The sequence below is a fragment of the Scyliorhinus canicula genome, chromosome 26 (genome assembly GCF_902713615.1).
Source record: "Scyliorhinus canicula chromosome 26, sScyCan1.1, whole genome shotgun sequence".
NCBI lineage: Eukaryota > Metazoa > Chordata > Chondrichthyes > Carcharhiniformes > Scyliorhinidae > Scyliorhinus > Scyliorhinus canicula.
This window is the reverse complement of record NC_052171.1, coordinates 20,146,786-20,203,954: the sequence shown is the minus strand read 5'-3', so window position 1 is coordinate 20,203,954 and position 57,169 is coordinate 20,146,786. Positions and strand designations below refer to the sequence as shown.

Genomic DNA, 57,169 nt, shown 5'->3' with positions numbered 1-57,169 from the left:
CGCAGGAGGAGAGAGAGAGGAGACAGAGAGAGAGTGAGAGAGAGACGAGTCAGAGAGAGGAGAGAGGAGAGGAGAGAGAGAGACAGAGAGAGGAGGAGGAGAGGACAGGAGGGAAGAGAGAGAGAGAGAGAGTCAGAGAGAGAGAGAGAGAGAGACAGAGAGAGAGACAGAGCGAGGAGAGAGAGAGAGACAGGGAGGGAGAGAGAGAGAGAGAGAGAGAGACAGACAGAGAGGTAGAGAGGGAGAGAGAGAGAGACCGAGGCCATTGCTGGCCACACCTCCAGCCGCCTGGACACTAAACTCTGGACTTCTTTCCCAAGATGTTTTGTTCCTTGTTTGACAATCCTTCACTATTTGTCCCAATCCCCCCTTCCGGACAGACTGCAACCTGTTCAGCAGCAGCAGAGTCGGAATGTCGCTCACACTGGGGTTAGGATTAGCTTCTCCTCCGAAGAGGCAGCCCGGTGGCACAGTGGTTAGCACTGCAGCCTCATGGTGCCGAGGTCCCAGGTTCGATCCCGGCCCTGGGTCACTGTCCGTGTGGAGTTTGCACATTCTCCCCGTCACTGCGTGGGTCTCACCCCCACAACCCAAAGATGTGCCGGGCAAGTGGATAGGCCGCGCTAAATTGCCCCTCAATTGGGAAAATGAATTGGGTTCTCTAAATTGATGAAAAAAAAGATTCTCCTTCGAGACATTCCGCCCTCCGCTTGTCCCAGTTACTCTGTCTCCAAGTTCCGGCAGCGTTCTCCCACCGAAGCTGGGGATTGGCAAGCAGGGTGCCGGCCTGGACACCAGTCCTTACCAGAGCAATGCCGAGTCTCCAGCGTGTCCGAGTCCATTTTACTGAAGGGGGTCCACACGGGTTTGGCCTCCTCCTCCTTGCAATAGAACCAGTGAGACGGCACAGCCTGGTAGTAGTTCTGCACGGGTTTCACCCCAGCAGCCTCGCCATCGTGGCTCGGCAGCGAGGGATGGCACGGGCCTTCTCCGGAGCCCAGCGTTCCTGAGGGTTCCTGAAAGACAGATTGCACAGAGATTCAGTGACACAGGAACCAACTGCAGACAACACAGATCCAGGGCAGATTTCAAAACCTTTGTCGAGTGACGCGGAAAGCACAATCCCTCCAAGACCAGCCAGCTTTTGATGGGAACCGTCAGCAGATTTCTGCCCCTTCAGAGAGACATGAGAGCCATGGTCGGATTGAAAAAGCAGCTCTCCCAGGCCACAGGCTAAAGATCACCCCCTCAATCTGCAGCAGCCCCTGGGTGATCCACAAGCACAAAGCTCAACGCCAGCCAATGCTGTTGGGGAAGGAACAACATCAGATGGAGTCAGCGCCAGTTCACCGAGGCTGGTTGGGGGCTGAAATCGTGTCAGTGTTGGAGATGGAGCCGCTGAGGACAAACCCTTTTCACCCAGAGGGTGGTGGTGGTAGGACTCTGGGACTCGCTGTCTTGAGGGCAGAGACCCTTGTAACAGTCAGTAAGTATTTAGATCTGCCTTTGCCATCTGAGGGCAGACACGGCCAAGTGCTGGGAAACGGGATTAGAATAGTTAGGTGGCTATTTCGGACCGGCGCAGAGGCGAGGGGGCTGAAGGGTCTTCTTCCTGGTCTGTGGGCCTGTACGGCCTGAAGATTTCCTGCCCTTCCTCTGATCGCGTCACTTGCATCTTTCACAGCCAACTCCACCGCTTCAACACCGAAACCTGCTGCAGAACAGCATTCACCCAGAACAGCATCGACCCCACAACTCCCGACCCGGGGGGGGGGGGGGGGGGGGGGGGGGGGGGGGGGCGGGCCAAGTGCGTGACAGGGACGGGCAGCGCCGCCCTCCCATCTCCACAGTCTGGGTTTGAGTCAGCCCCCACCTGGCCAAACCGAAGCCCCCCCCCTGCCTGAACGAACCGCCGTTCCTCAGAGCGGCTGCGAACTCGCGCAGTGAAGCAGTTCCAGGCTGAACCCGATTAACTCACATTCCCATTCTGGGGGGGCCAAAGGGGGGTTGCCGCCGAGGACAGGAACCCCGGTGGGGGGGGGGGGGGGGGGGGGGGGGGGGGAGACACTAATACAGGACAGATTATGGAAAAGCAATGAGAACATTTAATCCGTATCTAACAACACTGCGAGCCGAACGGGAAAAGTTCCATTTCCCCTACGACCAGTATGGTGACGACGGGGTGGCACGCCAGCTTCCCGAGTAACACTCGTCTTCCGGGATTGTCGGGTGCCCTGCTCCCCGCGCTCCCCCCCCCCCCCCGCCATTTCCCAGGAGGCAGAATCCTCTCCTCGACGAAATTCACCAACCTCAAGTCGGGCATCGCTCACTCACTCACTCACTCACCTGCTGGGCCCCAGCGGCCGGGGGACTGGTTTGCCGCTGCAGGCGGTCAGACTGGAAGATGCCAACGTCGTCGCCCTCCTGCTGCACGTGGTGGGATATGCTGCCCTCTCTCCGGACCTCGCTGCTGGCCGCCGTGCCAGTCTCCTGCCCTACCGCTGCCTCCCAGCAGGCGGCACTGGCGGATGGGTGAACGTTTCCCATCCAGGCGACAGCGGGCATGGGGAGCGTTGGCTGCCAAGGTGGCACCTGGGCGTCCATCGTCGCCGGCAACAATTCCGGCGGCTTCATAGCGACATCCAGAGCTCCACCTCTACTTTGCAGTTCATCGCTGGTGCCTTGAGGGGGAGAGGGTGGCCTGTCCATGTTTCTCACTGAAGGAGTTGCACCCACCCCCCTGAAGAAGAAGAAAAAAACCACAAGAAGAGCTTAGTGCCGCAGTTCAGTGCGGTCATCCACATTTCATTGGGAAAAATCACACCAATGGATGGTCTGATGAATCAATGAACCGTTTCTCAATCTCTCTGTCGCACCGCGCAACCCAGTCACTCCCAACACAAACCTGCACAAGACAGCGACTTTGACACAGGGGAATATCCCCCCCCCCCGTGGTCAACACAAAGACTTCAGCCAAATAAGGAGCCATCAGGAGGGGGTGGCCAGCTTCAAGAAGGACCTGACAAAGTGGAGAGCAGGTGGGTTGTTGGAGGAATGTTGAGGTTGTGGGCTCAGAGGTGCAGGCGCAGCAAGGCACGGGGAGTGGAGGGTTGGGCACCTTCTTTGAGAGCAGCAGGAAGGGTTTGAACAAGTGGGTTAACGTTTGAGACTTGGCAGAACTGGGTGCAAATCTGAGCCGGTGAGTGGCAGGGGTACTATCCTGCCCAAGAGGTTCCCTGGCACCCTGCCAGGTGCCCAGGTGGTAGGAGGAGTGCCGGGGTACTAACCTGCCCCGTCCCCAGCCACCCAGGGGCCTGAATGCCGTCCGATATCTCCCAAGAAGCCATCACACCTGGTCCACACTTGTGCAAACCAGCCCGATTCGGCACTCTCCCAGGAATCACTCATCCCGCCCGGCTCTGGGCAAGGTGCAAGGTGATGGCTGAATCGCGCCCATTGAAATCTTTTTCCAAAGTTACTCTGGAATCCGTTTCCAGCACCCTTTCAGAACACTGCAGGTCACAACAACTTGCCGAGTTATTAAAAAAAAAAACTCCTCAAACCCCTCAGATATTTTTGTCAATCTGAAATCTGTCCCCTCCCAGTTCCTCACCCAGCAGAGGCCACAAGCAGGACAGGGGAAACTGTGTCCCCTGACTGACCAGAATGACCTCAAGCGCAAACTTGCAGGAGGACAGAGGACGGGCACGGAGACTTGTGGGCATCTGGTTTTCACAGATTGAGGGGAGGGAGACAGGACAGAGAAGCAGAATCCGTTATTGGGAAATCCCAACACATCTGGTTTCAGATGGGACCAAAGTTGTGCCGGATCAGGTGTCAGTCCATTTCTGATCACAGACCAATACGGAGAAGCCGGCCTCACGGCTGATTCGACTGTAACCCCATCCCCACCCCCCCAAGATTCCTGTCTAACCCAATAACCTTTCACCCCCACCAGGGATCTATCCCCTCTGCCTCAGATACAGTCAAAGATTTTCCCTATTTTCCGACTCGGACTTGTATCTCTGTCAGTTTAACTGACCACGCCCTAGTCACTATTGTTTTTTTGTGGAGGGGGGGGGGGGTCGAGTCCCTCAGAGACTCTCACTATTTGCTGATGGTCCCCAGGGTTGGCAGTATTTACACGGGGTTGACTCGAGTGCCGGTCAGACACGCAGTGGGTGCATCAGTAAGTTGCCGAACTTGGCCATTCCTGGTTACTTGGAGCACCAGAAGCAGTTTGTGGTGGCACAGTCCTGGCACAGGGAGCAGGGCTGGAAACCAGGGGCAGTTAGGCTTGTGCAACGCAATAAACGCAGGAGGGTCGAAGTGGAGGCACGTTCTCCAACTCGACAGTGACACCCGCCGCCATTATGGTCAATTCTCACTGCTTGGGGTAACTTGTATGAAGTCACCATTGACACTGTCACTGAATGGCCTGGCCCCCTCCCTCAAAGATTCAGCACCTGGGCCTCCCCCAAGTGTCCAGTCTGATTGCTGAATATTATTTAGCCAGCTATGCCACCCTGTGGAGACAGTCTCCATTCATGCTCCCCTTCCCAATCCCAAGCAGGGATTCCCCGGACCAGGAAAGCCTGACTGGCCTCCATTCCGCATTTCCACAGCTCCTGAGGGAGGAAGGGCAACATGTGGGCCTCCAACTGTTGCTGCTGAGCAGAGAATCAGTCTGGACCATCCTGGTGGACCTCCAGCAGGACACAATGCCACCCGAGCTCTTCACCTGGGGTCGAGGCCTCTGCTTCACATCCTCCATCCCCGTGGGGGCCCCCACTGACACACACACACTAGCTGCTTTTCTACTTCCACAAATTCATCTGAACTGATCTGCGTTCAAAATTCAGCAGCTTTTGTTTTGGAGATGACAGATTCAAAGTGGAGCTCACCCTTCAGGCCCAAAGTGGTATCCTAATGTCGGGGGGGGGGGGGGGGCTTGTATTATTCCTCAGTTCTCAGCCATGCCAGAGGGAAAGACTCAACGTCAGCTGACTTCAAACCAGGCCAGGATTGCTGAAACTGGCTTTAGCACAGGTCAGGCCTGATCATCGAGTACGGGGGGAGGGACACACGAATCCCTTTCCGAGTGAAGGCTGGCTGGACATTCAGCTGCCGTGAACACAAAAGACAAAACAGGAGGGGGAGCGGTTTGAGCCAGCTCTTTGCCCATTTGAGAGAGGGATCGAGACAGGGGGAAGAGGGGAGGGATAGAAAGGGGCAGGGAGAAGAGAGGTAGCCACAGAGAGGGATAGATACAGAGGGAGGGGGACAGAGAAGGGGAGCAGAGGGACCTACTTGTGTTAGGGGGCAGCCCCCAGGAGCAGCAGCAACTGCTGGAGGCGGATTGTATCCATTTCAATTGGTTACTCGGCCAATGGAACGTGGCGACTGCTTCAAATGATACAATGTCCAGGGCAACATTCCAACCGGAGTGCGCACGCGCGCCGCCTGCCTGCAGCTCAGCAGCTCCGTGTGCAGGGATTGCAGCCTGGGGGGGGGGGCTGGCTGTCTCTGTGAGCAGTGCAAGCGGCCCTTCCTCACCCCCCCCCCCTCCTCCAGAGGCTGCCCCCTGCCTGCCCTCACTCCCCCCTGCCTGCCCTCACTCCCCCCTCCCTGCCCTCACTCCCCCCTCCATCAGCCTCCCTTCCTCTTCCAGCACAACGTCACCCACTCGATGGGTGGAAAGGTCATTGGGCGTCAGCACGCAGACTCCGGGGGGATGGTTTGTTTGCAAAATATCCCCCTCTTTGCATTACCTACCTGGCTGCAGAAACCCTCCACTCCACGGCGTCTGGACCTCCCTTCCCTTTCGCAGCGCTGACAGCTGGGGGAAATGGGGCTTCCCTTGCTCCAGACTCCCCCCCCTGACGGACACTTCACATCATCGCCTTCTCAATACGGGACAAAGTGCAACTTCCTGCATTTTCCGGCTCATCAGCCCTGTCCTGTCCTGTCCCTCCCCCACATACTCCCTTCCATATTACATGTTACAGGACAGGGGACAGGCGCTGCTTTCCCTGGGGGAAGGGACCCAGCTCTAAGACCCCCTCCCCCCCACTTCACTCCACGGGCAATGAAGTGCACAAATCTATATTGCAGGGGACTCCTGATATTAAAAAAACATAATCGCATATGTCACGAGTAGGCTTCAATGAAGTTACTGTGAAAAGCCCCTAGTCGCCACATTCCGGCGCCTGTTCGCGGAGGCTGGTACGGGAATCGAACCGTGCTGCTGGCCTGCCTTGGTCTGCTTTAAAAGCTGGCGATTTAGCTCAGTGAGCTAAACCAGCCCCACAAAAAAATCCCAAAAAAACCTCTAAAAATCCCACAGCAGAAACTGGGCTCCGAAATAAAACAGGACCAGGTCATTCGGCCCAACGCCAAACCCTACTGTCACCGGTTGTGGTCAAGCCCCATCTGGTTAGTGTCCTTCAGGGAGGGAAATCTGCCGGCCTGGTCTGGTCAAGCCTACAAGTGATTCCAGACCCACACAGCGACATGGCTGGCTCTCCACTGCTCCCTCACAAGCCACTTGGTGGTATTCAAGAAGGTGGTTCATCAGCAACTCAAGGGCATGAAGGTCGAGCCATGTTCCCCCATCCCATGCATGATTTCAAATTAAACATTCCTTCAATACAAATGGCACCGTAAATGGCAGCACATCCTTCCTTCCCTCACTCCCATTGCCCATCCGGCCTTGCCTCACTCCCATTGCCCATCCTTCCTTCCCTCACCCCCATTGCCCATCCGTCCTTCCCTCACCCCCATTGCCCATCCGTCCTTCCCTCACCCCCATTGCCCATCCTTCCTTCCCTCACCCCCGTTGCCCATCCGTCCTTCCCTCACCCCCATTGCCCATCCTTCCTTCCCTCACTCCCATTACCCATCCGTCCTTCCCTCACTCCCATTACCCATCCGTCCTTCCCTCACCCCCATTGCCCATCCGTCCTTCCCTCACCCCCATTGCCCATCCGTCCTTCCCTCACTCCCATTACCCATCCGTCCTTCCCTCACCCCCGTTGCCCATCCGTCCTTCCCTCACCCCCATTGCCCATCCGTCCTTCCCTCACTCCCATTGCCCATCCGTCCTCTCACCCCCATTGCCACACTCTCAAGGGGGCAATGAGCAGTGCGCAGGGTATTTTCTGTCATTGTGTTGCCTGACACCAGGACAACATGAATTCCGGGGTAGGGACAATGCCGAGTGTTATAACAGAAAGAAGTCTTACAACACCAGGTTAAAGTCCAACAGGTTTGTTTCAAACACGAGCTTTCGGAGCACAGAAACAAACCTGTTGGACTTTAACCTGGTGTTGTAAGACTTCTTACCGTGCTCACCCCAGTCCAACGCCGGCATCTCCACATCATGAGTGTTCTAACCCCATTGGAGATCCCGTGATCAGGACCATATAGTTTCCCATGACCTCCCCAGTGTGGTATTATCATAACTACAGTATCAACATTGCAAGGTTTAATGCAGTGCGGAGAATAGCCACGAGAGGGAGCTGCAGACACAACTCTCAGGCAGTAATGCTGCACCTGAGGAGAGGAGTGTATGCAGGAGATAGATAGTGTGAGAAGGTTATAGTCCAGGGGTGGGCAAACTACGGCCCGCGGGGCGCATGCGGCCCGCCAAAGGTCTTTATGCGGCCCACCAAGATCAAGTCATAAAAATTATTATTTTTTTTTTTAATTTTAAGGTTAATGGGGGGGGGGGGGGGCTGTTGGGTTACTGGTATAGGGTGGATACGTTGACTTGAGTAGGGTGATCATTGCTCGGCACAACATGTGTTTCATGTGAAGTTTCTACTTTAAAATATTAATTAATAAAAATTAATTGCTTTTTTAAAAAAAAACCTTTTATTTTGGCTATTTTAAATATTAATTATTTAACTTAATATACTATGCGGCCCTTTAAAATTGTGAATTTCTGAATGTGGCCCTTGCATGGAAAAGTTTGCCCGCCCCTGTTATAGTCTATCCCAGGAGTGAGATTAGCAGTAGATGAGAGTAGTTCAATGTTATTGATCAGTTCTGTATTCTTAAGGACTAAGTATCGAATCCCAGTTTAATAGTGTCAATAAAATCATAGTTTTGTGGAAGTAAAACTGTGGTCTTTGTGAACACTACGCCAACCATCCTAAATAATCAAAACAAAGAACTTCCCCTTCACAAGGAGAGCCTCAACTCCCATAAAAAAGCCGACCTGGTTACAGGTGGAGGGGAGGAGATCCTTCGGGGATTGGAGGAGTTTGAGATTTATATTGTAACAAACCTTGCTCGTTAATTTCTACTCATTGTCCATGCGTCCAGTTTACCGTGGATTCAACACCGAGAATAATTGGGGGAGAAACGGGGAGCAGCTTCAGAAAGTGGTGTGGGGAAGGTGGCCGGGGGGTGGGGGGGGGGGGGCGGTGATGGGAGAGGAGACCGGGAGATCAACCGAATGGAGCAGTAGGAGACACCAACAGTGTGAGGCACAGATGCTACCCCTGGGAATGGAGAAGCGAGTGATAAAATTCATTTGAACTAGGGGGGGAATAAAAGGAGGGTTAAACCAGGAAGTGGAATCTCTAAAACATGGTAAGTCACTTCAAGTGTCAGACTTCAAACAGCAGAGGCAGCAATCAGCAAACACAGTTCTAATAAAAGCCTCCTTTGTTAGATCACATTGGATGAAGCAATCTTTTGCAGAATGTGGTGGAACGGTTTTGTTAGCCAATCATAGAATCATAGAATTTACATTGCATCAGGAGCCATTCGGCCCATCAAGTCTGCAACGGCCCTTGGAAAGAGCACCCTCCTCGGCCCACATCCCCACCCTATCCCAGTAACCCCACCTAACCTTTTTGGACACTAAGGGCAATTTAGCACGGCCAATCCACCTAACCTGCACATCTTTGGACTGTGGGAGGAAACCGGAGCACCCGGAGGAAACCCACGCAGACACGGGGAGAACGTGCAAACTCGGCACAGACAGTGACCCAAGCCGGGAATCAAACCCAGGACCCTGGAGATGTGAAGCAACAGTGCTAACCACTGTGCTACCGTGCCGCCCTTGGGTTTCGGATGTTCACAGTGTGGTAGGAGATGCCTTGAAGCCCTCACCCAATCAGTGAGCACAGCAGAACTCGCAGGTTGTGGGTTAAGTGTGGAGAAAGAGAGAGAGAGAGAGAGAGCTATCAAATGTGTTCCTGCAAACTATTCCTTGCAATGGCTCAATCTCTATGATCAGCAGTTTAAAACTGCCAGTCATAGCAATTGACAATCCTGCGATGCTGGGGGCTTGCGCTGGGATTAATACTGTTGTTTCTGCCAGGCCTGGTGTTTTAGAGGAGATTTCCCTCTGAAGGTCCTGTAAATGGACAGAGAAACTACACCTTCTTCGACAAATCAATATCAAGAGAGAGGAGTCGCTGTAACAGAGTATACAAACATAGGTGCTCCTATGGAATCCTGAAGGGTGTTGAATTACATGAATTGGCTGGCCCAAGTGAAATACCACAGACCTTTCCTTTGGAGATACAACAATGTGAAGTTACCTGCACCCCATCTATCTGAATTCATAGAAAACATGACAGGATGTGTGTGTGGTGGGGTGGCTGGCCACTTTGGTCTCAAATTCCACCCACTTCCAAACTTCTTGGAGAAGTCAGCTGAGCGTAGAATCAGGTGTGACGTGTTGCAGTGACTTGTTAAGATCTGAAATGGATGAAACAGACCCAGCAATAACTTTCAAACAGGGGTTGGACAGAGGCGTAATGCTGAATTAGCTGCTCAGCTGTGAGGAACGGGACTTATTCAACGCTCCTTCCAATCAGCTGGGACCCTTGCAATGGGCTGAATGGCCTCATTCTCTGCTCTATTGTGCAAATAAAGACTAATTCTGAATCTGTTCAAATTGCTCACCTTTGACAGACCCTTTGCCCCCTCTAAACTGCTCCTTTGAACTGTTTAAGTATTGGTCTCCTTATCGACGGAAAGATGGAAATGTGTTGGGAGAGTCAGAGAAGGTTTACCAGACAAATACCAGGAATGGACGGGTTGTCTTAAGAGGAGAGGTTTGGACAGGCGAGGCTTGTGGCCACTAGAGTTGAGACGAGTACAAGGTGACGTGATCAAAACCTTGACGATCCCAAGGGTATAGACAGGGTGGATGTGGCGAGGATTATTTTATCTGTCAATTCAGATACTTTCAATCAGTTCACTCAAATGGTTTTACTGAGGCATCTTTTAATAGTGAGGAGAACGAAGGACAAACATAGAACATAGAACAGTACAGCACAGAACAGGCCCTTCGGCCCTCGATGTTGTGCCGAGCAATGATCACCCTACTCAAACCCACGTATCCACCCTATACCCGTAACCCAACAACCCCCCCTAACCTTACTTTTTAGGACACTACGGGCAATTTAGCATGGCCAATCCACCTAACCCGCACATCTTTGGACTGTGGGAGGAAACCGGAGCACCCGGAGGAAACCCACGCACACAGGGGGAGGACGTGCAGACTCCGCACAGACAGTGACCCAGCCGGGAATCGAACCTGGGACCCTGGAGCTGTGAAGCATTTATGCTAACCACCATGCTAACGTGCTGCCCCAACACAAGGATAAATTCAACAATCTTTATTGAACATACAATTAACCCCAAATATATAATACGAGAAACCCCCAAGATTCGGTTATGCGACCCACAAAGATGGCTCGTTTAAACTGTGTGTCCGGTTCTTGAGTCCCTCTGGTCCGCCATCACAAAGGTCAGTCTCGCTGGGAACTCCTTCCTTCCTTCTACAAGGGGGTTAGAACATAGAACAGTACTGCACAGAACAGGCCCTTCGGCCCTCGATGTTGTGCCGAGCAATGATCACCCTACTCAAACCCACGTATCCACCCTATACCCGTAACCCAACAACCCCCCCTAACTTTACTTTTTAGGACACTACGGGCAATTTAGCATGGCCAATCCACCTAACCCGCACATCTTTGGACTGTGGGAGGAAACTGGAGCACCCGGAGGAAATCCACGCACACACGGGGAGGACGTGCAGACTCCGCACAGACAGTGACCCAGCCGGGAATTGAACCTGGGACCCTGGAGCTGTGAAGCATTTATGCTAATTTACTTGGGTTCAAAACTAGTTACCACAAGAGGTTTCCTCTTCTGGGACAAACTAGAACTTGGGTCACGAATAAAAAATAAGGGGTCGCCCTTATGTAGATGTGGAGAACTATTCTCTCTCAAGGGGTCGAGAGTGTCTGAAAATCTCTTCCTCAAAAGGCAGTGGAAGCAGAGTCTGTGAATATTTGTAAGGCAGAGCTGGAGAGATCCTTGATGATCAAGGGAGGGTGAAAGATTATTGAGGGTGGGGTCGGCAGGAATGTGAGGTTGAAATTCCAATCAAATCAGCCATGATCTTATTGAATGGCCAGAAGGCTCGAGGGGCCGAGTGGCCTACTCCCGCTATTAATTTGTAGGTAACACTAACACCTCTTTGTGGTTAGCACAACCGCCTCACGGCGCTGAGGTCCCAGGTTCGATCCCGGCTCTGGGTCACTGTCCGTGTGGAGTTTGCACATTCTCCCCGTGTCTGCGTGGGTTTCGCCCCCACAACCCAAAAATGTGCAGAGTAGGTGGATTGGCCACGCTAAATTGCCCCTTAATTGGAAAAAATAATTGGGTAATCTAAATTTAAAAAAAAAACACTAACACCTCTGAAGAGCTTAGTTTGCAGATCACAGTGCCATGCACTTCTCCTGTTGTCAGAGAATAAGAAGTCATGTGATAATTTAGTCATCAGTAATCCAATTAACTATCACGGATTTCATTGCACAACAAAGGAAGATAGGATTGTGTCCATTGAATAACAAGAAATTAGCATCTCTTGATTTCATGGGGGTTTATCTTGTCCAATACTTGCTGATGTATATGTCTCATAAGCAGTTTCTCAAAGCTGAGTCCTTCATTGGGGGGGGGGGGGGGGGACCCATGCCTGGGCAGCAAGGTGGCGCAATGGTTAGCACTGCTGCCTCACGGCGCTGAGGAGCCGGGCTCGATCCCGGCCCTGGGTCACTGTCCGTGTGGAGTTTGCACATTCTCCCCCTGTCTGCGTGGGTTTCACCCCCCCCACAACCCAAAGATGTACGGTAGCATGGTGGTTAGCATAAATGCTTCACAGCTCCAGGGTCCCAGGTTCGGTTCCCGGCTGGGGCACTGTCTGTGTGGAGTCTGCACGTCCTCCCCGTGTGTGCGTGGGTTTCCTCCGGGTGCTCCGGTTTCCTCCCACAGTCCAAAGATGTGCGGGTTAGGTGGATTGGCCATGCTAAATTGCCCGTAGTGTCCTAATAAAAAAGTAAGGTTAAGGGGGGGTTGTTGGGTTACGGGTATAGGGTGGATACGTGGGTTTGAGTAGGGTGATCATTGCTCGGCACAACATCGAGGGCCGAAGGGCCTGTTCTGTGCTGTACTGTTCTAAATTCTAAACTCATAACTGTCCACTGCAGATCACACAGGATGACCACCTCCCACCCCTTCTGACACGCCAGCAGGTACAGCTAAACTTCTTTGGTCAGATTTATTTGATGTGGGATTTTTTTTTTTTTAAGGAGAATCACAGCAGTAGAATACTGACCAGCAGGACTTTGGTAAATGGCAGTGGAGGACCTGTCTCTGGTTTATTCGCAAGGGCTTCGAAAAGACAAGTTAATTGAATTGGCAAGTGAATTAAAAGTAGAAGTGCTGGTTAACGCTGGGAAGGCAGAGATGTATGATATATCTGTTGAATGCTTGGGTCTGTTAGAAACACAGGGCAGACAGCCCATGAACAAGCAATGGAACAGCAGAAGTACGTACTGATCTGGGGGAGAATTCAGAAGCAGTTTGAGCACGCTGGGGAATTTTTAAAATGGAGGGGCGGTTAAAAAAAAAAGCATTTGAAACGAGGCAACTGAATGTGGAAATGGAAAGATTAGCAAGGGAAGAAAGGAAGAGAGAGAGAGAGAATATCAACTTAAAAAGGTTGCAGAGCTTAACAAAGTTTATTAGAACTTGGAAGGAGGAGGAACACACACACTCTCTCTCGCTCTGTTGTTTAAAGAGCTGCTTTCTTGTTTTCAAACCAGTAAGTGCCTGGCACAACTTGACTGGAAACTTGAAATGATCCCGAATCTACAGAGAAAGTACACAACCTTGCCAGAGAAACCATCTCAATCCGAGCAGAAAGTCCCAAAACGGCAGCTGAACTTCAGAAAGACATTCCAGTGTAAAGATCCTTTATCATTTTATTTGATCAATCTTTTTCCCCTCTCAACTCCCCATTCCCCTCTGTGTTGTTTGTTTGTGTGTGTACATAGAGAGAGAAGTTAGAAACAGGAGGGGATTGGGAAAGGGGTGAGAGTCAGTTACGTTTTCTGTCTGTTTAATAACAATGGCAGCACGGTAGCATGGTGGTTAGCATAAATGCTTCACAGCTCCAGGTTCGATTCCCGGCTGGGTCACTGTCTGTGTGGAGTCTGCACGTCCTCCCCGTGTGTGCGTGGGTTTCCTCCGGGTGCTCCGGTTTCCTCCCACAGTCCAAAGATGTGCGGGTTAGGTGGATTGGCCATGATAAATTGCCCGTAGTGTAAGGTTAATGGGGGGATTGTTGGGTTACGGGTTACGTGGGTTTAAGTAGGGTGATCATTGCTCGGCACAACATCGAGGGCCGAAGGGCCTGTTCTGTGCTGTACTGTTCTATCTATCTATTCTATCTTCTATCTACTCTTTGGCATGTGAGCAGATTTGACATCTGAAGGCCTGACTCTCAGATGGGTCATTGACCTGTTCCAGATAGCCGGGCAACTGAAAGATGAATAATTTCTAACACAGACCCTGTGAGTGACATTTAACAAGTTCACATCGGGAAAGTGGGCAGCGTAATCAAAGACCCCTCCCACCCGGCTTACTCACTCTTCCAACTTCTTCCATCGGGCAGGAGATACAGAAGTCTGAGAACACGCACAAACAGACTCAAAAGCAGCTTCTTCCCCACTGTCACCAGACTCCTAAATGACTCTCTTATGGACTGACCTGATTAATACGACACTCCTGTGTGCTTCATCAGATGGTGGTGTCTAGGTATTTACATTGTGTACTTGTGAAAAATTAAATGAAAATCGCTTATTGTCACGAGTAGGCTTCAAATGAAGTTACTGTGAAAAGCCCCTAATTGCCACATTCCGGCGCCTGTTCGGGGAGGCTGGTACGGGAATTGAACCGTGCTGCTGGCCTGCCTTGGTCTGCTTTCAAAGACAGCTATTTAGCCCTGTGCTAAACCAGCCCCTATTATGTATTGCCCTATTATGTATTTTCTTTTCTTTTTGTGTGCTTAATGATTTGTTCGCAGAAAAATACTTTTTGCTGTACCTTGGGACATGTGATAATAAATAAATCCAATCCAAATGACCCACGGTTGGGCGAAGCTGAGGTGTAAGGTGTGTTGAGAGTTAAAACCACTCAAGTGGCACTCATGGTGATGAACTTTAGTCAAGTCGTTTAATCACATCAAACTCCAGCTTTTCAGATCACAGGGCAAACCGAGAAGTGAAATCAAGGGAGCAATTGTTTTGTTTCAGGAACACAACTTTCAAACCAAGGTCAATAAAACAAAATGCCACAGCCTCCACGTTACACGAGGCACCAATCTCTCGCCTCCTCCCAGGTGTCATTCAGCAAAGCTCTGTAAAAATAATCCTGCTATTTACCTCGATTTGATAATGCCGCTGCTCCGACATCTCAAAAATCAATAATCCTCATGGTCTGCCAGTGACATTGGAAAGAGTAAAGATACCGTTAGAGAGAGAATTGAACAAAATAAAATCTTTTACCTGGGATGGGGTGAAAACAATGAGCACTGCGTGTTCCTTGATGTGTGCCTGGAAGAATAGATAGGGCTGCAATTGAGAAACAGCAACTCTGACAGTGCAGCACTCCCTATCAGGGCAATGACCTGGATGTCGTGTGTGTCATAATATACACATCAGTATATAATGGTGCAGACACATACTGACTGACACACTGCAAGACCAATCAACACACACAACACAGCAGCCAATCACCAGTTAGGGCACGCTCACTGTAAAGCCAGAGGGCATTAGTTTTCCTGCTCATTCGGGATGCAGCCTCGGAGAAGAGTAAGGAGTCTTACAACACCATGTTAAAGTCCAACAGGTTTGTTTCAAACACGAGATTTCGGAGCGCAGCTCCTTCCTCAGGTGATTCCTTACTGTGCTCACCCCAGTCCAACGCCGGCACATCATGGCCTCTGAGAAGGACAGAGCTCGCAGCTTGTAGCACAGACCTTTACCATGTGCTAACAGTCTAGATTGGTCAGGATAGGCATAGGTCTTCAGTTTAATCCAACATAGTGTCGACCCACAGTGAAAGTAGCTTAATAAAATAGTGTTGTACTATTTCAAGTGTTGGTAGCCTGTCTGTGTTACTGCTAAGGTAACCACAGTCTCCACAGATCCAGCGTACCCAACACATCAGTGTGCACTGCCCGGGACCTGACCCCACAACCTCCTGGGTTAGAGATGAGAATGCAACTCAGCTGATTCTGCGACCAGACCGTGCAGGTACAGGCACGGGTACGGACATTGAATCATAACCCATACCTCAATCAAGCAGCAGAGTTAAAATCCAGGTCAGTGAGCAGCAGAGGGAAGCAGTGATGTGTGCATTTGGCTGTGTGACTGCACAGGTCACCCTTCAGCACTCTCTACTGTTCATTCAATCCAGCCTCCGAAAGAAACTTAACTCCTCCAAAGTTCTTTTGTTTAAAGCTGCACATGACATCATTTTTCTCTGTTTCAATTGTCGACTCCCCCAGGTTATATTCGATAACAAGTCCTGAAGGGGTGTTCCGGTACCTCCAGATAAGGAATTCTGTACACCTGGCCTTCCCAACATTTCCTGAAGCACCGAGAGCTTCCCAGTTGGAAAGGATACTTTCACAGGCGGAGTCAGCAGAGGGCAGCAGGTCTGGCATTTGTGGGTGAATTGTGCCTGAGGTGGACTTGGTGGATGGGATGAAGGTGAAGTGGGAGAGGAGGTCTTCGTCTCCGCCCAGTATGGGTGGGTGACCTAATGGAAGTCTCGTACCTGGAGAAAGTCAAGCTCACCGTTAGGGGGTCGGTTGAAGGGTTCTACTGGCGATGGTACCCATTCTTGACCAACTTGAAGGAATTTGTCATCGTCAGTTGCTGGAAGGGGCGGCGGGGAGGGGGGATTTGGTTTATCCACTTTGTGTTTTGTTGCTTGTTTTTCTTCTCTTGCTGGGTAGAGTGGTTATGGTAGGTCTGAGGTTTTTGTTATGTTGGTTTCTGTGGATCATCGTGTGTGGTAATATGGGTTTTGTTGCAAAAATCCACTGTAAAATGGAAAATCTTTAATAAAAAATATTAAAAGAAGTTTATATTCGACAACAGAAAACATTCGTTTAAATTTTTTCTATGGTTTACAAGTGGATAAATCTCCAATTGTCGGAAGGATTTGGTATGAAACATCACAGTTTAGTCCCCCCTCCAAGTCACTGAACACCCTGACTTGGAAATATATTGGCCGTTCCTTCACTGTCTCTGGGTCGAAATCCTCCCTCCCTAACAGCACGGTGTTTGTACCTACACCACACGGACTGCAGCGATTCATGAAGGCAGTTGACCCACCTTCTCAAGGGCAATTTGGGATGGGCAATGAATACTCACATCCTATAAATGAATTAAAACAGGTGTCACTCAGTCAGTCTCGATGCTGTGCTAGATTTCAAATGGAAGATTGTATCTTCTTCAATGGACTGTTAAATCAGATTGTACAGCATAGAGATTGGCTATTTGACCCCTCCATAGAATCCGTACAGTGCAAAAGGAGGCCATTTGGCCCATCGAGTCTGCAACGACCCTCAAAGAGCACCCGAACTAGGCCCACTTCCCCTCCCTGTCTCTGTAACCCCACACATTGATCATAGCCAATCCACCTCACCGGCACATCTTTGGGCTGTGGGGGGGAACCCACGCAGACACGGGGAGAACGTGCAGACTCCGCACAGACAGTGACCCAAGCCGGGAATCGAGACCGGGTTCCTGCCGCTGTGAAGCAGCAGTGCTAACCACTGTGCTACTGTGCCATCCTGTGCCCTGTGCTAACCACTGTGCCATCCTGTGCCCTGTGCTAACCACTGTGCCACTGTTCCATCCAGCCCACATTGGTTCTTCCCAATGTTTAGCGCTGGAGGGACAGGTTAGCAAAGGTGTCAGATCGCTTTGAACAAGATTGCTACAGAAATTGCTACCCGACTCCTGTAGCCACCTGGGGTGGCCACGTCTCGATTTCAAAATGGACACTCATGGGGAGTGTAGGGACAATTGGCCAGCTACAGGGAACACAAGCAGGTGCAAGGTTTCCTGTGTATTAAGATTTGCAGAACCCAGACAGAACCGAAACCAATAGCCATTTACGTACTAATGAGCGATCTCCAGAAACAATCAGAAACATTGAAACAATCGGGACCAAGACAGACTCCCCGGCGCCAGTGGGAGCTAAAACAAAGGCAGGCCAACGGACACATAGGGCCCGCCCAACGATCAGGGAACACCTCGTATTGGAGAAAATCGATGAGAACGATTGAGACATGGTCCAATTAATTGGGACCAAGTCCGGGGTCCGACCAGAAGGGCGCGAAACCCCTGGGACCTATAAGATAGCGTCCCCAAGTTCCGTTCGTTCTTCTTGGCCTTGGCTCTCAGCGAGGAGAGACCTGCCTAGCAGCTGCATCAACCAAGTAAGTCTCAGATCAACGCACGCTACGAGATAGATGCTCCTAGCTACTATTCCGTACCAGTTCGAAGCCAGCAGAATCAGAACCGGACAAAGGCCATTGTTCCTCTGACCTGGTGGGTCATTTGAAGCTAAGTATAGGCTTTTAGTAATAGTGATAGTTTAGTAAGTAGAGTTTTATGCATGAGTAGTGATTGACTGTGTGTATAATAAATGGGTGTTGATTTCAAACTTACTAACTGGTGTATTGAGTTATTGATCAGCACTTGGCCTTGAACCTCGTGGTGGTATCAGAAAGATACCTGGCGACTCTAGAGCAAAGGTTATTAAAATAGAGCAATTAAAGAGAAAGCACAACGAGCAACACTCCGCACACTGGGGCAGGAGCTGGGATCAGCGACAGGATGGTGAATGACAGACTGGAGAATGTCAATTTCTCCTGAATCTTTATCCTGTGCTCGGCATTGGCTTTGAGACAGGCAATTGCTGGGAGTATGGTTTAGTCACCGGGTAATTATTAAGGGAGAAAATACCGTCACTGTTCAGTGCGGGGTGCGTGGCATTCCTGGGAATCCTGATCCCTGCTAACAGTCAGGAAAACTATTTACAAAGTAATGGAACTGGAGGTGGCATGAGAGGGGCAGCGAATAAACAAGGTACGGGTCACAAAGGGAAGAAGCAGAATCGGGTTTCTTTAAAAGGTCTGAATTCAATGGAAAGGAATGAGTTAGTTATGGAACGCTGAAGGATAGCATGGTGGTTAGCATCATGGTAGCATGGTGGTTAGCATCAATGCTTCACAGCTCCAGGGTCCCAGGTTCGATTCCCGGCTGGGTCACTGTCTGGGTTAGGTGGATTGGCCATGCTAAATTGCCCGTAGTGTAAGGTTAATGGGGGGATTGTTGGGTTACGGGTATACAGGTTACGTGGGTTTAAGTAGGGTGATCATTGCTCGGCACAACATTGAGGGCCGAAGGGCCTGTTCTGTGCTGTACTGACCTATGTTCGATATTATCTATTGCAGTTCATAGATCATAGAACAGTACAGCACAGAACAGGCCCTTCGGCCCTCAATGTTGTGCCGAGCCATGATCACCCTCCTCAAACCCACGTATCCACCCTATACCCGTAACCCAACAACCCCCCCCCCCCTTAACCTTACTTTTTAGGACACTACGGGCAATTTAGCCTGGCCAATCCACCTAACCCGCACATCTTTGGACTGTGGGAGGAAACCGGAGCACCCGGAGGAAACCCACGCAGACATGGGGAGGACGTGCACACTCCACACAGACAGTGACCCAGTTATCCATTGTTGGACCATCGCATCTGACAACCTACCAGTGACCCACCAAACTGATGTGTCCATAATTTATAGAGGCCAGTTCCTGTTTTCCACAAATTTCCTATGCTGCAGAAAGTCACTGTATTGAGTCAGAGTTATGCCAAGGCATGTTTACAATCTCATGAACCCCATCAATCAGAAGAACTCTTTTAGATTTTATTCCCTACTTCAAAGGATCACTCATTTTATTTATTTTTACATTCAGTTTACCCAATTCTTTTCCTTTTCCAATTACGGGGCTGGTTTAGCACAGTGGGCTAAATAGCTGGCTTGTAAAGCAGAACAAGGCCAGCAGCGCGGGTTCGATTCCCGTACCGGCCTCCCCGAACAGGCGTCAGAATGTGGCGACTAGGGGCTTTTCACAGCAACTTCATTTGAAGCCGACTCGTGACAATAAGCGATTTTCATGACCGTGGCCCATCCACCTACCCTGCACATCTTTTTGGGTTGTGGGGGCGAGACCCACGCAGACTCGGGGAGAATGTGCAAACTCTACATGGACAGTGACCCGGGGGCCGGGATTCGAACCCGGGTCCTCGGCGCCGTGAGGAGACAGTGCTAACCACTGCGCCACCGTGCCGGCCCAGGATCACTCACCTGAAGCCACAGAAACACCCTTTTTAACATTATTTCTCCTGATTGCAGCCAGATTCCTTCCCCAGCCCTCCGAGTTGGCTGTACCCCTCTGACTCTGGTCTCAGGCAGATTACCAGTGTTAAGCAACCCACTGTATGTGTCCTAGCCCAGAGCTCTGAATTCCCTCCCGAAATTGGGCGGCACAGTGGTTAGCACTGATGTCTCACGGCTCCAGGGGGCCCAGGGTTCAATTCCGGCCTGGGGTGACTCTTTGTGCGGAGTCTGCACGTTCTCCCCGTCTGTCTGCGCGGGTTTCCTCCGGGTGCTCCGGTTTCCGCTCAGTCCAAAGATGTGAAGTGGATTGGCCGCGCTAAATTTGATCCTTTGTGTCCAAAACGTTATACGAGGTTACAGAGATAGAACATAGAACAGTACAGCACAGAACAGGCCCTTCGGCCCTCGATGTTGTGCCGAGCCATGATCACCCTACTCAAACCCACGTATCCACCCTATACCCGCAACCCAAGAACCCCCCCCCCCCCCCAAACCATACTTTTCAGGACACTACGGGCAATTTAGCATGGCCAATCCACCTAACCCGCACATCTTTGGACTGTGGGAGGAAACCAGAGCACCCGGAGGAAACCCACGCACACAGGGGGAGGACGTGCAGACTCCGCACAGACAGTGACCCAGCCGGGAATCGAACCTGGGACCCTGGAGCTGTGAAGCATTTATGCTAACCACCATGCTACCGTGCTGCCTAAAATGAAATGAAAATCGCTTATTGTCACGAGTAGGCTTCAATGAAGTTACTGTGAAAAACCCCTAGTCGCCACATTCCGGCGCCTGTTCGGGGAGGCTGGTACGGGAATCGAACCGTGCTGCTGGCCTGCTTGGTCTGCTTTAAAAGCCAGCGATTTAGCCTTGTGAGCTAAACCAGCCCCTCTAACAGATGGGGAATCTATGATCCCCTCTCTCCTCCTCGAAAACGCTCCGTAAAATTACTTCTTCGACTCAGCTCTTTGTCCCCTGTTCTCATACCACCTGTCCCGGGCCTCGGCAAGTTTCACAATATAAATGTTTTCTCTTCAACCTTGACTTCTGAATTTGTGGCAAATCCTTTCCCTGCAAAGAGTAAGGTTAAGGACCTTGCAGCAAGATGTCTCGATATTTGGAGTTTAACTATTGAAGCTTATTGATGTCAGGCTCTCCTTCAGCAGTGTTCATTACGCTCCGAAAGCTACACAATGCACAGGCCAATTGCAGCAAAGAAACCTTCAGATTTGAGTGGCCAGCCAGGCGTGACATGTTTCTGTGCTCTGCTGCTGTGAAGGTCAGCTGGCAGGAAAGCATTCTGCTTGCCCCGATGATTCAGGGGTGGAGCTCAGTCAGGGCGTACCGAGATAAAGAGGAGCGAAGAGGTACACTCCCTCTATTCCTGCAGCATGCCATCCGTGTGCCGAGAGACAGCCAGTCCTTCAGCTAGGACCACCCTTGCTGGCTTGCCCATCATCGTCTGGACCCTCTGCACTGCGGCCACAGCAGAGAGGGTCTTTCACTCCCGAGATCGCTCTGATATCAGAGTGGCTCACCAAGCTACCCCCATCAGGGCTCAGCATTCAGCACAGGTAAGACACTGACTCACTATCTATCCCTCCTAAATCCGTACTAAAGCATGCTTCTGGAGGCATTTAAAAATTCATTTTCGGGATGTGGGCTTCGTTGGTAAGACCAGTATTTACAACCCATCCCTAATTGTCTTCTTGAACCGCTGCAGTCCCTGAGGTGTAGGTACACCCACTGTGCTGTTAGGGAGAGAGTTCCAGGATGTTGCCCCAGCGACAGTGAAGGAACGGCCGATATATTTCCCAGTCAGGGTGGTGAGTGACTTGGAGGGGAACCTCCAGGTGGGGGGGTTCCCAGGTATCTGCTGCCCTTGTCCTTCTAGATGGTAGTGGTTGTGGGTTTGGAAGGTGCTGTCTAAGGAACCTTGGTGCGTTGCTGCAGTGCATCTTGTAGATGGTACACACGGCTGTCACTGTGCGTCGGTGGTGGAGGGAGTGAATGTTTGTGGAAGGGGAGCAATCAAGCGGGGCTGCTTTGTCCTGGATGGTGCGTTCTTTGCGACCCATACACGTTGCTCATTATTTCCACTGTCTGCAGGTGCCAGGTTATCAGACTCTCAAGCAGAGAGAATGACAAGGTCTTGAGTTGGACAGCCTTCTCCTTGAAAGGAGTCTGTCTACCATTTAAACCCCAAGAAACCACAACATTTTCATTTAGGTCTGATATTGACAATATCACATTGCTCAGGGCAAGCCAACTTGTGCAGGGTAAGGGATGCTGCACTGAGACCACGGTGCAAATGGCCATCCCCATACATACCTGGCACCATACCCAAGGTCCCAGGGATAAACTATGAGTCACACCCAATGTCTTTGCTCATGCCCTTCATTGGAAAAGATGCAGCAGTTACAGAAGGTGGATCAACACCACCTTCTCAAGGACAATGAAGGATGGTCACTAAAAACTGGCCAAGTCCAATGATGCCCATGTCCCATAAACAGATTAAAGAAAAAAATAAGATAGAAGTTTGCAACAAGCTATCTTTCGATGCTCACCAACGTTCCCTCTGTGTTCCAATCAGAAATTCCTGGCCCGGTATGGATGGACAAAGCCTGTAAATTGGGAAGACACCTCGTACCAAGATGCAGCAACAGCCACTGATGAAGATCCGGCCCCCCCAGACTTGATGAGTCTCATCCATGAAGACTTGCAAGTCTCAAAGCAGATAGATCCTTCAACAAGCCAAGACACGGAAAGTTCAGCTTTTATCCAGGCATTGAAATCATTCCAGGCAACTAACGGGCTGGCAGTGACTGGTTCCCTTGACCCGGCCACGAGGGAGGCAATGAACACCCCCAGATGTGGGGTGCCGGATCAGAAATCCAATCCTCACCTTCAGTCGTCCCACAATGCAACGCTGGCCGCGAACGGCACCGACGGAAAGGCCAACCAGACACACACGGTTGAAGTGAACGCGACGAGAGGCGGTCTTGTGCGCAGGAAGCGATTTTTGCACCACCACCTCTTCCACGGTCGGAGGTCAAGAGGGAGGAGGAGGGAATTTGCAGATGGCAGTATCTCCGGCCTGGCCTTCAGGAAACGCAAACTCAAGTGGCGTTTGCTCAGCGAGGGCTACAGCTCCCAGCTGTCCGTTCCCGAGCAGAGAGACGCAATTCGACTCGCTTTCAGACTTTGGAGTGAGGTCACACCAATAGACTTCGAAGAGGATCGGAGGTCGTCACCCTCAGGCATGGATATCACACTGGCGTTCGGAACAGGTAACAACCTTGTGGTGTTCTTTGTGTTGCTAAATTCTGGATGGCTGGCGTAGTGTTCACAAAGACCACAAAATAGCTTTGAGCTTGAACAAAGCTGTGAATTTATCAACACTACTTAATTGGATTCAACACTTCCTCCCATATAATATACAGTTGCTAATTAACATATAGTCTACACTCATCTACTATTAATCTCTATATTATATTAACTATGATCTGCTCTCACTCACACTATCTTTCCTTCAGTCTGTACTCCAGCTATCTCCTTCACTGCTCTCTCCCCCCCCCCCCCCCCCCCACAAGGCTCAGCTTCAATGTCTTATATACTTGTAACTCTAGCTCCCTCTAGTGGTTGATCTAGACATTTCATTAACCCTTTGCAGTTCTTACATTAATATTTTTTTAAAATATAAATTTCAAGTACCCAATTACTTTTTTCCAATTAAGGGACAATTTAGCATGGCAAATCCACCAAGCCTGCACATCTTTGGGTTGTGGGGAGTGAGGCCCACGCAGTAACGGGGAGGATGTGAAAACTGCACATGGACGTGACCCGGGGCCGGGATCGAACCTGGGACCTCGGCGCCCTGAGGCAGCAGTGCTAACCACTGCGCCAGCGTGCTGCCCTCAGTTCTTACATTTATGATAATGTCACAAACGTGGCCAGCAATAAAGACCAAGACTACGATGTAAATGCCCAGTGGTTCTGGCAGTGCCCGTGGAGAGAGAGAGGGTTAACGTTTCAGGTCAACGACCTTTTCTCAGAGCTGGGGGGGGGAAAAGAAATCAGAAATGTAACTTGGTTTCGAGCAAGTGAAAGTGAGGAGGGAGGGATGGAGAATGAAACGGAAGGTCTGTAAAGGGCAGAGGACAGAAGGTTAAATGTGAAAATCATTCATGATGCAAGACCACAGGAATGGTGATGGCAGCACGGTAGCATAGTGGTTGGCACAGTGGCTTCAGCAGCTCCAGGGTCCCAGGTTTGATTCCCAGCTTGGGTCACTGTGCGGAGTCTGCACGTTCTTCCCGTGTGTGCGTGGGTTTCCTCCGGGTGCTCTGGTTTCCTCCCACAGTCCAAAGACGTGCGGGTTAGCTGGATTGGCCATGCTAAATTGCCCTTAGTGTTCAGAAAAGGTCAGGTGGGGTTACGGGGATAGGGTGGAGGTATGGGTTTAGGTAGGGTGCTCTTTCCAAGGGCCGGTGCAGACTGGATGGGCTGAATGGCCTCCTTCTGCACTGTAATTTCTATGAAATATGTGTCTGGATGAGATGTTCAGGACAGGATAGCTACCTCCTGCAACAGAAAAACAGGAGGAATGTCCAAACTTGACAAGGTAAAGGAACACATGGCAGCAGAGAACAATGTCTGGAATTGTTGACTCTGAAAGGTTGTGAAATCCTTTCTCCCCTTTCACTTGCTCAAAGTCTGACATTTCTAATCGTTTCCACTTCAGGTGGAAGATCACCAACCGGAAATGTTTCTCCACCTTCACCGATGTTGTCCGCAACGTTGTCTTTTTGTTTCCGATTTCTGGCGGAGTTTTGAAGTGGCCAGGTTGTCTCTGATGCAGCACTCACGCCCAGTGATCACCGGTGTCAGCAGCAACACTTAGCACGAACACGCAGGCAAGCAGTAGTGTCGCAAGAGCTGAATCATAGAATCTCCACTGTGCAGAAGGAGGCCATTCAGCCCATCCAGTCTGCACCAACCCTCTGAAAGAGCACTCTATCTGGGCACACACCCCTGCCCTATCCCCGTAACCCCACCTAACCCGCACATCTTTGGACTGTGGGAGGAAACCGGAGCACCCGGAGGAAACCCACGCACACACGGGGAGAACGTGCAGACTCCGCACAGTGACCCGAGGTTGGACTCGAACCCGGGTCCCTGAAGCTGTGAGGCAGCAGTGCTGCGTGCTCTCACAACAGGCTGAAGGTTCCTGTGTCTCCTCAACACCAGCCTGAATGTACCGCTTCCAAACTCAACGTCAGTGATCATTCCTGTGACCACTGCCGATGTCCCTTTTCCTGACTCAGTTTTGATGACGTGCTGATCTTTGTGTGGACTCAGCACATTCACACACACCATAGTGGACGGCCTTTTACATTTGGGTAGATGGAAACTGTCCTAAACTATTTCATCCAGACTGTGAAACAATAAAGGCTCTGGGGACGGCAAGGAGACTTTTAAACATGGGGAGAGCAATGAGGGTCACATTGCGGCTTCCCCAGTCGGTGCTCAGGGGAGTGAGGTTGCTTTTGGGACTGAGACACTTGGGGTTGCTTTTACCATTTTGAACGTGAAATCCAAGGCCCACATATCAGTGTAATTCAGCAATGAGAGAGTGTAACAAGTACCCCAGGGGGTGAGGGAGTGTAACAACTGTCCCAGGGAGGGAGGGAGAGTACCGACTGCCCCAGGGAAGGAGGGAGAGTAACAACTGCCCCAGGGAGGGAGAGGGAGAGTAACAACTGCCCCAGGGAGGGAGGGAGAGTAACAACTGCCCCAGGGAGGGAGGGAGAGTAACAACTGCCCCAGGGAAGGAGGGAGGGAGAGTAACAACTGCCCCAGGGAAGGAGGGAGTGTAACAACTGCCCCAGGGGGTGAGGGAGAGTAACAACTGCCCCAGGGAGGGAGGGAGGGAGTGTAACAACTGCCCCTGGGGGTGAGGGAGAGTAACAACTGCCCCAGGGAGGGAGGGAGGGAGTGTAACAACTGCCCCAGAGAGGGAGGGAGAGTAACAACTACCCCAGGGAGGGAGGGAGAGTAACAACTGCCCCAGGGAGGGAGAGGGTGAGTAACAACTGCCCCAGGGAGGGAGGGAGAGTAACAACTGCCCCAGGGAGGGAGGGAGAGTAACAACTGCCCCAGGGAGGGAGGGAGAGTAACAACTGCCCCAGAGGGTGAGGGAGAGTAACAACTGCCCCAGGGAGGGAGGGAGAGAGAGTAACAACTGCCCCAGGGAGGGGGAGGGAGAGTAACAACTACCCCAGGGAGGGAGGGAGTGTAACAACTGCCCCAGGGAGGGAGGGAGAGTAACAACTGTCCCAGGGAGGGAGGGAGAGTAACAACTGCCCCAGGGAGGGAGGGAGTGTAACAACTACCCCAGGGAGGGAGGGAGAGTAACAACTACCCCAGGGAGGGAGAGGGAGAGTAACAACTACCCCAGGGAGGGAGGGAGATTAACAACTACCCCAGGGGGTGAGGGAGAGTAACAACTGCCCCAGGGAGGGAGGGAGAGTAACAACTGCCCCTGGGGGTGAGGGAGAGTAACAACTGCCCCAGGGAGGGAGGGAGAGAGAGTAACAACTGCCCCAGGGAGGGAGGGAGAGTAACAACTACCCCAGGGAGGGAGGGAGGGAGAGTAACAACTGCCCCAGGGAGGGAGGGAGAGTAACAACTACCCCAGGGAGGGAGGGAGAGTAACAACTGCCCCAGGGAGGGAGGGAGTGTAACAACTACCCCAGGGAGGGAGGGAGAGTAACAACTACCCCAGGGAGGGAGAGGGAGAGTAACAACTGCCCCAGGGAGGGAGGGAGGGAGAGTAACAACTGCCCCAGGGAGGGAGGGAGAGTAAGAACTGCCCCAGGGAGGGAGGGAGAGTAACAACTACCCCAGGGAGGGAGGGAGAGTAACAACTACCCCAGGGGGTGAGGGAGAGTAACAACTACCCCAGGGAGGGAGAGGGAGAGTAACAACTGCCCCAGGGAGGGAGGGAGGGAGAGTAACAACTGCCCCAGGGAGGGAGGGAGTGTAACAACTACACCAGGGAGGGAGGGAGAGTAACAACTGCCCCAGGGGGTGAGGGAGTGTAACAACTGCCCCAGGGAGGGAGGGTGAGAAACAACTGCCCCAGGGAGGGAGGGAGAGTAAGAACTGCCCCAGGGGGTGAGGGAGAGTAACAACTACCCCAGGGGGTGAGGGAGAGTAACAACTGCCCCAGGGAGGGAGGGAGAGTAACAACTGTCCCAGGGAGGGAGGGAGAGTAACAACTACCCCAGGGAGGGAGGGAGAGTAACAACTGCCCCAGGGAGGGAGGGAGAGTAACAACTACCCCAGGGAGGGAGGGAGATTAACAACTACCCCAGGGGGTGAGGGAGAGTAACAACTGCCCCAGGGAGGGAGGGAGAGTAACAACTGCCCCTGGGGGTGAGGGAGAGTAACAACTGCCCCAGGGAGGGAGGGAGAGAGAGTAACAACTGCCCCAGGGAGGGAGGGAGAGCAACAACTACCCCAGGGAGGGAGGGAGGGAGAGTAACAACTACCCCAGGGAGGGAGGGATAGTAACAACTGCCCCAGGGAGGGAGGGAGTGTAACAACTACCCCAGGGAGGGAGGGAGAGTAACAACTACCCCAGGGAGGGAGAGGGAGAGTAACAACTGCCCCAGGGAGGGAGGGAGAGTAAGAACTGCCCCAGGGAGGGAGGGAGAGTAACAACTACCCCAGGGAGGGAGGGAGAGTAACAACTACCCCAGGGGGTGAGGGAGAGTAACAACTGCCCCAGGGAGGGAGGGAGAGTAACAACTGTCCCAGGGAGGGAGGGAGAGTAACAACTACCCCAGGGAGGGAGGGAGAGTAACAACTGCCCCAGGGAGGGAGGGAGAGTAACAACTACCCCAGGGAGGGAGGGAGATTAACAACTACCCCAGGGGGTGAGGGAGAGTAACAACTGCCCCAGGGAGGGAGGGAGAGTAACAACTGCCCCTGGGGGTGAGGGAGAGTAACAACTGCCCCAGGGAGGGAGGGAGAGAGAGTAACAACTGCCCCAGGGAGGGAGGGAGAGTAACAACTACCCCAGGGAGGGAGGGAGAGTAACAACTACCCCAGGGGGTGAGGGAGAGTAACAACTGCCCCAGGGAGGGAGGGAGAGTAACAACTGTCCCAGGGAGGGAGGGAGAGTAACAACTTCCCCAGGGAGGGAGGGAGAGTAACAACTACCCCAGGGAGGGAGGGAGAGTAACAACTGCCCCAGGGAGGGAGGGAGAGTAACAACTGCCCCTGGGGGTGAGGGAGAGTAACAACTGCCCCAGGGAGGGAGGGAGAGAGAGTAACAACTGCCCCAGGGAGGGAGGGAGAGCAACAACTACCCCAGGGAGGGAGGGAGGGAGAGTAACAACTGCCCCAGGGAGGGAGGGATAGTAACAACTGCCCCAGGGAGGGAGGGAGTGTAACAACTACCCCAGGGAGGGAGGGAGAGTAACAACTACCCCAGGGAGGGAGAGGGAGAGTAACAACTGCCCCAGGGAGGGAGGGAGAGTAACAACTGCCCCAGGGAGGGAGGGAGAGTAAGAACTGCCCCAGGGAGGGAGGGAGAGTAACAACTGCCCCAGGGAGGGAGGGAGAGTAAGAACTACCCCAGGGAGGGAGGGAGAGTAACAACTACCCCAGGGGGTGAGGGAGAGTAACAACTACCCCAGGGGGTGAGGGAGAGTAACAACTACCCCAGGGAGGGAGGGAGAGTAACAACTACCCCAGGGGGTGAGGGAGAGTAACAACTACCCCAGGGAGGGAGGGAGAGTAACAACTGTCCCAGGGAGGGAGGGAGAGTAACAATACCCCAGGGAGGGAGGGAGAGTAACAATACCCCAGGGAGGGAGGGAGAGTAACAACTACCCCAGGGAGGGAGGGAGTGTAACAACTACCCCAGGGAGGGAGGGAGTGTCCTCACCCTGGGGATAACACCTTTCAGAAGACAGACAAGGCAGAGGGGGTCCTATGTTTCTGTTGGGCTGGGTCTCAAAGACCCCACGGTCGCTGTTTTGACCTTTATTGAAATTGGCCATTCCAGTCAATGTGACAATTCTGCGATGTGTGATCACTGCGACCCTCCCCCACCGTGTCCAAAACGTCCCACTGACCAATTCATGGCGACCCCGGGACCGGGTTCCACCACAAGAATGAATTTTAATAAAACAACTTGAGCAAGCTGACCACCGCCTTCACTTCTTCCCCAGGGCGTCACTTAGGCTGTCCACAGACGTTCGATGGAGCTGGACAGGAAGTGGCACACTCCTGGCAGAGTGGAACCATTCACTTTGATGACGACGAACATTTCACAGCACCCAACAGTAACCAGGGAATAAGCCTACTGAGGGTAAGCAATTGATCACGGCCAGTCCGCCTAACCTGCACATCTTTGGGCTGTGGGAGGAAACCGGAGCACCCGGAGGAAACCCACGCAGACACGGGGAGAACGTGCAGACTCCGCACAGACGAGACGAATTGAACCCGGGTCCGCGGTGCCGTGAGGCAGCAGTGCTTCACCACCGAGCCACTGTGCTGCCCCCTCTGTCCATCGAGTCTCCTTTATCAATTTTGTTAGTTGCATCCTCTAAAAGAACTCCAACATTATTCGGCCAATATGATTTCCCATTTGTAAATCCATGCTGACTGTGCCAATGTTACAATGATTACCCAAGTGTCCATTTATCGCACCCTTGCGAATAGATTTGAGCATTTTCCATATTACCGATGGAAGGCTAACAGGTCTGTAGATCCCGGTCTTCTCTCTCCCTCCTACCTTAAATAGTGAGGTCTCACTTGCCACCTTCCAAGCTTCAGGAACCATTCCAGAATTTGCCGGATTCTGGAAGTCGATCACCAATGCCGAGCTCTTATTCCCGGGCGTTACATGGACTGACCATGGCTGTGCATTTTTCCCTCCTTTTTAGGTGGCCGTGCACGAGGTAGGGCACGTCCTGGGCTTGCCCCATATATACGGCAGAGGGTCAATAATGCAGCCCAACTACAGTGCAGCGGGCCGAGGAACAGAGCTGGTCAGGACTGATCGCAAAGCTATTCAGCAGCTGTACGGTAAGCACCTATGGTTCGCACAGTTTGAAGGCTGCCCAAAGTTGGGACACTTGCTTCTGACTTGTTGCCTTCTGTGATGTTAATTCATTCCCAGTTTTCCAGCACGGCTGACAGGACCGGTTCATTGCCCAGCGTGGGTATTCCTTCCCCCCCCCCCCCCAGGAGTATGGCCTGGGGATCTGCCATGCTCCCAGATTTGCTCTTTGCCAGCAACACTCCGCAGTGGGAGCTCCAAATCATGTCACTGCCACAATAACCCGCCAGCAACAATATCTGCCGAGCCTCGGCACAATATAGACCCGGAGACAAATGTTATGGCCCAGGGTTTCGAGAACACCAAAGTAGATCATGGAGTTCACTTGACCCACAACTTTTCATAGATTTTGGTTATGAGGAGCACACTTTACAAGTAATAATAAAAATAACAATGACAATAATAATTGCTTATTGTCACAAGTAGGCTTCAATGAAGTTATTGTGAAAAGCCCCTAGTCGCCACATTCTGATGCCTGTTCGGGGAGGCTGGTACGGGAATTGAACCCGCGCTGCTGCCTTGTTCTGCCACACAAGCCAGCTGTTTAGCCTACTGTGCTAAACCAGCCCCATGTGTTATGCAACAGAGATCTTTAGTATTTTTAAACAAAACAATTTTTATTCGATGAATCCAGTTAACTTTTTAAACACACAGTAAACATCTTGTTTACAACTACCAACACTGATTCTCCCCCCAAAAATACAGTACTCTATAGGTAACCCTGAGTAACTCCCCCCAAAAATACAGTACTCTATAGGTAACCCTGAGTAACTCCCCCCAAAAATACAGTACTCTATAGGTAACCCTGAGTAACTTTCCAAACAACACCCATAAGCCAAACACCTTTTTTTCTCCTACAAAAACAGTAGGTTTGCATTCCTTATTGAAACAGGTATTACTTTGAAATTATCAAGTGATCTGGAGACATTCTTTAGCATGTAGAGAGAGAGACCAAATTACACCTCCTTGGTTTGAATGCAGCTCCCCAACTGAAACTCGGAGCCCAAAACAGCTTCCAGCTCAAAACGCAAGTAAAAAGCAGAGCCAGAGCCCAACCCCACCCACACACTGACATCACTGCAGCCACTTGAGAAGACAAACATTTCTTAAAGTGACATTCCCATGACACAAAATGTATTTGAAACGGGCAAGTTTGTTGAATGTGTTTTGCTGGAAGGGGTGGGGATAAATGAGGAGGTATGGGTGACATCACTGTGGGAGGAAGGTTCCCAAAAGTAGCCTCAAGTGTACACCTATAGAAGTTAGAGATTGAAACCCAGATTTTCCGTGTGAAATTAAACTCTGGGCCTGGTCATTGAAAAAAAAACTAAGACCTCTTGCCTCTTCTGCGGTGTCTGCCCTCAAAGGGCAGCACGGTAGCATTGTGGATAGCACAATTGCTTCACAGCTCCAGGGTCTCAGGTTCGATTCCGGCTTGGGTCACTGTCTGTGCTGAGTCTGCACATCCTCCCCGTGTGTGTGCGTGGGTTTCCTCCGGGTGCTCCGGTTTCCTCCCACAGTCCAAAGATGTGCAGGTTAGGGTGGATTGGCCATGATAAATTGCCCTTAGTGTCCAAAATTGCCCTTAGTGTTGGGTGGGGTTGCTGGGTTATTGGGATAGGGTGGAGGTGTTGACCTTAGGTAGGGTGCTCTTGTCAAGAGCCGGTGCAGACTCGATGGGCCGAATGGCCTCCTTCTGCACTGTAAATTCTATGATAATCTATGAAAGAACTTGTGTTTGCCTTCATCGATTCCCGTTTTGACCTCTTCCTCTCTTCCTGGGCAGGGGTCTGCGAGGGCCCATTTGACACGGTCTTCGATTGGGTGCGACGAGAGCGGGGTCCGGACGGCAGGCTGGTCATGGGTTTCAACACTTACTTCTTCCGAGACAGCTGGTACTGGATGTATGAGAACCGTAACAACCGCACCCGTTACGGGGACCCCCTGGCGATCTGCAGCGGCTGGCGCGGTATACCCACGGCAGGAATCGACGCCTTTGTCCACGTCTGCACCTGGTCCAGAGACACCGCTTACTTCTTCAAAGGTAGCAGACTGGGGGGGGGGGGAGATGATTATTATAATTAATCCAGCAACATTTTAATAAATTGCTTGATGTGTTTAAGAGCATTACTATTGGTGAAAATTTGATTGCCAGAATATATAGAAGCACTTTTGAGGAGTGTGACCCTGCCAACCTGGTGTAACCTGACTGGGAATGACTGAGAACCATCTCCAATAATCGGCAGGACTCTCAGCCGGCCGTCAGGGAACGGTGACAACACGGGCGGTCATTGGGCCCAGTCCTGTCTGTGCCAGCTCTCCGAATGGGCAGCTCACCCAGGGTCATCCCCCTGCTACCTCCCTCTAACCCTGCACATCAACCCCCTTCCAGGCCACAGAGCAATCCCCCTGCTGAACACCTCCTTCAATCCCGTCTCCCATCGCAATCTCAGCCACAGACCAATGTGCTGAACCTCGCTATGGGGATGGATTTTCAATATTGGGCCAGTTTTGTTGGGCATAGATTTTTTTTTTACAATACGTGTAACATTATTGACTGTTAAAATCCTCTGATCTTCGCTGTTCCACCAACGTGGGGTGATTTAGGGTGGATGGGAGCAACAGAAGGGAGCAAGAGTCTCCATCAAACATCAACAGGGAGGGGGGGGGGCACCATTGGTGGGAAGGGTTGGAAGATCTCAACCTTGACCTCTGCCTTGCTCATCCAGTCGCATCACTACAAGGTGGCGACACCTGGGATATGAACGGACAAGTTCCCTTCACAAACACCACACTGCCCAGCGATCAAACAATGCATCAAAGTTCAAGGATTAAGCTTGGGATTCACAGTGTCTGACTCGGACCCTGGACGTTGACTTTGTGATCCAACATCCTTGCTTTTGAACAGAACGCCCCTCTTTCACATCATTAATAATGAGGGAACATCCAGTGCTGAGTCCTGACAGCCAGGCCTAGGGCAGGGAAAGGTGAGCAGAATCTGAAACGATAGCGGAGTGCGGAGAGATGAGTTCCGTTGCCCACAATCTGTGGGGACATTGGGAGGGACAGACTCCCTATTTCCAGAGGTTAAGACAACACTGACAGCACCTTTTCCATAACCTCCCCAAGTTCAGGAACTCTGTCTTCACATGCACCGACACAAGATGACAGAGCGAATCGGAACAACAAATGCTGACATTGCCTGGTCAAAGCACAAAGTGATGAGCAGCAGTATTTTTTGTGCACAGGAGGTATCTACTGAAGATATTTTAAATGTCTCTGGGTAAGGGATTAATGCTGTTCCCTCTGCCTGACAGGAACTCAGTACTGGAGATATGACAGTGTCAATGATCGTGCATACACAGAGGATCCACGTGGTGTCAGATACCCCAAGCTCATCTCCAGTGGGTTCCCGGGGATGTCTGGCCCTATCGATGCTGCCTTCTTTGACAGACGGGACCAGTGTATCTACTTCTTCCAGGAAGGCACGGTGAGTCTGCATTTTCCTGTCCATGTGTGGCCCTCACTCGGTTTCTTCATATCAGCCACCACAACGCCCCCCCCCCGCACCCCCTACACCGCGCCAGTCCCAGGGCAGAGCCTTGGCCAAACTGGCCGTCATGGGTGGACATGCGTGTGTGTGTGTCACACCGGTTAATGGCTTGGTTAGGGGGTGGAGGGGACAGAGACATTGCGACAGGCAGTTGGTGTGTTCCAAACCAGGCTGGGCCATGCAGGATTACCCCCAATCATCCAACTGCAGCATTCCACGCCCCAATGGACTGGGAATGTGTCGGTCGGGAGCAATGGAAACAAGGCCAGACCTGACCCCCCTTCACAATCCGGACGACATGCTCCACGCCCCCACAGCTGCACCATGGCAACAGGCCAAATGCAGCAGACCCAACTCCTGCAATGTGTCAGGTTGTCTTTGCACTCCGCTCCTCAATGGCAACCAGTTGGAATCTGCAGAGGAGGGCGGTGTGTGGGTGCTGGGTCATCCACAGAACCATTGAAGGATGGTCGGTGGTCAATGATCCAAGCACCGGACATGACCAGTTCTGAAACTGACGAAGCCAACATGGTGACGCCAAAGATGGTTTCTGATTAAATAATTAAAATAAATTGATTGAAGTTTCACATACTGTCCATGGCTACTCAAAAACAATAAAGGGCTTGATTAATTAAAGCAATGGCACCGAGAAATTCATTTATCTGACTGCTGTTGATGAATGTGGCCTGATCATTCGCTTCCAGCCTGACTATGTCCATCACACAACTCTTTCCAATCACGGTTAAACTTTGGCCCTTGACAGGTGACAGCATTTAACGTCAACGCCAACACGAGGATGCCTGGATATCCCAAGAGGATTGTCACTGTCTTCCCACCTCTGATCCCAGGTGACCATCCAATCAGCAACCTGGATGCGGTCTACTACTCCTATACCCACAGAAGCACCTTCTTCGTCAAAGGGCTCTACTACTGGAGGGTGGTCAACCAGCGTGACAGGGTGACCAACCCTGGTGTGCCCCACAATGCCCTGCAACCCAAACGCAAGGTCAGCGAGCACTGGCTGGACATTTGCAACGTCCACCTTTCCACCATGACCTGAGGTCAAAGAATCTAACACTTCCAGATGTTCCAGAAGGCAAAGCTAGAGGAGGTCTGATTGGGTGAGGAGGGACAGCTGATTCAGATCAAGCACCAGGCTCGGGCCTCTGGTCTATTCACTCCCCAGGGGCCTAACAGAGCAGGGAGGGGGTCACCCTCAGCTCCCCAACATCTGGAACTGTGATTCAAGTCTTTATCTAAATGTACAGTACCTCAGGGTGTTTTTTTTGGAAGAAGAGGACCGTGTTCGCCAGAGATGCGACTTCTAAACTTTGCAACAACATTTTATCTGATGTATCTTCACCGCTCATCTCCCCAAGCACTGTTTTAATTGTATATTTGTGAGTTTGAGGAGTTGAGGGCAGTTTCTCTGCTGGGAGTGAAGTGTTGAATTCATTGTGTAACCGTTAACTGACGACATATTTAGCCTCCATAAATATTCTGTTTTCAATCATTTTGATCAGATGATTTTTCAATATATTAGTGAGGAGATTCTCAATTTACAACAGCATAATTGACAATTTATATCTCGTTTCCCTCATCCATTCACGCTGCAACCGTGGACGGTGTACAAGTGATAAGAGATCTCGGTTAGACGCGATCTCGCCACGCAGAGAGATCCTGATAGCATGCCCAACACCCGCCCGGCGATCGCTTGCCCCATCCCCCCAAATCCTGGCCAAAGTCCCTCCATCAAACAACCAGATCGTCAAAACCAACGCTCGGATTGCTCACTCGTTTGCTGACTGTGGGATCTTGCTGTGCCCAGCCTGGCTGTTGCTTTGCCCGCCTCACAGTGACAGCACAGTGAAAGGTCTCCACTCGTGGCACCAAATTTCAGCTGGTCCCAAGGAAGTGAGCCGCACCTGAGGAAGGAGCAGTGCTCCGAAAGCTAGTGATTTGAAACAATCCTGTTGGACTTTAACCTGGTGTTGTGAGACTTCTTACTGTGCTCACCCCAGTCCAACGCCGGCATCTCCACATCTTGCATCAGATAAAGAGACATGTTTCCAATTCTGCTTTGACCACAAGATCATTTTGACTTTGCATGACAGGAGGAAAGGTGTTGGCGTTTCTTGTCACAGAAAGATGCCCACACACTCTTGCATCCCAAAATTTGAACAGAACCCATGGAAATACGGGATGTTACCTATTGCTCTCCCCCTCACCTGCCCTCTTGCCCCCCCCCCCCCCCGTTTTTTCCTTCCCAAACAGATATCCCATTCCATTTTGAGGGCTCCTATTCAATCTGCACCCTCTAACTACTCTTGCAGGTCCCAACACTCCCTGCGCACAAGAATTTCCGATGAATCTCGTCTGGTTTGAGGAGAGCCTTCCTCAACGATTGAAAATGCTCAGCCCCTGTTTGAGGGGGCGGGAGGGGGGGGGGGGGGGGGGTTGCTGCAACCTGGAGCCGAGGGCATTGAAATATTGCCGAGTGAGAGGTTGGTATTTAGAATGCTGCAATTATTAGGGTGACTGCGACAATTGATCATGTTGCATTATTTTGAGAGAGAACAGTACTTGCCCCTTCGGGAGTTGAAGACATTCTCAAATTGCTGTTCCTCCCGGTTTTATTTTTCATCCTCTATTTGTACGTTCCTCCGCTGTTTGTTTGGTGATAACGCTGCATTTGAGAGATGGGGGAATTGTGTGTTGACCTCAGTCCTTTCGAACACTTGCAGACTTTCCTGGGAGTGGGAAGCTTTCCAAAGCAATCTTCTGCTAATCTGACCTTGTGTGAGAATTGATTTCTTTTTTAAAAACTGCATGATCTGAGGAAGGAACCTGCCAGCCATGTACCCATTCTGACAACTTGCTTGTGTTTTTTGTTTAATCAAACCTGTTTCACTGCTGAGAAATAAAGTGAGAGTAAATCTCTCTGCCCAGCCTCCTTGATGACAAAGTGTCTCAACCTGGATTGTGTCCAGATGCAGTGTGAGAATCTGCACTGCCACTCTCAGCCCAAGGACAAGGTGAAAGCCTCATGCTTTTGTATCAGGAACAGGGCAGTAAGGAAGCTCACATCGGATTGATCGCCACAGCAACGTTGTGTGAGCTCCCTGCCTGTGATTAGACTGCAGACCCACATTGCACACACACACACACACACACACACACACACACACACAGTGAGACTGAAGATATGCTTTCAAATCAGATCATTGAATCAGCAGTCCCAAGTCAGCACAGCCAGGAGAACATTCTGCAGCAATCGATCAGATTAGACACAGAAAACCACAGACAAAGATATCAGAGCGGGTCATGGGCTTGGCGAATAATTGAACCTCCTCCTTCACATCCTGACCATCTTCCAGCAGTCTCTGCATCTATATCCCCCACCGTCAGCAGATAGTCTCGTGTAGAAGGTGAGCCATCAGCATTTTACTAGGGCAGGTCAAGGTCAGGCAATTTCCTTTCCATGGTAATCCGGTATTCTTTTTGAAAAAAAAAGAGGAAATATTATTAATTATGAAACTGCTCAAGCGAGTCAGAAAGCCTATGTAACTCTAGCCTCACGTGTTGCGAGTCAGCTCAAGATATGTAATCCAACCTCCTCCATCACAAAATGGAATTGGAGCATTAGTGAGATATGTACAGGCAGAGAGGGGGCAGGGGGAGGCGGGGAGGCGGGGGGGGGGGGGGGGGGGGGGGGGGGCGCTGAAATTAGGTCACCTTCTGTACGGCGAACTCCACCAGCCCCCACCACAGACTCGATGACTGTCAATTCTCCAAAGATCTCAGCCTCTGGTCTCCAACACCCAATCTACTCCACGTTTCAGAGCAGTTAATAGACAACAGCTGAGCAATGCTCCGTTGCAGAGACGTACAAACAGTTATCTGTTGTTGCCCGCTCAGACACCCTCCCAACATTTATTGATGCTCGTATTCTCATTTCAACTTGCCACTCACCCAGTTACACCTCGAGTCCAGAGCCACCAATGCCAGCTCGGTACTTTAGAATCATAGAATCCCTACAGTGCAGAAGGAGGCCATTCGGCCTTTCGAGTTCGCACCAACCCTCTGAAAGAACCCTCCACCTTGTGTCAGGTCCCCCCTCTATCCCCGTAACCCAGGAACCTCACCAAATCTTTGGACACTAAAGGGCAATTTATCGTGGCCAATCCACCTAATCTGCACATCTTTGGACTGTGGGAGGAAACCGGAGCACCCGGAAGAAACCCACGCACACACGGGGAGGACGCGCAGACTCCTGACAAACACTCAAGAGATTACATTAAATGGAGATCTCCACACATCTCAACAGATCAGCGCTGTCAATATCATAGGGAGGCGGTGGTGGTAGTGTAGTGGTATTATCACTGGACTAGCAATCCAGAGACCCAGGGTAATTGCTCGGAGGTCCCGGGTCCAAATCCCACCATCTTTTAAAAAAAATTTAGAGTACCCAATTCATTTTTTCCAATTAAGGGCAATTTAGCGCGGCCAATCCACCTACCCTGCACATCTTTGGGTTGTGGGGGCGAAATCCATGCAGACACGGGGAGAATGTACCCCCGTATGTTCCCGTACCAGCCTCCCTGAACAGGCGCCGGAATGTGGCGACTAGGGGCTTTTCACAGTAACTTCATTGAAGCCTACTCGTGACAATAAGCCATTTTCATTTCATTTTCATTTTTCATGTGCAAACTCCACACGGACATAGACCCAGAGCCGGGATCGGGCCTGGGACCTCGGCGCTGTGAGGAAACAGTGCTAACCACTGCGCCACCGTGCTGCCTTCAAATCCCACCATGGCAGATGGTGAGGTTTGAATCCAATAAATATCTGGAATTAAAAGTCTTATGATGACCGTGAAACTATTGTCGATTGTCGTAAAAACCCATCCGGATCACTGATGTCCTTTAGGTTAAGGAAATCTGCCGTCCTTACCCGGTCTGGCCTATTTGCGACTCCAGACCCGCACAGCGACGTGGTCGACTCTTAACTACCCTTTCCACGGCAATTAGGGATGGGTAACTAATATTGGGCCAGCCAGCAACACTCTCATCCCATGAACGAATAGAAAAATATCTGAGAGTTTCCGGATCTGATCTGACCTTGGAATGTTTGTCTCCATGTAATTCAGACACGGAGTTGTCACAACAGCAGCCAATGATTAGATCGGAGCTCAGGATGGATACCCTGCTCTGCTGATTTCGGGCTCAGTTCAATCTCGGCTTTATAGACAACAGATGGGCAGCAGGGTAGCATGGTGGTTAGCATAAATGCTTCACAGCTCCACAGTCCCAGGTTCGATTCCCGGCTTGGGTCACTGTCTGTGCGGAGTCTGCACGTCCTCCCCGTGTGTGCGTGGGTTTCCTCCGGGTGCTCCGGTTTCCTCCCACAGTCCAAAGATGTGCAGGTTAGGTGGATTGGCAATGCTAAATTGCCGTAGTGCCCTAATAAAAGTTAAGGGGGGGGGGATGTTAGGTTACGGGTATAGGGTGGATACGTGGGTTTGAGTAGGGTGATCATGGCTCGGCACAACATTGAGGGCCGAAGGGCCTGTTCTGTGCTGTACTGTTCTATGTTCTATGTTCTATGTAACACACAAAGACATCAATTTCCGATCACAGATCACAGTGGGAGGGTGCAAATCAGTCAAATTTACCCATTTTCAATCTGTTAACGGGCTGGGCACCAGATTCGCCAAGCCAGTGTGATTAATAGAACATAGAACAGTACAGCACAGAACAGGCCCTTCGGCCCTCGATGTTGTGCCGAGCAATGATCACCCTATTCAAACCCACGTATCCACCTTATACCCGTAACCCAACAACCCCCTCCTTAACCTTACTTTTTAGGACACTACGGGCAATTTAGCATGGCCAATCCACCTAACCCGCACATAGAGCATAGAGCATAGAACACTACAGCGCAGTACTGGCCCTTCGGCCCTCGATGTTGCGCCGACCTGTGAAACCATCTGAAGCCTATCTGACCTACACTATTCCATTTTCATCCATATGTCTATCCAGTGACCACTTAAATACCCTTAAAGTTGGCGAGTCTACTACTATTGCAGGCAGGGCGTTCCACACCCCTACTACTCTCTGAGTAAAGAAACTGCCTCTGACATCTGTCCTATATCTCTCACCCCTCAATTTAAAGCTATGTCCCCTCGTGTTGGTCATCACCATCCGAGGAAAAAGACTCTCACTGTCCACCCTATCTAACCCTCTGACTATCTTATATGTCTCTATTAAGTCACCTCTCAGCCTTCTCCTCTCTAACGAAAACAACCTCAATTCCCTGAGCCTTTCCTCGTAAGACCTTCCCTCCATACCAGGCAACATCCTAGTAAATCTCCTCTGAACCCTTTCCAAAGCTTCCACATCCTTCCTATAATGTGGTGACCAGAACTGCACGCAGTACTCCAGGTGCGGCCGCACCAGAGTTATGTACAGCTGCAGCATGACCTTGTGGTTCCGAAACTCAATCCCCCTGCTTATAAACGCTAGCACACCATATGCCTTCTTAACAGCCCTATTAACCTGGGTGGCAACTTTCAGGGATTTATGTACCTGGAGAAAGGATTCTCCCGTCCTTTGGGTCGGCATTCACGTGGGCGAGAATCGGTGCAGGTATTTCCCAGGGTTGCCCTGATGCGGTGGACCTCACAATGGCCAAGGGGGCAACTCTTTACGGGAGTTACCCCAAAAGTCTATTGGAGGGTCGCCCCACCCCCACAAGGCAAATCCTGCCCACCACACCCCCTCCACCAGAGACTATCCCAATACAAAGATCCTCAGCAGGGAAGCCCAGATAAGAGACCCCCCCCATCCCATTTCAGAGACTTCCCCCATCCCATTACAGAGACTCGCACATTACAGCCAGCTTTCTGGATTGTTTAATCTGCTTTCCCTTCAAGCTTGAATGGATCTCAAGTACCCAGCTAACCGCAATGTTTATAAACATTCAGCTATGATTGACACATTTTGGACCACATCAAAGGCAGTTAAGTGCTCTCACTTCCTCTTTTTCTCTGCAGAAAGATGGTTCATCCATTGCCAGTTTAATTAGGAGAGAGATAGAGCCTGAAGGAATGCAGCAACATGTATGCACTGGGAGGTATCCTTGGGCGAAAGGTCGAGGCACACGGTTCGGCTCAGCAGAGTGAAAAGAACTCTGCATTCACATGGCACAGTCGCTCCATATGTAGCTTTCACATCAAGCTCAGTGTCTCTGTAGCCACTGTAAACTGAAGCATGATATTCCCGATCATCGCACAAGTGGTGCACACATCAATGGGCAGTGGTTTCCACACCGTCCTGAACACACACAGCACGCCTTGCATCCCACATCGCCAGTATTTTCCAGAGGGGGTCAATTTTAACATGAATTGCCAGTGGGGTTGCGGTGAACAACGAGACCAACATTGCACCCCATCCTGCGGAGTTGCGGACAGGGAATTTCGATCAGGCTCGCCCCCAGGTTCAATAGGGGCTGGTTTAGCTCACTTGGCTAAATCGCTGGCTTTGAAAGCAGACCAGCAGCACGGTTTGATTCCCGTACCAGCCTCCCCGGACAGGCGCCGGAAGGTGGTGACTAGGGGCTTTTCACAGTAACTTCATTGAAGCCTACTCGTGACAATAAGCGATTTTCATTTTCATTTCATTTCATTCGTTTGCTCCAGCCAGGGATTCCAAACCCTCAGAAGCAGGTCTCGAAAAGTTTCTCCAGGTCAGCATCTATTTCAAGTGTGGCACAGCTCTATTTCAGATCGAAGTGGGCGTATAATAGAGTTTATACGCACTATCTTTGAAGGTACCAGCACTTGCAAAAAACAACAATCAATATAATGGCTGCAGAGAGTGAAAGGTCAAACTGAATGGGGATGACACAAATGCTGAGATGGTCAACTCAACATGAGCAGGATCATTTTTTATGCTGAGCAATCAGTCAGAAGCAAAGAGACAGGATGTTCACTACAGCAGCAGCTGTCATTAGCTCATCCCAGACTCCCATCCGGAGAATCCGCATCATTTCTGCAGTTCTCCACACGCTCCCTTCACCCCAGTTTCCACGACCCCTGCTCCTCCCCCTGGCTGAAGCCCTGGATAATTCCCCTCCTGCTTTGTCATACCACATCGGCCTCTCCTCCCGCCAGCATTCCTGCCTCTCCCAAAGCCACCAGGTTCCAGAGCTGCCAAATACATCCCCGAGATTCTGGGAGACACCCCTCACCGGAGGCCTCCGTGCACCTTCCAAAAAACACAACTGGGACAAATCCCCTTCGGAAATCACCTTCGCATTCGGCAAAGTGAGGTGTGACCCCATTGGAAGGTTTGAAATTCGGCCGAGGCCTGGCGGGGTGGGCATCGAGGGATTGTTGCCCCTCGGCCGGACCGTCCACAGCTCCGGGGGTGTGGGGAGGGTGGGGGTTAGGGTCAAGCTCTCAAGGTGAGGGAGCAACCATGTAGGACCGAGCTGAGGAGGATGTCTTCACTCAGAGGCAGAGTTGAGAATCTTGGGAATTCTCAGCGCCCCCCCCCCCCCCCCCACCCCCAGTCTCTCTGATTATATTCTAATAATAATACTAATCTTTATTATTGTCACAAGTAGGCTTACATTAACACTGCAGTGAAGTTACTGTGAAAATCCCCTAGTCGCCACATTCCGGCGCCTGTTTGGGTCACAGAGGGAGAATTCAGAATGTCCAATTCACCAACAAGCACGTCTCTCGGGACTTGTGGGAGGAAACCGGAGCACCCGGAGGAAACCCACGCAGACACGGGGGAGAACGTGCAGACTCCGCACAGCCAGTGACCCAAGCCGGGAATCGAACCTGGGACCCTGGTGCTGTGAAGCCACAGTGCTAACCACGATGCTGCAATATTCGGGAAGATTAACGGATTTTTGGACACAAAGGGATAGGGCAGGAGAGTACAATTGAGGATATGACCTGATTAAATGGTGAAGCAGCTTTGATGGGCTGTGGGGTCGACTGCTGTTCCTCATTCTTAAGATCTTAGTTTCTTTTTTAAAAGTCGTGAGATCGTGCACCACCAATGAATCTGTCTGAAGAGATACTCTGATGATATTCTCCACTACTCCCTCTCTCTTTATCTTGAGATTGAATTGATTAAGGTTGCAGACAGGTTATGCACTATTTCCTGAATTACTCAGCCTCTGCGATGTGTACTCAGTACGGTGGTGTTCGGTTACTCAATTACCAGCTGTAACACTACACAGCTTCCTCGAGGTGACTGTAGCCGTTTGTTAATCAGGATCTCTTTGATTCACTTTCTTATGATTGATTTGAGACAAACGGATGACACCGGACGATGAAGAATGAGGCCATTAATGCAGCCCTGAATGTTTCTTTCAGACAAGATGATGCCAGAAAAGCCCATCCCTACCCTGAGCTTCCCCTCTGTGCTTGACTGGGCTCAAATGGAGCAGAGAAATTATCTCTGCTCTTTATTCAAAAACGGAAGGAAAAATCAATGCTGACCTCTCAGTCTGCTCCTCGCTCCAGCAGGGTACTCAGCTTCAGAGCATCTTTGTCCCAAGAGGTATTCTGAACCCAGTATCGCTGGACTGGTTTATTCCCCCATCGCACTGCACACTCAGTCATTACTCCCCCACACAGTAAAGGCAAATTCCAGGATCGAACACCAATGGCTCAGAGTGTTGGCTCGGTGTTCATTTGGGGAACTAACAAGTTAACTACCTTCAGCGACAACAAGGTGTGAAAGACCCCAAGGTCCTCCGCCATAGCGACATCTGACAATGGACGGCACAGTGGTTAGCACTGCTGCCTCACAGCTCCAGAGATCGGGTTCGATTCCGGCCTCGGGTCACTGTCAGTGCGGAGTCTGCACGTTCTCCCCGTGTCTGCGTGGGTTTCCTCCCACAGTCCAAACAAGTGCAGGTTTGGTGGACTGGGCGTGATAAATAACCACTTTGTGTCCAGAGATGTGTCGGTTAGGTGTGGTTGTGAGGATAGAGCAGGAGTGGGCCAAGATAGGGTGCTCTTTCAGAGGGCCAGTTCAAGCTCAATGGGCCGAATGGCCTTCTTCTGCACTGTACGGGATCTTCTGCACGGGATTCTATGGTTCCACAGAGAGCTGTTTCTTTCCTTATTGTTTTTTTAAATAAATTTAGATTACCGAATTATTTTTTCTATTAAGGGGCAATTTAGCGTGGCCAATCCACCTACTCTGCACATTTTTGGGTTGTGGGGGCGAAACCCACGCAGACACGGGGAGAATGTGCAAACTCCACATGGACAGTGACCCAGAGACGGGATCGAACCTGGGACCTCGATGCCGTGAGGTGGTTGTGCTAACCACTTGGCCACCGTGCTGCCCTTTTTCCTTATTGTTTAATGGGGAATTGAGAAGTAGTGTTTGAGGGGTAATTGTCGGCTGATCTTTTCTGGCGTGAAGTGAAACAGTTTTTTTTTCTTTTTTTAAAATAAATTTAGAGTCGCCAATTATTTTTTTCCAATTAAGGGGCAATTTAGCGCGGCCAATCCACCTACCCTGCACATCTTTGGGTTGTGGGGGTGAAACCCACGCAAACACGGGGAGAATGTGCAAACTCCACACAGACAGTGACCCAGGGCCGGGATTCGAACCCGGGTCCTCAGCACCGTAGGCAGCAATGCTAACCACTGTGCCACCGTGTTACCCGAAGTGAAACAGTTTAACATATTATTCATAATAAAGTTTTGTTTTAAACTGAGCAAATCTCTATTCCTTCTTGCAATCACAGCTGGAGCGAATCATTCTTTCCGCACAGACTTACAAATAAACTAAAACTTTGGGGTCTGTTCCAGTATCCTGGCTACTGTTGGAGTCTGGACTGGGGTCGTGATAATCTCCTCTGTTCTCTGAACATGACTCGGGCCTACCCAATCTCTCTTCATAGCTGCAACTTTCCAAACCTGGCAATATTCTTGTCAATCTCCTCTGCAGTGAGCCATTGTGTGCTTCCCGATGGGATAACCAACAGGAATCAGAGCCTTCCAGTGAACGATGATTTGCACAAATTCCTGCTTGCCCCTTAAAGCCCCACGCCGAGTTCAAATCCAAGCTCTTCAACACCTCGCAGTTGCCACGCCACCCTTCGACAGGCCCAAGCCGACGCACAGCTCGGTGGCAATTGGGAAAGGAGGTATTTTATCCCCAAGCTCAGTAAGTGTCCACCTGGGAACAACCCTGGATTAACCGGCTCTCTGGTAGCGGAATGGCAGAAGAGGCCTTTGTGCTGGGCCCTGCCTGATTCCTGGCAAATGGGGGCAGACTGAAATAAAACTACAAAAAGAGCGAGAGAGAGCAGAGTCATGGGTAGCTGAGCCAACCACACCGCTGTGTGGGATTTGAACCCAGTGCCCCACAGCCCCTGGGTCTATGGATGACCCATCCAGTAACAATACCAGTGTGCCACCCCCTTCCCACTCCTCCCGCTCTCGACAATCTCCCTCTTCCACAGTGCTGAGGGGGCAGCAGGGTAGCATGGTGGATAACATAAATGCTTCACAGCTCCAGGGTCCCAGGTTCGATTCCCGGCTGGGTCACTGTCTGTGTGGAGTCTGCACGTCCTCCCCCTGTGTGTGTGGGTTTCCTCCGGGTGCTCCGGTTTCCTCCCACAGTCCAAAGATGTGCGGGTTAGGCGGATTGGCCATGCTCAATTGCCCGTAGTGTCCTAATAAAAAGTAGGGTTAAGGGGGAGGTTGTTGGGTTACGGGTATAGGGTGGATACGTGGGTTTGAGTAGGGTGATCATGGCTCGGCACAACATTGAGGGCCGAAGGGCCTGTTCTGTGCTGTACTGTTCTATGTTCTATGAATCACTGCTGCCACAGATTGCAACTTGTCCTCAAGCCGAGCAGCTTTGGGGACGCTTCTGAATGAGTGGGATGATTTTGACATCAGATTGCTTCATTATTTTTGGGAAGCGACTCAGCAGTGGAACGCACTCTGTGGAAATGAGACGGGAGTGAACAGCGAGGGGAAGCTGGCTGATTAAACGGACAAGTCGTGTAATCCTGGTCACTGGTGAATTGAACAGTCAGTGCTGATTCCCAGCAGCGGCCACTGGGAGGCGACGCTGTCTCACTCAGCCAGCAGCCGTGAGCACCGTCAGAATCACCCAGCACCATCCAGTACTGCATGCACCCAGGGCACTGTCAAGGTCACCGGCAACTTGCTGCTCGAATCGGTTTGCTCGCCATTTTGGTCGTTGTTCCTTCCCTTTGGTTACCTTTTCCAACCTCCTTACGATTGTCTCAGTACTGGCAGGGACTCCCGGAAGGGTGAGCAGGTTTATAGAATCACAGGCTGACACAACGCAGAAGGAGACTTCTCTGCCAAGCAGGCCTGCATTGCTTTCTTTGATCGAGCCAAGCAATTACTCCCACTCCCCCGTATTTCGTTCTCATTCCAGTATCTGTCTCGTTCTATTTTTGCTGTTCACAGACCTCAATTGGAGCTCCCCCTCCCCCTTTTTAATCATTCTGTATTCTCTGATCCCATGAAAATCCTTGACCCTTTCCCTGAATACACTCAAAGGGAAGGGGCTGGAAAACAGGAGGAACGTGTCGCTCCCCTTGAAGGGGGCATGTCTCTGCAATGTGGGCAGATACATTCAGCTCCCTACAATACATCTCACTGCCCCAAGGCTGCCACCTGCCAAAGACAAGATAGAACATAGAACATAGAACAGTACAGCACAGAACAGGCCCTTCGGCCCTCGATGTTGTGCCGAGCAATGATCACCCTACTTAAACCCACGTAACCCGTATACCCGTAACCCAACAATCCCCCCATTAACCTTACACTACGGGCAATTTAGCATGGCCAATCCACCTAACCCGCACATCTTTGGACTGTGGGAGGAAACCGGAGCACCCGGAGGAAACCCACGCACACACGGGGAGGACGTGCAGACTCCACACAGACAGTGACCCAGCCGGGAATCGAACCTGGGACCCTGGAGCTGTGAAGCATTGATGCTAACCACCATGCTACCGTGAGGCACAAGATGGAACGGAATAATCCGCTCGGTCTGCTCCGATGAATTGTGGTCCTTCCCATGACCACCCATCTGGTCAGATCCCATTTGGAGTATTGGGAGCAGTTTTGGGCCTTGTATCTAAGGAAGGATGTGCTGGGCCTTGGAAAGGGTCCAGAGGAGGTTCACAAGAATGATCCCTGGAACAAAGAACTTGTCGTATGAGGAACGGTTGAGGACTCTGGGTCTGTACTCGTTGGGAGCTTGGAAGGATGAGGGGGGATCTGATTGAAACGTACAGGATACTGCGAGGCCTGGATAGAGTGGCCGTGGAGAGGATGTTTCCATTTGTGGGAAAAACTAGAATCAGAGGACACCATCTCAGAGTAAAGGGACGATCCTTTAAAACAGAGATGAGGAGGAATTTCTTCAGCCAGAGGGTGGTGAATCCATGGAACTCTTTGCCGCAGAAGGCTGTGGAGACCAAATCACTGAGTGTCTTTAAGACAGAGATGGATAGGTTCTTGATTAATAAGGGGATCAGGGGTTATGGGGAGAAGGCAGGAAAATGGGGATGAGAAAAATATCAGCCATGATTGAATGGCGGAGCAGACTCGATGGGCCGAGTGGCCGAATTCTGCTCCTATGTCTTCTGGAGAAAAATATTTCGGGTGGCATCAAAACGAGGCCCTGATTTTGGAATCAGCTTTGATTAAGGTGGGCCATCTCTAAATTATGCCTTTCCCCGAGGGTGGCGCAGTGGTTAGCACTGCTGCCTCACGGCACCGGGTCCAATCCCAGCCTCGGGTCACCGTCCATGTGGAGTTTGCATTCTGCCAGTGTCTGCGTGGGTCTCACCCCCACAACCGAAAACAATGTGCAAGATCGGCGAATAGGACACGCTAATTTGCCCCTGAGTACATCAATTAAACCATTCCCGTGTAAAATGCCAGGTATTCCTGTGGTTATGCGGGAGCTGCTCCGACGGGATTTATTATTGCCTTGCATGGGTAGCAGGGTAGCATGGTGGTTAGCATAAATGCTTCACAGCTCCAGGGTCCCAGGTTTGATTCCCGGCTGGGTCACTGTCTGTGTGGAGTCTGCACGTCCTCCCCCTGTGTGCGTGGGTTTCCTCCGGGTGCTCCGGTTTCCTCCCACAGTCCAAAGATGTGCGGGTTAGGTGGATTGGCCAGGCTAAATTGCCCGTAGTGTCCTAATAAATGTAAGGTTAAAGGGGGGGGTTGGGTTACGGGTATAGGGTGGATATGTGGGTCTGAGTGGGGTGATCATGGCTCGGCACAACATTGAGGGCCGAAGGGCCTGTTCTGTGCTGTACTGTTCTATGTTCTATGGGTTAAGGGAAGAACACACTGTCTGCAATGATTGGTGCCCAACACTGGAGGGCAGCGCAGCGCTCCAAACCACCAGGAACAAAGCCAGCCGTGGGCACGCCCAGTTTGCAGTCCTGAATCAAACCCACAGCCAGCCCCCAGTGACAAATCATTCCCATCCCTTTTAGATCTCCCGTTAGAAACTTTAAAACTCAAAAACAAAAAGAGGGAACACCATTGCCCGAGGAGACTCCCTTCTCCTCCTTTAACAAACCGATGAGGCAGAACTATTTTTTCTTGGGTGCTAATGTCAAGAGTTATGGCACCAAGGTGGGGGGAGATGGAGTTAATATACAAATGAGCCAAGATCTAACCGAATGCGACAGGGTCAGTGCGCCCAGTGACCTTCCTCCTGTCCCTCAGGGACTGGACACAGCTGTAAATTGTCATTCGGCGTCAATTAGACGGGACAAAACACTGGCAAATTATTAAAACATCAAGGTTTTTATCAAATCCATCAATACCAGGAGGAGGAGGACAGGAAATGACTGAAGAGGTGAATTATCAGAGATCGGCAGTGCAGGGTCAGTAATTGGAGATTCTGTTCTTGGAACATGAATCCTTCTGCTGAAACACTTTCCACAAACGTGCAGCCGGGGGGGTGGGGGGAGAGGGGGGTGGGGGGGGGGTGGGGGGGGGGGGGGGGGGGGGGTGAGGTGGGGGGCGGGAGGGGGGGAGGGGGGGAAGATGTGAATTCCGCACCGTCATCCCCGATGAAGTAAGGCAGGCATTTTCAAAGTGGGGCGGTCGTGGACCGCTGGTGGGTCGTGGGCTGGCGTCGGGAGGGTCGCGGAGCCTCCCGTCGCCGTGCGCCCGACCGCGTAAATTCACGCACAACAGCCACAACATCCGACTTTTAACAATGCCGGCTGAGGGCAGCACGGTGGCCTAGTGGTTAGCACAACCGCCTCACGGCGCTGAGGTCCCAGGTTCGATCCCGGCTCTGGGTCACTGTCCGAGTGGAGTTTGCGCATTCTCCCCCGTGTCTGCGTGGGTTTCGCCCCCACAACCCAAAAATGTGCAGAGTAGGCGGATTGGTCATGCTAAATTGCCCCTTAATTGGAAAAAATAATTGGGTAATCTAAATTTATATAAAAAAAAACAATGCCGGCTGCGAGAGGCCTTCAAAATGGCGGCCGCTGCCACACATTAAAATGCGGACACACTGCGTATGCGTGCCCGCTCATCGGTGCTCATGCGCAGCACCGCACGGTTCTGTGAGCTATAATAAGGAAAACCGATCAGCTCGCATTTAAAGGCAAGGTTTCACGCAGAAGATACTTTTTTTCTAATTCTGTTATGAATTTCTTTTCTATTGCTGATCCCCAAACCGACTGAGCTACCAGCACCCAAGTCGCCAAATCCTGTGAGACACTGAATTACATTGACTGTGCCACCTCGACCAACCAGCCCATGCCCGCATTTTTGCTTCATTCGGAACTGAATGAAATGCAAATTGGCACAGGAGCAAATACTTTATCCCTCATGTCTTTCAAAATATGAAGCAGCTAAAGGTCTGGCCAGGTGGACAGAACAGCAGCAAATGGAATACAACCCAGGATGTGTGTGAGGAGGTGCATTTGGGGAGGTCAAACAAGACAAAGAATTACACAATAAATGGGAGGATACTGAGGAGAGTAGAGGAAGGAAGGGACCTTGGAGGGAATGTCCACAGATCCCTGAACGTAGCAGGATAGGTTGCTAAGGTGTTTAAGGAGGCATCTGGAACCCTTCCTTTTATTAGCCAAGGTAGGTTTGCACAATCACAGAAGCAGAAGATTTTTTTTTTAAGAATGCAATGTAATATTCCTGCCTGAGGAAATGCAGAGGTCACGCCCCCCCCCCCCGAACGTCGCCCTCACATGCTTTGGGTGCGATTGTGATTCCTCCATTTTGTCAGCAGCAAACAAGGTATAAGAAAATGGTGGGCCACGAAGGTCGTCCGGCGTGGGGCGCGAAGGTCGTCCGGCGTGGGGCGCGAAGGTCGGCAGGCGTGGGGCGCAAAGGTCGTCCGGCGTGGGTCGCAAAGGTTGGCCGGCGTGGGGCGCAAAGGTCGGCCGGCGTGGGGCGCGAAGGTCGGCCGGCGTGGGGCGCAAAGGTCGGCCGGCGTGGGGCGCAAAGGACGGCGGGCGTGGGGCGCGAAGGTCGGCCAGTTGGTAAAAATGGGTGCCCGGAAAAATAGTTTGAGAAACGCTGAAGCAAGGGACACTGATGGGATGGGATGGGAAGCGGTGCTGGTGACCAGAGGACGACTCGGGGTGGGAGACAAAGGCTTCGGTGAAAGAAATAGCGGATTCCAAAGCTCGGTCTCTCCCAGGCCAGAAATATCAGGGACAATCCCTGAAAACACGGGACGCCGAAGAACTAGGCCCGGGTTCCCGAGAGCACTGCACGTGGAGATTGGCCAGAGGTGGGAGCGATGGCGTGTGGGGAGGGGGTGGAATTGAAACCAAGGGCACGATTGTCCAGTCCCGAAGGTCAACGGGCGTTTGGGCCACCCAATTCCCCACAATGCATCCCACTATGTCGGGATCGGAAAATCCCAGCCCAGCTCTTCCGAGTGACTGAGGGATTGAGAACGAGGAGAACACAGTGGGAGATTTAATCGGAAGACCTTTTGGTTAGAAAGGCAATACCCAAGTTAGAGATTAGAGCAAAGATCAGGTGAGGGAGTATGGCGATATGCATGCACACATGAATGTACTGAGTTGTATAAATGTACAAAGCTGTTTATCAGTGAACGTAATCATAGGTATGGCTTCCGACCTGAGGCGTACATGAGGACAGTCGGACACGAGTAGTTCCAGGGGAGTCTCATGTAACTCGATGATAACTTGCTCTGTATCTGATTGTTACCTTACCATGTCTACATTCATCAATCCTGGCTGAGAAACAGCAGTTCTGTTGATTCCTTGCAAGACAAGAACACAGAACACAACTGGCTCCCTAGGAATCTGAATAACTTTGTTTGTATATAAATCTGTCAGTTATCTTTCCACGTGTTTGACAATAAATCATCATTTTTGGTTGAACACATACATTTTGTGTGTGTGTGTCTTCATCACCGGTGGAAGCGCAGAACACAACAGAGAGGGGGAGTGGGAGCCCCATGGAAGATGTCATGATGGGAAATGTGAAGAGGGAATTCTGGGGCATTGGAACCGGTTCTGGGGGAGGTGGGACCAGTGCAAACTGGACGGTCTGCACCGGGGCAGGACTGGAACCGATGTCCTGGGTGGGGTGTTGCTAGTGCTGTTGAGGAGGGTTTAAACTAATGTGGCAGGGGGATGGGAACTGATGCAGGAAGTCGGAGGGAAGTAAAACAGGGCCAGAAACAAAAAGCAGTAAGGGGGGAAAGTGTAAGGCAGAGAAGCCATAGTCAAAAATGAAAAAGGGCCACAGTACAGGGTACAGTGACTGAGGAGAGTGTGAAAAGGGAGGTGGCCAATGCAGGATTGAGGGTGTTGTACCTAAATGCGCGCAGTACATGGAACAAGGTAAATAAGCGTGTTGCACACATTAAAATTGGCCGGTACGATGTTGTGGGCATCACAGAGACGGCTGCAAGGGGATCAGGGCTGGGATCTAAATATCCAAAGATATGTGTCCTATTGAAAGGTCAGGCAGATGGGCAAAGGGGGCGGGGTTGCATTGTTAGTAAAGAATGAAGTTAAATTGATAGCAAGGAGCGATATAGGATCAGAAGGCATAGAATATCTGTGGGTAGAGTTGAGGAATCGCAAAGGTAAAAAGACCCTGATGGGAGTTATGTACAGGCCCCCTAGCAGTAGTCAGGACGTGGGGCAGAAAATAAATCAGGAGATAGAAAAGGCATGTAAAAAAAGGCAATTTACAATAATCATGGGGGACTTCAATATGCAGGTGGACTGGGAAAATCAGGTTGGTAGTGGATCCCAAGAAATGGAATTTGTGGAATGTCTAAGAGATGTTTTTTTGGAGCAGCTTGTGACGGAGCCCACTGGGGAACAGGCAATTCTGGATTTAGTGATGTGTAATGAGACAGACTTGATTAGGGAACTTAAGGTGAAAGAATCCTTAGGGAGCAGTGGCCACAATATGATAGAATTTACCCTGCAGTTTGAGAGGGAGAAGCTGCAATCAGATGTTAACGGTATTACAATGAAATAAGGGTAACTACAAAGACATGAGGGAGGAGCTGGCCAGAGGTGATTGGAAAAGGAGCCTAGCAGGGAGACAGTGGAACAGCAATGGCAGGATTTCTGGGGGTTATTAGGGAGGCACAACAGAAATTCATCCCAAGGAGGAAGAAACATGATCATGGCAGGACAAGGCATCCATGGCTGATGAGGGATGTCAAGGACAGCATAAAGGCTAAAGAAAAAGCATACAAAGTGGCGAGGATTAGTGGGAAACCAGAGGATTGGGAAGCCTTTAAAAGTGAGCAGAGGACAACTAAAAAAGCAATAAGGGGGGAGAAGATGAAGTATGAGTGCAAGCTAGCTAGTAATATAAAGGAAGATAGGAAGAGATTTTTTTCAATACATAAAAGGTAAGAGAGAGGCAAAAATAAACATTGGGCCACTAGAGCATGTGGCTGGAGAAGTAATAATAGGAAACAAAGAAATGGCAGTTACTTTGCATCAGTCTTCACGGTGGAAGACACCAGTGGGATGCCAGAGCTCCAGGAGAACCAGGGGGTAGAGGTGAGTGCAGTGACCATTACTAAGGAGAAGGTTCTGGGGAAGCTGAAAGACCTGAAGTTGGATAAGTCACCTGAACCAGATGGACTACAGCCCAGGGTTCTGAAAGAGATAGCGGAGGAGATTGTGGAGGCATTGGTGATGATCTTTCAGGAATCACTGGAGGCAGGAAAGGTCCCAGAGGACTGGAAGGTGGTTAATGTAATACTACTGTTTAAGGGAGGGAGGCAGAAGACGGGAAATTATAGGCCGGTTAGCCTGGCTTCGGTCATTGGTAAGATAATAGAGTCGGTTATTAAAGATGAGATCGTGAAGCACTTGAAAGTGCATGATAAAATAGGACTGAGGCAGCACGGCTTTGTCAAAGGGGGTCGTGTCTGACAAATCTGTTAGAGTTCTTTGAGGAGGTAACAAGCAAGTTAGACAAAGGAGAACCAGTGGATGTGATTTATTGAGATTTCCAGAAGGCCTTTGACAAGGTGCTGCATTGGAGACTGTTAAATAAGTCATGGTGTTCAGGATAAGATCCTGGCATGGAGAGGGGATTGGCTGACTGGCAGAAGGCAGAGAGTGGGGATAAAGGGGTCTTTTTCAGGATGGCACCCAGTGACTAGTGGTGTGCCTCAGGGGTCTGTGCTGGGACCACAGCTTTTTACAATATACATTCATGATCTGGAAGACGGTATTGAAGGCACTGTTGCTAAGTTTGCAGACGATACAAACATCTGTAGAGGGGCAGGTAGTATTGAGGAAGCAAGGGGGCTGCAGAAGGACTTGGGCAAGCTAGGAGAGTGGGCAATGAAGTGGCAAATGAAATACAATGTGGAAATGTGTGAGGTTATGCACATTGGAAGGAGGAATTTAGGCACAGACTATTTTCTAAATGGGGAAATGCTTCGAAAATCAGAAGCACAAAGGGACTTGAAATGAAAAATTGAAATGAAAATCGCTTATTGTCACAAGTAGACTTCAAATGAAGTGACTGTGAAAAGCCCCTAGTCGCCACATTCCGACGCCTGCTCGGGGAGGCTGGTCCAGGAATTGAACCGTGCTGCTGGCCTGCCTTGGTCTGCTTTAAAAGCCAGCTCTTTAGCCCTGAGCTCAACCAGCCCCGAATCCTTGTTCACGATTCTCTTAAGGTTAATGTGCAGGTTGAGTCAGCAGTTAGCACAGGTAGGGGCTGGTTTGTAGGAAAAACTAGAACCAGAGGACACCATCTCAGACTAAAGGGACGATCCTTTAAAACAGAGATGAGGAGGAATTTCTTCAGCCAAAGGGTGGTGAATCTGTGGAACTCTTTACCGCAGAAGGCTGTGGAGGCCAAATCACTGAGTGTCTTTAAGACAGAGATAGATAGCTTCTTGATTAATAAGGGGATCAGGGGTTATGGGGAGAAGGCAGGAGAACGGGGATGAGAAAAATATCAGCCGTGATTGAATGGCAGAGCAGATTCAATGGGCCGAGTGGCCTAATTCTGCTCCCATATCTTCTCGTCTTATGGAATTCGGACATTCCTTGAGCCGGGGGGTGGGAGGGGGTCAAATCCAAAACTGACAAGGCGAGTCAAACATTTTGTAAATTCTACTGAATTTTCGAGAACTGTATGACAACAATGCATCCCTCCTCCCATCTTCCTCAACCAAACTGTGAAGGTATATCCTACAATTAGAGGGACATGGGCCACTCTATGGGTACTATCCCTAACCTCCAGTCTTAATCCAGACAGTAGAGCAAGCTGGGGGAACACGAGACAGAGGCAGAATGTTTTCTCAAAATGCAGATGCAACGCTGGACTATCAGCTGCTTCATAGAATTTACAGTGCAGAAGGAGGCCATTGGGCCTGTCGGGTCTGCACCAACCCTTGGAAAGAGCACCCACTTAAGCCCACGCCTCCACCCTATCCCCATAACCCAGTAACCCCACCCAACACTAAGGGCAATTTTGGACACTAAGGGCAATTTATCATGGCCAATCCACCTAACCTGCACATCTTTGGACTGTGGGAGGAAACCGGAGCACCCGGATGAAACCCACGCACACACGGGAAGAACGTGCAGACTCCGCACAGACAGTCACCCAAGCCGGGAATCCAACCTGGGACCCTGGAGCTGTGACACAACTGTGCTAACCACTGTGCTACCGTGCTGCACCGAATGATTACTCCCGAGTCCACTTGCATTCGGATCGAGCGAAGCCACCTCCCTCAGCATGACGTGCGTTCACAGGAGACAATTACCGCAGTCTTTCCTGGGTCCTTCGGCCAGCACTTAATGCTAATGGGTCTGTCTGGGAGCTGGGGGAAATGCTGCTTAATAAGGAAAAAGCAGGACTGCAGAGCAGGGCAGAACATTCAATCAAATTAAACGGCATGTCCCCAGAGAGAGAGAGAGAGAAAGCAACAAAAATGTCCATTAGTGACCTAGGCAGCTGCAGCTCGCATCCGTGGTCAGCCAGGCCCAAGCTCGTTTCAGCAATTGTGCGTTTGGCTCAAAGTCTGCAAAGGCTTTGGTCGGAGGCAAGTGCCATCAATCCTCAAAGAAATAAGAGTGGCTGCAGTGAAAAGTGGTGAGTCATGGCTGACTGCAATGCAGGATTGTAAAAAAAAAACTGATGGAATTGAAGTAGGCAGCGCTGAAATTATCATAATTCCATATTCATTGACAGAACAGCAAAGCTTTAGTACCCCCAGACTAATAATATTTCAAACAATGACATTTCAAATACAGCACTCGAGAGAGTTGCCTTTTACTCCGCACTCAGGCGCATAAACACAGACTCTGCTGTGGAAAGAACATAAAATCTCCATTGACAGGAGTGTAAGTGAATTTAGGGAGGGGTGACAGCACCAAAACCAGCCCCCAGGGTGGGGTGAGGGGTCATTTACAGGAGTGGGTTCAGGGTTCAGGCCTGCTCCATTTGGCTGGGGGGCTTTCGATATTCAGAATGGCCCAACCATGTGTACCTGGATGAAGGAGGCGGCAAACAAAGGCGGGGACTGGGGGTTGTGGCATGTTGGGCACAATCAGTTGGGGTTTCCTTTCCCCGCTGGTGGTGTGCAGCTCTGCCCCCGGGTCTCCCGGCAGCGTGGGGTGGGTTCAGCGGGAAATCCCATTGGCAACCAGAGTTGTAGAGAATCCTGCCGTTAGCAAACAGCGCATTGCCGAAAAAGACGCGGCTGGGGGGTTGGAGAACCCAGCCTGTTATATCTCACACATGGCACAGTGATATGGTTTTATTCATAGTTTTATTCATAGAGGTGCTAGTTGAATGCATATAGCTGATAGGCAAAACTATAAACAGTGTCTTGACATGGTCTCATATAATGAATTAACCATTGTATTCCAGTGCATTCAATACTAAGAACATATTGTTCCCTGTCTAGCCAAAGAATCAGTTCGAGCAAGGTCTCTGCCAAGCTGTTAAACAAAGCAAAGTGCAAGAAACAAATCCAGTAATTTTCCTAAGACTGCGCATGCAGATGCTAAGCTAGTTTTGATAGGGGCCAGTCAATCTTAAGTAATGTCCAATGTTTGATTAACAAATCATCTTCTAAGTAACAGACATTCATTTGAACAAACCAGGAGGTCTCAACTGCGAATTTAAAATCACAGAGTAAATGAGGGGTTAAACCAGAGATAAGAATTCCCTCAAAAGTAGGATCTCGTGGTCGAGGTCTTTGTAACTGAATTCCTGAATCATCTATCTGTTTGCTTGTGTTCAAGCAATTTTCTTTTGTTCTTTATGCTTTTGCCATATGCTTGACCTTTTTATGTATTGTTTGACGTTTCGTTTCTAAGTTTTAATTCAGTTCTTATTCAAGTGCATACCAGTGAATAACAAACAATAATTTTGACACCTCCACCACAGGACTACTGATTCTTATTAGAAGGTAAAATAAGAGTCCCGCACACAGAAACAGGCCTTATGATCCATGCTGGTGTTTGTGTTCTGCTCGAGCCTCCACCGACATTCTGCCATTCGGCCCATCGAGTCTGCACCCACTCTCTGAAACAGCACCCGACCTAATCTCAATCCCGCACCCCATAACCCCACCTAATTTGCACATGACTGGATGCTAAGGGGCAATTGATCTTGGCCAACCCACCCAACCTGCACATCTTTGGACTGTGGGAGGGAACCCACGCAGACACGGGCAGAACGTGCAGACTCCGCACAGACAGTGACCCAAGCCGGGAATCCAACCTGGGACCCTGGAGCTGTGAAGCAGCAATGCTAAGCATTGATAGGCCAACAATGCAGAACACCAGTGTTAACAAATGCAAATGACTGCGGATGCTGGAAATCTTAAATAAAAAACAAAAGTACTGGACAAGCTCAGGCCTGGCAACATTTGCGGAGAGGAGCAGAGTTAATAGACATAGAACAGTACAGCACAGAACAGGCCCTTCGGCCCTCGATGTTGTGCCGAGCAATGATCACCCTACTCAAACCCACGTATCCACCCTATACCCGTAACCCAACAACCCCCCCCCTCCCAACCTTACTTTTAAGGACACTAAGGGCAATTTAGCATGGCCAATCCACCTAACCCGCACATCTTTGGACTGTGGGAGG

The 57,169-nt window shown here is 50.8% G+C and overlaps 2 protein-coding genes across 2 annotated transcripts; one reads left to right on the top strand and one right to left on the bottom strand.

The window, feature by feature from the left end:
* Positions 1-719: 719 nt before the first annotated feature.
* Positions 720-3,872, bottom strand: LOC119957287. Its single transcript, XM_038785122.1, has 3 exons — positions 3,353-3,872; positions 2,347-2,740; positions 720-1,016 (listed from the first exon to the last, which is right to left on the bottom strand). Exons 1-3 carry the CDS (start codon positions 3,406-3,408, stop codon positions 720-722), a joined length of 747 nt encoding a protein of 248 aa, XP_038641050.1. The 5' UTR covers positions 3,409-3,872.
* Positions 3,873-21,089: 17,217 nt separating this feature from the next.
* Positions 21,090-35,890, top strand: LOC119957433 (matrix metalloproteinase-21-like). Its single transcript, XM_038785499.1, has 7 exons — positions 21,090-21,378; positions 22,398-23,094; positions 29,050-29,189; positions 29,767-29,908; positions 31,729-31,986; positions 33,260-33,432; positions 34,259-35,890. Exons 1-7 carry the CDS (start codon positions 21,196-21,198, stop codon positions 34,553-34,555), a joined length of 1,890 nt encoding a protein of 629 aa, XP_038641427.1. The 5' UTR covers positions 21,090-21,195; the 3' UTR covers positions 34,556-35,890.
* The last annotated feature ends 21,279 nt before the right edge of the window (positions 35,891-57,169 follow it).

Bases quoted from the DNA above. Each gene is read 5' to 3' on its own strand.
- LOC119957433 (XM_038785499.1), top strand. From the start codon at position 21,196: ATGCCATCCGTGTGCCGAGAGACAGCCAGTCCTTCAGCTAGGACCACC. The intron at 21,379-22,397 runs GTAAGACACTGA...TGTTCCAATCAG, and splicing joins GGGCTCAGCATTCAGCACAG to AAATTCCTGGCCCGGTATGG. The intron at 31,987-33,259 runs GTAGCAGACTGG...TCTGCCTGACAG, and splicing joins CACCGCTTACTTCTTCAAAG to GAACTCAGTACTGGAGATAT.
- LOC119957287 (XM_038785122.1), bottom strand. From the start codon at position 3,408: ATGAGTGATTCCTGGGAGAGTGCCGAATCGGGCTGGTTTGCACAAGTG. The intron at 2,741-3,352 runs GTGTGATGGCTT...CTTCTTCTTCAG, and splicing joins TTTGCACAAGTGTGGACCAG to GGGGGTGGGTGCAACTCCTT. The intron at 1,017-2,346 runs GTGAGTGAGTGA...TCTGTCTTTCAG, and splicing joins CGGCCGCTGGGGCCCAGCAG to GAACCCTCAGGAACGCTGGG.